The 71,591-nt window shown below is 46.4% G+C and overlaps 1 long non-coding RNA gene across 1 annotated transcript; it reads left to right on the top strand.

Annotated features, from left to right (window-relative positions):
* Positions 1 to 21,312: 21,312 nt before the first annotated feature.
* Positions 21,313 to 68,765, top strand: LOC123594091. Its single transcript, XR_006710667.1, has 4 exons — positions 21,313 to 21,522; positions 22,267 to 22,365; positions 23,613 to 23,721; positions 61,297 to 68,765. It is a non-coding gene; the product is annotated as an uncharacterized LOC123594091 (long non-coding RNA).
* The last annotated feature ends 2,826 nt before the right edge of the window (positions 68,766 to 71,591 follow it).

Below are 71,591 nucleotides of genomic sequence, written 5' to 3'. Positions count from 1 at the left end.
ATTTTCCCACTGATACTTAGCTGTATTTTAAACAGTGGTGGTTGGATTTTTAAAGAGAGGAAGCACTATATCATTATCGTGTGTTTGTCCTTTGAACAAATTTGGCCCATAGGGCAATGACCTTCTAAAATCAAAACCAACGGTGCCACATGAATGAATCGATAGTGTTGGGTCTGCTCTTTTCTTTTGCCCTAGATTCAGGTTCTTAGGGGTTATGTGAACTTAAGATAAAAAGGAATATGATGAAAATAACTTGGCTCGCTGGGGAAAAAAAAAAAAACGCACTTGGGCAAATGGGGAAGAGTCAAGTGTACCAGTTAAATGACACTTTTTTTTTTTTTTGGGTAAAGATCTCTCCAAATGATTATGATAAACTGAATGTGATGTGTGTCAGCAGTTAATGCCAGGTTAAAGAAAAAGAAGGGCGTAAATGATCCCAAAGAGGATATTTCAGGGCTTCTGTTTCACTTAATATGTATCTTCCTGCCGTGTTTTTCTTAAACAACTGCTTAAGTCGTTTTACGTTGCCCAAGGGGCACGTCTCAGTCTGGCGGTAAGGGATACAGGCTCCTTGAAGAGTGCTGTGATGGGAAAGACCCAGGTCAAATGAAATAGTTACCACAAGAATATTTACCCATAGAAAGTTGAAGTGATAAGAATTAATTGGTGTTTATATCACACTATACAATGTATACAAATTTTGCATATATGTTCCCCAACTCCGGGAGATAGGAAAAGTATACATAGTTATTACCCTTAGGTTACAGATGGATGGATGGATGGATGGATGGATGAATGGAAACAGAGAGGGAAAGAGGGGGAGAGAATGAATCAATAATAGGATTTTATTCTTTTATTTATTTACTTTTTTTGAAATGTTTACTTTTGAGAGAGAGCCAGAGCACAAGTGGGGGAGGGGCAGAGAGAGAGAAAGAGACACAGAATCCGAAGCAGGCTCCGCACCATCAGCACACAGTCCGACATGGGGCTCGAACCCACAGACCGTGAGATCGTGACCTGAGCCGAGGTCAAGAGTCAGACACTCAACTGACTGCGCCAAGCAGGTGCCCCTGGCTGCTAAGAATTTAACCCCACCCTCCGCCAAGATAAGGTGCTTTGGCTTTGGTGATGGTGGTTTGTTCACGATGTTTCATCCTTCTCAACTGGTATAGGGCAGAACAATTTTTGTAGATTTGAAAGACCCTAATTCCGTCATTTCAAACTCCAGGGCACTAAAAATTCACCAGGGGCACTTGTTTCAAAGGAGATGCCTGGTGGGGGGTTGCCTGACTGGTTCAGTCTGCAGAGCATGTGACTCTTGATCTCGGGGTTCTGGGTTTGAGCCCCACGTGGGGTGTAGAGACTACTCAAGAATAACACCTTTTTAAAAAATGAGATGCCTGGGCCCTACCCCCAGATATTCCAATTGAATTTCTCAAGTAGGGCCAGTGAATTTGAATTTTTGACACCCTCCCCACCCCCAACCCCGGGAATTCAAATAAATGAGATCGAGAGACTCAAGTAGCCCTCAAAACGTTTCCAACAAGATGCATCTTGCCCATCTAGGCATACCCTTTCTTTTGAAGCTGATTCATAGAACAAATTGAGAATTCATCCAAATGCTTGGAGCTCTCATAAGGGAGTGCGTGATCTTTGTAAATCCCTCTCTGTTTACGACAAATGCTCTGTTTTCTCGAAGCACCTTGACCATATGGATGAATGAATCGTGGGCTATGTTCTGCTGTGGGTCTGTCGATCTCTCTCACTTGACAGTGGGCTACCAAAGGCAAGGGCTTCTCTGTTAATAGTCTCTCCCCTGCCTTGAACTTGCCCGGAAGAGGTTTGCAATAAATGCTCACTTGATTGGCCTAAATGGACAGGATTTTAAAAATGAGAGACGTGTGTGCTTTCCTATTCCAAGAATTGCTCAAAATTGCCTTGAGATAATTCTCTCCTCCCCCTGGGCAGGGGAAGCTGCCTGTAGGTTCTTTCTACCCTCCGAAGAGGCACGTGGAAAATACGGTTTTAAAGGGCTGTTCCCCATGTTTCAGGCCTCCCTTCAGCCCACCCCAACCACAAACTGATGGAGAACAGAGAACTGACCTACCCATATTTTCCTAAAGTATTTTCTCATATAACACTTGGATCCAAGTAGAAAAATTTCACTGAAATGTTGAACCCATTGGTAAGCTTTTTAGTGAGGTCTGTGTTCAGGTCTTGTTTGATTAGTTATGAGCCTGAACCACATGCGTGCGTGCACACACACACACACACACACACACACGTGTCCTAGCAACAACATCTGCAAAAATGTCCCTGACCATCGTTCCGTCGTGCTACTCAAAAATATAAAAGAAAATGAGTTAAATAAAAACACACAACCGTGAATGTGTCTGCTGGGAGAACTTCCTTGTGTTTTACATTATCACAGCTCAACATGAAGTCAGACCCTTAACTTGATTTTAATGTATTTAAGCAATAACCATCAAGGCACAGGGTACTTTCTGGGAATTAACGAGAGGCACCGAGGGTTGATGGCCCAAAGTCAAACCAAGGACCGTTAACCCCAGCTGGCTATTAATTCCCCAGGAAATGCCTGGCGCTGAAGCTGGTATTACTATTTATAAGCCCTTTATATATATGAAGAAAAGAAATACATATATCCCCCCTGCCGTGCCTTCATTTTGCAGAGTGCTGTGGGAAAGTGGGGAGCTGAATGACAGTGTTGCTGCCGCATCAGGCCTTTTCTGCTAAATTAAAAGTAATTATCAAAATGAAGGCTTTGGTCGACAGCCAAAGACATACGTCAGAGCCCCCACACCACCCTCCTCTTCCCCGTCCCTGCCACCGGTAAATTAAAGGGAACCATTAACGGCAGCACCTTCCCGGGACATTTTTTAATGAGGTCTAACACACAAGCCGTAAAGTGCATGAATCTTAAGCGTACAGCTTGATAGAATTTTCAGATATGTACTCACTCGCATTATGACCCAGATCGAGGGTTAGAACACTTCCAGAACCCCTTAAAGCCTTCCCATTCTTTCACCCACGCCGCACCCCAGCAAAAGGGGGCCACAATCCTGCCCTCGATCCCAGAGAGTCATCTTGCCTCCTCCTAAATGTCATACAAATGGAATCATACAATGTGTACTCCCTTTGTGTCTTTCTTTTTTCCCCCTCACCCAACATTGTGTCTGTGAGTTCACACAGGTGGTCGTGTGTCGGCCTTTTGCATTGGTGCTCCAGTGTGACTTTCTTTTTCTTTTTAAATGTTTACTTACTTTGGAGAGGGAGAGCGCGCTCATGAGTAGGGGAGGGGCCCAGAGAGAGAAGGGGACAGAGGATCCGAAGCGGGCCGTGCATGGAGGGCACAGAGCCCGATGTGGGGCTCGAACTCACAAACCGCGAGATCATGACCTGAGCCGAAGTCAGACGCTTCACCTCTCCAGTGTCATTTTCAAAGGCGTTCAAGGTTTAGAAAGACAGAAACCGAAAACGTTTGTCTTTTGCTGACCTGTAAGAGGGTTTTCCGCCTCAAAGCGTGAATGTCTAGATTTTTTTTTTAATTTTTTTTTTAATGTTTATTTATTTTTGAGACAGAGAGAGAGACAGAGCACGAGCGGGGAAGGGGCAGAGAGAGAGGGAGACACAGAATCCGAAGCAGGCTCCAGGCCCCGAGCTGTCAGCACAGAGCCCGACACGGGGCTCGAACTCAGGAACCACGAGATCGTGACCTGAGCCGAAGTCGGACGCTTAACCGACCGAGTCACCCAGGCACCCCCGTAGTATTATTTGTTAAACTTACTCTGAATTCTGGATTATTTCTCTTCCACCGTGTCTGAGGCCTCAGCTGTGACGATTCAGACAGCTGTGAGTGGCCTGAGTGGCTAAGCACTGGAATCATGTAGATGTTTCGTTACAAATGGCTCCAGCGGGGGCACCTGGGTGGCTCAGTCGGTTCAGCGTCTGACTTTGGCTCAGGTCGTGATCTCACAGTTCGTGTGGGGCGATTTGAAGGCCGGAGGTAATAACTGGAAGACCCGTACACGGTCCCTCCGTGTGACTTGGGCTTGCTCACAGCCTGGGATCTCAAAACAGTCGGACCTCTCGCATGGTGGCTCGGGGCCCCAAGAAAGAATGTTCTAGCAAATGAGGTAGAAGCTTGCACCGCCTTTTGTGATCCGGCCTCGGAGGTCACCCAGAACCGCTTTCGCCGGACTCTTTTGGTGAAAGCAGTCAGCCGCCCGGCAGGATTCCAAGAGGCCCATGGGGGACAAAGATCCCCACCTGTCGATGGAAGTATTGGAGAATTTGCAGCCATGTTCCCAAATCATGACAGTTATGCATTCACTAATGACTTCTATTGAGTTGCATAAAATCTTCACCGTCCCCAGAAAGCCAAGACCGTGTTGGCTTCCACAGGAAAACAATGGAACTTGAAGCTGTTGATTTGGGACTGTTTAATACTCTGGTACCCAACTAACTTTATTCTGTATTCACGGGACATCTTGGATCTTCAGGGAAGTCTTTAAACCAAGCCCTCCCATTAACGCGTGAGTGTCTTTGCTTTTCCCCCCATTAGAGCGAGGGGACCTTTCAGCTGACAGCTTCTCCTCTCCTGTCTCCTCACCCCTTCCTAGGCAGTGCTGTAACTTGAGATGTTCTACCTACTTCTTCCCTGTCGGAGCTGAAGGGGAATTTCCTGCTTCCTGTGTGAGCAATGAGTACGCCTTACCTTAGAAAATTCTTGCTGGCTGGGAAGCTGCGATCCAGCTGAGGAGATAACCGTGAAGCAGAAGAATCGATATGTGAGGCCACAACCCAGGTCGATAACCTTGCGGTGAACGTGGCCCCAGTTATCTAGCAAACAGTTGCGCAGGGTATTTGCGTTTCTTATCGAGCAGATTCGTCATTTTGTAACCATCAATCTTTCTGTATGTTTGCGTGTTCTAATCTAGAATCAAATGGTCCACAACATCAGAGGGCACTAGGAGTTCGTATGTTGGTTCACTCTACGCATCTTACAGAGGAGGCCACTGAGGCCAGGGAAGTCGCCGGGGAGCCTTCTCCAAGGTCAAATGGCTAGAAACCAACGGAGCACAGAATGGAACCCAGGCCTTCTTACTGCCGGTCCAGGCTCTTTCCATGCAGAGAGAGAGGGAGACACAGAATCTGAAGCGGGCTCCGGGCTCTGAGCTGTCAGCACAGAGCCCGACGCGGGGCTCGAACTCACAGACCGCGAGATCGTGACCTGAGCTGAAGTCGGACGCTCAACCGACTGAGCTGCCCAGGTGCCCCAACTCTATGACTTTAGATATGCTCTCGACCCATTCTTAGATCCATGCAGCGCCCTTCAGACTTACTTTTAAAAATGCTACCCACAGAGGCACCTGGGAACAGAGGAACTAAGACACCTCTCTCTTTTTGCTTTTCCCCTTCTCCTTCCTGTCACTAGATTGAGGGTGGGACTTTGGTAGGAAGACCAATGGGTTGGAAGAGCCGGAAGAGCTGTTGGCCTTGGGTCGTATTTTTCTGGGGTTTTAACAGTATGTGGGACCTTTTCCCCCAGAGGCATATTTGGTATTTTGTTAAGTTTATTTATTTATTTTGAGAGAGACAGAGACAGCATGAGTAGGGGAGGGGTAGAGAGAGACAGAGGGAGAGAGAGAACCCCAAACAGGCTCCCCACGGCCGGCACAGAGTACAGAACCCACGAAGCCAGATCATGACACGAGCCAAAACCAAGAGTCGGACACTCTACCCACTGAACCACCCGGGTGCCCCCATGGAGGCACAGTTAGGACCGGGGGTTACCTTCTACTTAGCAGATGTCTTTAGCTTCAAAGGGCTGAGGGTACCAGGACAAGGTTCAGAGGACAGGAAGTGTTTGCATGAGATTCAAAGGTAAAAGGTAGAGACATCGCAACCTCACATACTCCACATTTTCCCAAGGCAGCCTTGATTTCCATTTTTGGCTAATTGTTTAGCCATGTATTAGATGGAGGGCTTTCCAAGCGAACTAAGAATAGAAAAAAAAAATCTTTTTCAACGTGGTTAAGAAAATCTAGGGCTGGGCGCCTGGGTGGCTTGGTTGGTTAAGCATCCGACTTCAGCTCAGGTCATGATCTCGCAGTTTGTGGGTTCGAGCCCCGCGTCGGGCTCTGTGCTGACAGCTCAGAGCCTGGAGCCCGCTTCGGATTCTATGTCTCTTTCCCTGTTCCTCCTCGGCTCACACTCTGTCTCTCTCTCTCAAAAATAAATAAAGGTTAAAAAATTTTTTTAAAAAAAGAAAAGAAAATCTAGGGGTGCCTGGCTGGCTCAGTCGACCGAACATGTGACTTTTGATCTGGGGGTTGTGAGTTCGAGCCCCACGCTGGGTGTAGAGATTACTTAAAAATAAAATCTTTAAAGAAAGGAAGTAAGGATCCTATAGTAAATTAGAAATAAGACACCGTTTTCCTAAAAGGTGATAGTAAGATAATAAGATAAATTGTTTTTATTTTTTTAATTTTTAAAAAATGTTTAATTTGAGAGAGCGCAAATGGAGGAGGGGCAGAGAGAGAGGGACAGAGGATCTGAAGCGGGCTCTGTGCTGGCAGCAGTGAGCCCCATGTGGGGCTCGAATTCACCAACCATGAGATCATGACCTGAGCCAAAGTCGGACGCTCAACCGACTGAGCCACCCAGGCGCCCCAGAGAAAATAAATTTTATAGAGATGTGCCTAAAGTGAAAATTGCATTACTAAATAAAAGTGACCATCTCCTATTTTTTTTTAAGTTTTATTTATTTATTTTTGAGAGAGGGAGAGAGAGCGTGCCGGTGTGAGTGAGAGCGGGGGAGAGGCAGAGAGAGAGAGGGAGACAGAATCCCAAGCAGGCTCTGTGCTCTTAGCACGAGAGCGTGATTCAGAACTCGAACTCACCAACGGTGAGATCATGACCTGAGCTGAAATCAAGAGTCAGACACTCAACCGAATGAGCCATCCTGGTGCCCCTTCTAATTTTTGTGTGGATAGAACAAAGATCCAAGTCCCTTTTAGGACCATTTGAGATCATACTTTCAGAAAAATCTAGAAAGACTTAGTGAACTTGATCGGACCTTCCTTTTAGTCTTGAATTCAGAAGTCCTCTCCTCTCCCTTTTCCCTGACCCAGGATTCACAGGAGCAAAAGGAACTTAGGACAAAGTATGCACATGTGAAACAGGAAAGGGAAGACTTTTCCACCCTCAGGAGCTACTGGTATAAAAAGCACACAGCACCTGTACGTTTGACCTCATTACAAAAATGTATTCTGGGGCACCTGGCTGGCTCAGTCGGTAGAGCGTGTGACTCTTGATGTCCGGGTTGTGAGTTCGAGCTCCATGTTGGGCGTAGAGATTACTTCAAAATAAAATCTTAAAAAAAAAAAAAATGTGTTCTAACCGAGATGTCCTTTTGAAAGACATTCTGAATTTTCAGTGGAAATGGATGTTAAAAATCTGTCTAAATCATTGACAGCTGTATTGTGGTTATGTAAGAGAATGTCCTTTTTGGAAACACATTCTGAAAAATTTAGGAGCAAAGGGACATGATCTCATCAATCTGTTCTAAAATGGTTTTGAAAAAATACACACGCGCGCGCGCGCACACACACACACACACACACACACAGATGAGGATGATAAGGCAAATGGGGCAAGATGTAAACCGTTCGTGAATCTGGGCCAAAGGTACACGAGAGACCCTCAAATTTGAAATTATATCAAAATAAAAAATTTCCAAAAAATGTCTAAATCGTATACCTTTTTTTTTTTTAAAGAATATTTATTTTTGAGAGAGAAAATACGAGCGGGGGAGGTGCAGAGAGAGGGGGACAGAGGACCCGAAGCGGGTTCTGGGCTGACAGCAGCCAGCCCAATGTGGGGCTCGAACTCATGAACCACAGGATCATGACCCAAGCCGAAGCTGGATGCTCAACCAACTGAGCCACCCTGGCACCTCAAAATTGTATACCTTTCACAGTCACTGATGTAAGCTATCACATCTTCGTGGTGCCTAACCTGAACCGGAACTCTACAGACAAGGTTTTCTTTTTTCTTCTTTTTTTTAAAATGTTTATTTTTGAGCGAGAAAAACAGAGAGCGAGCAGGGGAGGGGCAGAGAGAGACAGGGAGACACAGAATCTGAAGCAGGCTCCCGGCTCTGAGCTGTCAGCCCAGAGCCCGACACGGGGCTCGAACTCACGGACCGCAAGATCATGACCCCAGCCGAAGTCAGACACTCAACCGACTGAGCCACCCAGGCGCCCCTCCAGATGAGGTTTTCAAATGATTCTTCGAATGTAGAGCCCCCATCTATTATGTCTTCACAAAGAACCCATTAATACCGAAGCTCCAAGCAAAGTTCCTGTCTTTAATTAAGCAAAGTCGAACAAACATTTTGTCAGAAATAATTTTTCTGACAATAGGAGCTGCCTGTCGATATGGCCAGGTGGCCCCAGAAAAAATTATTGCTTCCCTGAGCTAGAAAGGAACAGGAAGAGTGGTTGGAGGAGAGCATTCTTGTTTAAATAGGGATGAATATTTGATAAATATTTGAAAGGTGATAAAGGAGAAGAGGGAGGTCTAAGAGGGGTCGCAGTAAAGACTGGCAAGTGAGAACCTAAGGAAATAATAGGAATTTCAAAAATCATCATTCCTGGTACCAACCCTGAGTTCCAGACTGGAAAGCAGAAACTGTTTTTTTGCCCCTTTGGTGCTGCAAATAAAGGAAGCGGCTCTCCGCATAATTCCTGTTACATAAAAATGGCAAAACACAGGGTGACAAAAGGAATATGTCCAAACCTGGTGGGAAAATGAGTCCCAAAGACTGGTACAATGTATTTTAAAGAAAAAAAAAAGCAGAGGAAAATTACCCATAATTTGTTGGAAATGGAATCTTACTCAGCGCCGCTTAATTTCTTACTTTGATGAAATGTGTTTATTCTTTCTGGTATTTTCTTGAAGCGACGGGGTCGTGTATCAAATTATAGTTCTACAAGAGTGAAAACGAACATAAGAATGGTGGTCATGTTTCTCGCTGGCGTCATGGTCTTCTGTGACCTGGCCTCAAATGTCATCATATGTCTGTATTCCCACATTGTATTGGGCAAAGCAGTCCCCAAACGGAGCCCACAGTTCAAGGGTAGGGGACATAGGCTCTACCTCTTGAAGGAATGTCTGTCAAAGATATTAGCGATCATTTTTTACAATCGTTACGCTGCATGACTGCGGCTGGTGCCTCAGTGCTTCCTTCCAGCCCGTCAGATTTCTACAAAGGCGAATTCACGGTCATTTCCCACGGACATTCCTTGATCAGCCATTGTATTAGTGTCTGATGTAGCGGCTTAAAACCACACTGACTTTTTCTATCACACTTCCGGAAGTCAGACGTGCAAAATGGGTCTTGCAGACGTGCAAAATGGGCCAAGGCATCCATCGCCAGAACCGCTTTCCTTCTGGAAAGGAAGGCAAGAATTCTCTGCGGGGAGAATATGTTTCCTTGCGTCTCCCAGTTAGTTCCTAGCGGTCGCCTATATTGCTTGATTTGTGACTCCTTCCTTCATCATCAAAATGAACAGCGTTTCCTCTTCAAACCTCTCTCCCCACCCCTTCTCCCTGACCATGGCTTCTGTCCTGTCCTCACAGCTCCGAACTCGGACCCGCCTCCCTCTCTCTTATAAGAACCTTCGTGGTTACTTTGAGCCCACCTGGATAATCCGGGATCACCTCCCCATCTCAGGATCCTTCATTTATTTGCATCTACAAAGTGCCTTTTGCCATGTAAAGTAATACATTCACCGGGTCTGGGGATTAGAATGTGGACACCTTTAGGGGGTAATTATTCACCAGCCATAGCCAGGTGGCAGGAAGCAAAGGGTGGATGCTTGCCTTTAGAACCCCAAGGTTACTCCGTACTGCTTTGTAAAGTGCGGATTTTAGGATGTGCTGGCCAAATTAAACTCTTAAAGACACCAGAGGCAGTATGTTCCTTTTACCTCCAGAAATTGTTATTGAAAGTTGGATGATAATCATCCATTGTATGACTACCAGCTTAATCTTGCCTTTAGAGTAGCTTGCAACTTCTAGTTGTCAGGCTTTTGTGAACGATTCCTGATCTGCTTTTCTAATTCTTCGTGGAAAATTCTATGACAATTCTTTCCAGACTTAAGCCCACTGCCAGTCGCAAAGTCCATTTTCGAATAATGTGTGCCAAATGAATTGAATCTCTGCACTGCTGATGAAAATAATGGGTATGAGTTCTCTCTTTACCAGGTGGTGCCTTCAAATTGCCAATAATAACCCACAAAATGTTTTCCTGAGAGAGTGTTTTCTTTCTGAGCACCATCATTTGCTTACGGAAGTGGTCAGATGATGTTTGTGATTCTGGCAAGTGGTAAAATAAACGAGATTTCTAGACAACTGGCAGCAAGCTGACATTGACCTTCTGAAGTAAGACGTTTTACACTTCTGTATCACAAATGCTAAAACTCGCCACCGACAAAGGGACTTTTCCCAATAATGTGTTTATCAAAGGAGAAGAGATGTAAATATCTCAGCTACTTAATTGCAGCAGAGTTCTCATGTGTACCTTCAATTTCTCCTCACGAAAACCCCGGGCCGGGCTGGCTAAAATAAATGCTCCTATTCTGATTTTGTCTGTATCCTCATTTTCTTTCCACTTAATTGGCCATGGTGGCCAATTCCCACCTCAACCCATGCTGAGCCATGTTGCTTACAGTTTTATATTAGGACTGAGATGTGAATTGCAGGGGACTTGTCTTTTCTTTTTTTTAATTTCATTTAATTTTTTAATTGTTTTATAATGTAGTTAACAGACCATGTTCTACTAATTTCAGGGGTACAATATAATTCAACAATTCTATACCTCACTCAGTGCTCATCATGAGAAGTGTACTCTTTTTTTTAATGATATAGTCAGATGTTAGTTTCATTTTATGATATTTAAAAAAATTTTTTTTAACGTTCATCCATTTTTTTTAATGTTTATTTATTTTTGAGACAGAGAGAGACAGAGCATGAACGGGGGAGGGGCAGAGAGAGAGGGAGACACAGAATCCGAAGCAGGCTCCAGGCTCTGAGCCATCAGCCCAGAGCCTGACGCAGGGCTCGAACTCACGGACCGCGAGATCATGACCTGAGCTGAAGTCGGCCGCCCAACCGACTGAGCCACCCAGGCGCACCATTAACGTTCATTCATTTTTGAGAGACAGAGCATGAGCGGGAGAGGGGCAGACACAGAATCCGGGGCAGGTTCCAGGCTCCGAGGTGTCAGCACAGAGCCTGACGCAGGGCTCGAACTCAGGAACCGCGAGACAGTGACCGGGGCCGAAGTCGGACGCTTAACCGACTGAGCCATGCAGGCAGCACACCCCCCCCCCCCGACCCCGCAGAATTGTACCCTTAATCCTCTTGACCTAGGTCACCATTCCCCCACCCACCTCCCTTCTAGTAGCCATCAGTTTGTTCTGTATAGTTAAGAATCTGCTTCCTGGTTTTGTTTTCTATCTGCCAGTGCTCAGGGTTAAGAATTCCCATCACGATGTCTACATCGCTGATGATTCTATAGCCATTTCCACTTGCTAATGGAGAGATACATACAAAAATGGAAACTTAAGGAGGAAACCTTTAGAAAGGGGGTTCACACATCAACCTCGCAGTGAGCAGAAACAAATAAGTTTTAGGCGGAGTTATTTCTAGTAAATGATCCTCTCAAAGCTAGAAATCTGTATAACGTGTGCACATACCCTGTGTCCAAGTCACCGTCCTCTGTTGGTCTGTGAGTGGCTATAAAAGCTACTCTTCCTTGAACACTGCATCTCCAAAGAGTCAGGCAACAGGTTTGCCCAGTGGGCTTCCACAGGGCTAGAGTTTCTCATTGGAAACGTCAGGAGATGCAAAACTGGGGGTCTTTAACAGAAAGCCAAGAACCTGCTAGAACGCTAAAGTCTGAGCAACTAGACAAATCCAAAGGGTGTCCTGAATGTCTGGGCTAGAAGCAGGTATAAGTACAGAGCCAGGAACCTAAGAAACAGAGAGATGGAAAGAAATGGATATGGGTGGAAGAGAGTAAATGGAGAGTATTCTGGGGCAAAAGCTTAGAACGGGAGCTACTGTCTATATTTTGCCTTTTTTTAAAGGTTTTTTTTGGGGGGGTTATTTATTTGTTTTGAGAGAGAGAGGGAGAGAGGGCACACGCAGGGGAGGGGTGGAGAGAAGGAGGGACAGAATCCCAAGCAGACTCCCTGCCATCGGCGCAGAGCCTGATGTGGGGCTTGAACTCACGAACCCTGAGATCATGACCTGGGCCGCGATCAAGAGTCGGCCGCTTAAGCGGCTGAGCCACCCAGGCGCCCCTGTCACATTTTCTTCAGAGTCCCTTTTGGGTATGCCTTCCGTTTCCTGTTGCCGAAACCCTAACGAACGAAGAGTCAGTGAGATGGATATTTACTATAGGTGGCTGAAAGTCTAAACAGGTCTCAACGGTGTTGGTATCTGTTGCGTGAGCGTGTATTCTGTGCTATAGCTCACCTTGTTGGGTGACTTGTGATTCAGGAAGAAAATGCTTTATTCCTGCCTTTTAGTGGCTCCTGCTGGGACGACAAGACTGCCAGACGCCGTTAGAACACCATGAAGGCCATGCTAAATATAAAGGGCAGGGGAAGATTTGCCCAAGTTCACTTGGTGTTTTCAGCTAAAGTCTCTGTTGGGAACACAAAGAAGGAATCACTGCTGGACCTCACGTTGCTTATCGGCGTTTGTTATATCTTTATCATAGAAGACCTTCCTGAATCAAGTCTGTCTTGGGTCAGGTTCCCCAGAACAGAGAACTGAGGGGAAGATTCAGGAAGAATCCCTTTATGGAGGACGTGCTCCCAAGAGAAACCCGGAAGGGAGCGAGGCGAGCAAGACCAGAATCCCTTTATGGAGGACGTGCTCCCAGGAGAAACCCGGAAGGGAGCGGGGCGAGCAAGACCCGGGAAGGGGGAAAAGCCACGAGTGTGAGTTCAGGTGATGTCCCACGGGGAGCTCAGAAGTGTAAACTCCACCTCAGATCGTGTTCCCTTTGTGTCAAGAGAAGCGGCGGCGTGGGGCGGGGGGGGGGGGGGGCTTTCCTACTCCTGCCTCAGTCAGTTGTGGCTTATGGGCTGCCCAGGGTAGGAGGGGGAGGGTGGAAGGAACATTAACCTGCCGGGATCACAGCAGATCCAGCAAAGTGAATCCAGTAGCCTTAGGGTAGGTCGCTGAAGGCAGTTACAGGTGTGAGCAGTTAGGAACAAAGTAAAGCAAGCGGAAACTAGGGGGTACATAGAACCCATAAAGGAGGGTCTAGGGGATCTGACCACAGGACCGTCAACGGGTGAACCCACGGTTAAGCAAACTCCGGGGGGGAAAAACAGAAACCCAGCTTTCCTCATATGCACATATTTAGGTACTGGAGACTCTGGAGTCGATTGTGAGTGACATCTTGTATCTAAGGTGACCAAACAGTATCCCAGGATGCTGGATTTTCGGTGCCGAAACCCAGATGGTCCGAGGGAACCTAGGACGGTCAGTCACCCTCCCTGTATCTGAATGGCCACCCAATGAAGGACTCTCAGGTTGCCTTATGGAAGTTCTAACCCAAGCAGAGGCAGCTGTTGAGTGTGGGAAGGTTGGAGACCCACCCTGATGTAGCTGCATTTGAAGCAAGAGTCTGGAGATCCGGAAAGAGATTGAGTTTCAATTAGGGACGTGGGGGGTGCTGCAGAAGAGGATGGGGAGGGCTTCCATTTTGGACTATCTTTAGGGCAAGGTGATGGCTTTTATGACCCAGGGCGGGAGAGAGTGTTCTTCTCAAGATACAAGTCTCTAGAGAGGATCCCAGTAATGGTGGTAGATCAGGATCAGAAACTCTCCACGGACCCTTTCCTGGGAAGTTTCTCCCAGATAAAACTCCCTCAGTATTGTTCTCATGCTCCTTAGTCTCCAGAAAGAAGGGTAAGGGGCGGGGGGGGCGGGGGGGGAAGATGTTTGACTGTGCGTTTGCATTTTTTGTGTGCCACCGAGTTCTATTGATGTGATAATAAATTTCCATTTAGCAAAATTCTTGTTTAGCTTCGTTTCAGATCTAATGGGAATGACGATGAGTAAGAACACTTCAAATTATATCAATTTTCTATATGAGAAAATATGCCATTTTTGTTTTTTAAAAAGGGGGAATCAAAAGGTGATTCATGACTGCAGCTTTTAACTTATGTATGAGTTGAAACATTTTCTAAAGAATGTTGGCATGATGATTTCATCCTGGATAAGCTGAGAATGTTTGAGTGAGGGTTTTAAGTTATCGAATTAGAGACAAGTTTGTATGCAGGCGTCAATTGTAACTGTAAGAATCTTTCGGATTTAATGATTCCCGGAGCTGGAATGGGGGTTCGGAGGCCTTAACTGCAGATGAAAAATATTTAGGGAGCTTTAAAATGCCCCAGGGCCCAGACCCCGCTCAAGACCAGTGAAATCTGAATTTCCGGGAGTGGAGTCCGGGCAGGTGGGCTTCATGGGCCCACGATGTATGTCGGTTCCACGGGGTCCTGCACTTACAAGGGCCCTGCCTTGGGTTTAATGCTCTGCCGTCTTGAAACCCGAAGTCATTTTTTGAACGAGGGGCCCTGCAAATTATGTAGCAGGCCCCGGGTCTGGGCATTAGCATCTTTTTTAAAAGCTTCCCAGGCGGTTTCGGTGTAGGAAGCACTGAATAAAGTGTACTAATAAAGAAGCTTTGGATCAGCTTGCCAGTAAACAGTGGCCTCTCTGCTGATGAAAGAACCCGGAGCCAAAGCCTCTCGAAAAGACTGGCGGTTGCCCCGCCCCTGCGCTGCTGAGCTGGGCCTTTCCCCCGCCCCCCCCCCCCCCCCCACCGCGAGGCTCCTGACCCCGCCCACTTGCCCTGTGTCAATGGAAACTTGCAAGGGGCCTAGCGGTGTGAGCCTTGTGGGAAGCGCCTACCGCATCTCCTACATCTAGCCCTGGAACCTAGGGTTAGACCCACAAGGGTGAGCACTGCCTTCCCCCGCCCCCCACCCCGGTCCCAAAAGGCGTGACCTCACCCTTAGCAGGACAGAGACTAGGGAGAAAAGAAGGCAGAAAGCCCGAAGTCCTAAGTGCCTTCCCTTACTGTCCTCACCCTCCGGAGGGGACCTTGGGTGAATCTTGTGTTCTTTGAGTCAGAGACTTCCCTCCCCCATCTCTGCGGTTGGAACACTTGGACTTCTGCGCAGAAAGCAAGGAAACTCCAGAGCACCTGGGTGGCTCCGTCGGTTAAGCCTCCGCCTCTCGGTTCGGACTCAGGGAGTACTGGAATGATCACTTCGGCCTTGGGCAGTGGGTAAGTTTTGTCCTCACTGCAGCCTGGGATTGGCTACCTTTCCCCTGCGCCCCTCCCCAAGGTTTAGTGCCCTGAGACCCACCTGCTGGGTGGCATTTCCAGGCACAAATCAGCCACCCTAGTCACACCATCAGGTAGGTTTACTGGTTGATGGAGTTCATGTGACTGTGAACGTCATAACAAAAATACCATGAGCGGACCACTAGCATTTTGGATTGTCGACTTTTCTTCATGGGCCCGATTAAAAAAAAAAAAAAAAATCTAGGAGCCCCTGGCACCTGGGTGGCTCAGTCGGTTAAGCATCCAGCGTCGGCTCAGGTCATGATCTGGTGGTCTGCGAGTTCAAGCCCCGCATCGGGCTCACTGCTGTCAGCACAGAGCCCGCTTTGGATCCTCTGTCCCCGTCCCCTGCTTGCACTCTCCCCCAAATAAATAATAAATATTTTTAAAAAATCGAATACAAAATTTGCTTTCATTCTACTGTAATACTTTGCTTCAATCTGTGGGCTAGAGTTGAGCCACTCCCGCACATTTTCGGGAAGGACTAACTCCAGGGAGGTCTCGAGCAACTCCTGACTGCTTCAAACATTTTCAAAAGTTTCTAGAGTCTCGGTATCGGAGATCCAACCACAGACACACAGAGAGAATTATTCCGGTTTTCCTTTCTTCGGAGAATTGACACTCTGCTTTTTCTTTCTCCTGGCACTTCTCACTAAAGAACCACGCTATTCATGTTCCAAGCGGTGCAGTCTTCTCTCACACGGATTTGGTTCTCTTTTCCCGATAATATAGGAGGTGGGAGGATTTCTGATATTGACTGTGGGTTTGTTTATATCGGGGTCTGTCCCAGGCGTACATTTCAAAAGGAGTTCGGCACTGACAGCACACCTCCAGCATCTCCCTTAAGGAAGGACACTGGGGCTGCATCTAATTGGAATTCGGAGGTGGGGGGCAGGCATAGGGAGTCCTGCTGGGGCTTGCTTGAGGTTGTATTTGCATTGCAAATGCAGTATTTTTCTTCAGTTCAGATATTTTAGGGGGAATGGCTGGAGAGGGGGTGAGAGCTCGTGGAAGTGGTTAGAGAGGCTGAACCCACTTCCCCCCCCCCCCCCCCCCGCCCTGCCTCCGTGCTAACCTTTAGGGCCACGAATGCTTCCTGGCCTTGGGAGCAGTCAAGGGAATAAAGCTCCCAGCGGCCCCCTGACTTCTGTGTTCCAGGCGTCCCATGTCATGACCAGATCCGAGTCAAGGCTATAGGACTTGTCGATCGAGCTCTGCTTCTCTCCACCCTGCCCAACCTTCATCTAGTTCTTGCTAAGCTCTGCTTCTCACTTCAGCTTGGCAAACGTTTATGGAGGATGCTCTATGAACTCAGCGTTCTGCTAGGCAGTGGCAGGGGGGATATAATGATGAGCTGATAAACATACAAGTGGGGAACCGACAAGAGTTCAGGCTGGGAAGTCTTCCAGACTTATTTACATTTTAATTTGGGATTACCAAAAAGCGTTAGTTAACACAAAGGGAGGTAGGACTGAATCAGTGGGGCACGTTGGGTGTTGGGGGTGCAACGTACACAGAGGATCCCGTCCTGCACATTTAAAAGTCATGCCACCGGCGTATCACGCACTCTCAAAAGAAGAGAAAAATCTCCAACATTCTTTGAGCACGTTAAGATTCTGTGACCCTATGATTCTCACTGGCAGCCAAGTTCCATCTCGGAGGAGCCACGAGATTAGGTAACGTCTTCCAATTCCTGGATGATCCTACCCTGCTGGCGTCCTTCATGTACAGAGATGATTCTGCCTATCAGTCTTAGACGTTCCCCAATTAGACATTTACTCTGTGCTCGATATGGCAGATTATGGGCTGGCATCACCAGGAGTTGATGATTTCCCGGTATATTGGTTTCCTAGGGCCGCGGTAGCATAGCATCCACACACTGGGTGGCTGATGAAACCACTGAAATTTAGTATTTCACAGTCCTGGGGGCTAGGTGTCCTAAATCAAAGCATTGCCAGGGTCTCTAAGGAAGGATCCTTTCTTGTCTCTTTACATCTTTGGTAGTCTCGGGTGTTCCTTGGCTTGCGCCAGCCTAACTCCGTCCAATCTGCCTTCACCTTCACACGGCCAACTTCCCTGTGTGCGCGTGTCTCTGCTCTTCCAGCAAAAACACCGGTCATACTGGATCAAGGGTCCACCCTACTTTAGTATGGCCTCATCTCAACTTACATCTTAATTACATCTGTAAAGACCCAGTTCTCAAGTAAGGTCACGTTCACACGTATCGTGGGTTAGGACTCCAACATATCTTTTTGGGGGCACACAATTCCACCCACAGCATCTAGTGACCAACAACGTTTGTTTATGTCGAGGGATAAGGTTTTGATGGGCAGCCATGAAACAGACCAAAGCAAAATGGTCCACGGGGGAGGAAACCATGATCTGACTAACTTGATGTGCTTATCAGTTGTGCTAAAGAGTCCTACAGGTATTCTCCTATCTATAACAGTGGCTTTAACCTTCCTTCCCCCTCCCTCCTTCCTTCCTTCTTTCCTTCCTTCCTTCCTTCCTTCCTTCCTTCCTTCCTTCCTTCCCTCCCTCCTTCCTTCCCTCCCTCCTTCCTTCTTTCCCTCCTTCCTTCCTTCCCTCCTTCCTCCCTTCCTTCTCCCCTCCCTCCCTTTTTTCCTTCCTTCTTTCCTTCCTCCTTCCTTCCTTCCTTCCTTCCTTCCTTCTCTCCTTCCTTCCTTCCTTTCTTCCTTCCCGCCTCCCTCTGTCCTTCCTTCCTCCCTCCCTCCCTTCCCTCCCTCCTCCTTCCTTCCTTCCTGCCTCCCTCCCTTCCTCCTTCCTTCCTTCCTTCCTTCCTTCCTTCCTTCCTTCCATCATGACATGATCTGGTTAAATATTTGGTGTTGGGAAATTGATGGGAAGATCTGGATCCGAAAAGAGTACTTTCGGAGCACCCGGCTGGCTGGCTGAGTCAGAAGAGACTGAGACTCTTGACCTTGGGTGGTGAGTTTGAGCCCTATGTAAGATATATGAGTTTACTTAAAATAAATAAAATTTTAAAAAAAGGTACTTTCCTGTGAGTAAGGTAAATATTGAAGCACTCCTTAGTTTGTCACATACCCACAAACCATCAGAAAGAGTTTACCATGAGTTTCATAACTGAAGGATCTGTTGTAAGTATTCAGGTTTATATTTGGCTTTGAATTATACATACACCCCCCCCCCCCACGCACATTTTAAGTAACTTAGCTTAGAGCACCAACGTTTCAATCTGAGCATTATGGGTGGTAACGTCTCTTATGTGAGATAACTGGGGACACAGTTCCCTGGCACCAAGAGACCAATTAAAGTAATTGGCATTCTGCACGTTTGAATCAATGATGTTGCTCACTGAGCCCAATCAACCAAAGTGAAGAAACCCAGTGCATGCTTTTCTTAGAGCCAGGAGAGGAAAATCTGGCAAAAGAGCTGTCCTCGCAGCCCCCCTTCCCCCATAAAGCATTTCCAGTCCTCAATTATCATAGAAAAGAAAGGACAGAAGACTATGCATTATGTTCAGGCTCAGTGTGAGTTATGACGCAGCCCGAAGAGGAAATGGACAAAAAAATTACTAAAATAATGATCAGGAGAAAATTGCCCAAGAGGAGAAAGCTGTTGTGTCCTAAAATCCTGTGCCGGGTGAGGATCAGAATGGATGCCGATAGGATTAAGCTGGTACAACAAACTCATGTTTTGTTTTAACCTCACTGCTTTGAATACGGACTGGTCATTGGAACTCCCCTCTCCATGGGTCTACATGGGATGTTCGGATCAGTCCTCGTCAGATTCACACACGTTTCAAAACAACTTTTGAAAACAAATGGAGACTGACACGGGATCCCTGGGGACAGCAGGAGTGTCTGGTTGCACTTTTCTTATTTAAAGATTAGTGAAAAATTCTCACTAGCACAGGAAGGAAAAGGGAAATGTGAAATGTAATGGTATTTGGTCAGTGGAGCTAGGGATTTGTAGTGGTGAAAGAAAATACAGATGAAGTTATTTGGATTGTGCTTTTTATATATCTCTTAGCATAATTCGGGCTTAGAACGGATCTCCACTGTGATTCTGTTGGCTTAGTTTTGACCTGAACAAAACGGATTTGCTAGTTCTGTTTCTTCTTTTTATTCAAATGGCACACACCCTCCGGGTTTTGAGAAATCTGATGGTTATCTCTTAGTCAGAACCAAGCATGAAGAAGTACTCTTTCCAATTTTGGATGGTTAATCATACTGGATTCTTACCAAAGACCTCAAGGGAGACTTAACTTGAAGGACAAAGATGGTTGTCAAGCGAGCTATGGATTAGGATCCGATTCTTCGGTGGAAGTTCAGGAAAACAGTTTAGGCAAAGGTGGATTCAATAAGGCAGACAGCAAGAAATCAAATATGCTTCTGGGGAAGAAGCAAGGCAAAGCAAACACACAGGAACTCATTAAAGAAGTATTTGTTATCCTTGCCTTGAAAAGAGGATCATCAGTTTATCACTCACGTTGTCCTCATTTACCCAGCAACAAATACCCCGCGAATATGCTTTTCATTAGTCAATTTAATTTTGGTTCAAAATGTTAATTAAAAAGTGTACATGTCATCCTTATAGGGCTGGAACTTAAAAAAAAAACAAAAACCTCTTGGTTCTCAAGTGTTAGGTTCAATTACTAAAAGCGGGGTTGACAAACAGGCTTAATCAGTGTGAAATTTAGTATCATGATCCTGGAGTTTGATTTTGGTAATCGATTATCATGAATTTTCCTATCCCTTTCAGGAAACAAAGGCTCAAAAAATCATGGTTACCTATTGCTTTACTTACATTTAGGGAGAGAATTTTGAAGGGAACAAATGTAAGAGGACAGAGAAAGGAAGTTTGCCTCAAAGAGAGAAACACTGAGGAAAAAGCTGCTAGAAAATGAGAATTTTATTATTTCTTCGTTAAAAAAAAAAACAAAAAAACAAAACAAAACCTGTCCTTTGCCAAATCTAAGAATGTTGCCAACCTGGGAGAAAAAGGATCCATTTTCCTACATAACCACATGTAATAATTTCCATGAAATTGACATTTTAGAATGATGGCAAAAAGCCAAATGAAAATTTATGGATTCCTGATCCCTAAATTCTGAGCCCATTTTCTTAAGAAATACCTAAAATACACTTTAAAAAGAACCCAATTAATATAATTACAGAGGGTTGAAACAACGCACACAAACTGGATCTGTTTCCGTAAAACACAGCTGTTCTGTTATTTATATTTTGCTATTATTTAAAATGAGAAATGTGGCCATTATGTCAAGCAACTTTTTTCAAAGGAGTGAATCTGTTGTCTTCTGCATCATTACATTTTTAAAAGGCCCCTACAACCAATTAGCTTGGAAATCTTATATTCAAGCCTCCTCTGAATATTGCCCCACTTGTAACAAGGAAAGCGTTACATCCAGGTATTTAACGTAACAGAAACAAGGCACAGGCAGCAACTTGTATCCTCTGGCAGTTGACATGCTAATTTCTTTGCCTCTTCTCTCTCGCTCACTCTACCCCGCTTCATCAACCCCCTTCCCCCCAAGAAACGAGGCACCCTTTGGGCCTCGGAAGGTGCCCGGCGGGGAGTGGAGCCGCCGGAAGAGCGAGGGCAGAGCGCGCGGTGCCCACACCCTTGACCGCGGGGTGAGCGCGGGTGGCCGCCGTTGGCGCGGGAGAGGGGCGCGGGGTAGGAGTGCGGGGTCTAGGCGGAGCCCCCCCTCACCCCCCTCCGCCCGGGTCTGGGCATCTGCGACACGAGGCTCGGGGCCCGCAGCCCCCGGCTGGGCCCGGGCGGGGATGGGCGGGCGGGGGGCGGAGCGCGGCGCTGCGCGGCGGGAAAGGGGCGGGGAGGACAGCTCGGGCTCTGGCGGGCAGAGAGGGACGGTGGCAGAACCTGCGGGCTAGGTGGGAGGCTCACCCTCTGGGAGGAAAGGAAGCGAGGATCGCGCGGCCGGAGAGCGAGGAGACGCTTGGAGTCCAGGGTTCGGGCCGCCCACACCTCCTCCTGCGGCGGACACGGCACAGCGGGCGGCGCACCGGCCGCATCCGCGACCCTGAGCGCAGGTGGGCACCCCCGAGCGCGGCGCTCTGCCTCCTCCAGGGCCGCCGCGGGCCGGATGCCCTGGCTTCCAGGCCAGCGAGCTCGCGGCCGAGGGCCGGGCAGGTCCGGGGGCAGCGGGAAGGTGCCCGGCCCCTTGGTGTGCACGCTTGTGTGCGCGCGCTGGGCGAGGTAGGGAAGAGGTGCGGCGCGGCTGCCTCCCTCGGGATTCTCCCCCTCGGGTCTCACAGTCCCCACCCCCACCCCCTTCTCACGAGCTGAGTCCCCGAGCGGCTTTGGAAGACTGCGCCCCCCCCCCCATCTCCGTGGTGCGTGCAGGTCGCCCCTCTCTTCGCACTCTACACCCGGCAACCATCCGGAGGCCCCCTGCCCTGGGCCCGCGGGACTGTAGAAACCCGGGGAAAGCAGAGAGTGGTGGCAGGACCAGCCGGGGCGTGTGCGGGGAAGGCTGGAGTTGTTCGAGTATTGTCTGCCCGACCGGTGCCTGAGCCCGCGCGCTCGCTCGCGCCCCAGGGCCGGAGTGGGGTTGGGGCGGGGGGACGGGTGGGATGGGGTTTGCCGAACTTCCTTCTGAAGGTTGACGGTGCACATGCACTTGGCGCCCCGTGCACGTTTGGACGAGGGTTTAATGGAGGCACGTGGGAGCAGGATTGGTCGCTGGCGGGCCCCCAGAGAGCCTCTCCGGATGGCCCAGCGCGTGTTCGGGGTGGGGAAGGGAGTGTTGAGTGTGTGTGAAATGTCCGTCCTAGGGAGCAGGAGGAGAGTGGCTCAAGGAGACTTGATTTTCTTGGGTTTGCTGCAATTCCTTAAACCGAACCAGGCTTTCGGGGCGTTAAAGGAAATTACTGGTAAGTGGGGACGGATCTCTGGTGGGGCTAAAAAAAAAAAAAAAAAAAAAAAAGGCTCGCGGGGTTGCGGGCTCGGCGGGCACGCTGGCTGGGTGGCTTGTGGCGCTATCTCGCCCGGCGGGTGGGGGTGGGGCCGGGGGTGAGGGTGGGGGTGGGGGTGGGGGTGGTGCTTGTGTCTTTGGCTTAAGGTGCCGGAGCTGGGATACTTGTTCTCGGTGGACTGTGGGACTCGCAGGAGGTAAAAAGCTGTGCGGCGCGGTGTGTTATTCGCAGTTAACTCTAGAATCTGTGTCTCCGTCTCTGTTCGCTCTCTCTCACACGCGCGCACACACACGCGCACACACACACCCTGGTTCCGTCTGTTATTCTCAGTCAACTCTAGAATCTTTGTCTCTCTGCTCTCTCACTCACACAGAACACACTCTGGTTTGATCTCTGATTCTCGGTTAACTCTAGAATCTGAATCTGTGTCTCTATCTCTGACTCTTCGCGAGCGCGCGCGCGCGCGCACACACACACACACACACACACACACACATCCCTCTCATGTCATGGCCGCATTGACTCATTGATAGTTGCTCGTGGATTTTTATTAATTGCTTGTTGTGCTCCTGGATTTTGATTCGTCTTTTTATCCCCCCCCCCCAAGGGGGGAAAAAAAAACCCCTACCTGTATTAAAATCTGTGGGGTTTCAGCGTTGTTCGTTCACCTTCAAGATGGGAATAGGGCAGTATGATGAAAATAACCCGATCTAGCTGCTGTTTAGATTGGATAAAGCACTAGTTCATTTTAGACTTGATATTATTATTTGAAATGTACGTTTTACAACCCCGTGGAGAAAGTATCCTTTGCCTGGGTCTCTCCCTCTTTTTTTTTTTTTTCTTCCTTTGTGGTAATTGACAGAATTCTTAATTACCCAGTTAACAAAGTGGTTGAGTTGTCTTCTGATTTTAAATGGCAGATCTTGAAATGGTTGTAGGTTGGCGTGTGGATGACTCCATGTCTTTCTTTAATGAACTGATCAGAATGGTGTTCGTCTGAGACTTAGTGAGTGTATGGTTCGATTCCTAAGTAATTTCTCAAACCATCCGGGGAGAGGGACTCCTCAGAAATTCTCCACACAGAGGAGAAAGAACACTTTTACCTCTTGGAGCAAATATTTGGGCCACTTTTCCCCCAGTTGTCCCTGTTAGTTGCCTGGAAAAGATGCGTGGTTGATGAGTACATGGCTTATTTCTCTTTTAAGTCTACAGGTGGCAGTGTGGAAGCCAAAACGGGAGCTTCCAGAAGTGGTTTCTGAAAAATAAGAGTGAATATGCACGAGGGAGCTCGGACAGGAATCACAAAAACCGCAGGTATGTGGAACAATTAATATACCTAGCCAGCTTTGTAATTATTGCATTCCAATATCTTGACATTTACATAGACTTTCATGAAGTGAAACATACTTTGAGGTATTCTCGGAGGAGAAAACAAAGCTCATTTTATTTTAGACGATGGATTTAAATAAAATGCTGCAGGTCGGTCTGCTGCGTTACTTTTTAACTGTTCTAAAAGAAGCGTTGCTTTTCTGTTGTGGCCATGTGGCGTTTGCCTTTAACCAGTTGTTGCTTGACGCTTGCTGTTAAAAACACTTCCTGAACAAATCACCCTGTTGAGCCTACGTAACAGCTCTGCTTTTCACAAAAACTACGTCTCACTGTTAACTTGGCATACGCTTATCAGAATACCAGTGCGTTTTAAACCAGCGCCAACCCCCTTTTTAACCATCTCGTCCTTTTTTTTTCTCCTGCCAAATCTAACACATACGAGGTACCTTCATAATTCACCGCTTCGCTGAATGAATGGCAGGTTTAATATGGGATCAACGACCACCAAGTTCAGCAAGTTTTTCATTGTGATGCATTTTCAGAGGATTTGCCTTGATGATCCTTCAAATAGAAAGTTTTGCATATTTTTTTAAAGTTTATTTATTTGGAGGAAGAGAGAGAGAGTGACCATGAACGTGGTGGGGGGGGGCGCATAGAGCGAGGGAGGGAGAAACCCAAGCGGGCTCTGCGTTGCCAGCCCAGAGCCCGAGGAGGGGCTCGAACCCTTGAACCGTGAGACCATGACCCGAGCCGAAATCAAGAGTGGGATGCTTAACCGACTGAGGCAACCTCTGTAAAGTTTTGCGTATTAAGGCCCCTTTTCAGCAACTGGGTAGCACAGTATTACGAATGATAGAAGAAGTCGGCGGGGGGGGGGGGGGTGGTCATCCTTGTGGATTTTTATCTTTCCTCACAATGTTGGGCCGTAGTTAATGCTCTTACAAGGAAACGAAAGTCATCACCATATTGGCTGTACGAGGGACAGGCATCAAAATGGCTGTTAGAATGAAGCTTTCTCGTTCCACGGGGTGTATGCATTCATCACAATGCCGGCATGTGGTGATGTCGTGTGATTTTTGACGTTCTGCCTTTACAGCTGAAGAGGGATTGAATTAGCCCCTGCCAGTTGAGGGTGTAAAACAAAGTCAGATGCTGTTCTCGAAGCTTAAAAAGATCAAATTGGACACTTACCAGTAGAAAGCAAATCGGGAGCTCTGACTCAGAAAGCATAGGCTAAGCTAGGGACCTAGAGGTTCCTACTGTAGAGGCCCCACGGACATATGGAGTGGCTTCAGGAAACCCCGTCGTGACATTTAGGAGCACGTAAGTTTGCACTGCGTGGGACTTTGATTCGTGATAGGACTCCGGCGCGGGGAGGTAACCAGTCATCCCCAAGGCATCTGGCACGAATAGGGTCTAATCTTCTAAGTCAGAAGGGAAAAGAGCAAACAGTTGAGATTTTATGCCTCTTTTGAATCGTACTGTTCTCATGGTAGAGACATTAGGTGCTTCAGAGATCTATCATTTTTGTGGTGCAACATGCCCACAACAAATTGTAAAATGCCTTATGCTAAAGTGTACTGCTTCGTGAATTTTGACGTGTGTGCACACCCATCCATGGGAGCACCACCCAGGTCGAGATCTAGAACACTTCTAGGCACCCCCCCCCCCCCCCAGTTTTTATCCTCTTTCCCCTTCTGGACAGTTTTGATCCCATTTCCCACCTGAAGGTAACCACATTCTGGTTTTTCTTTCACATCGTGATTTGTCAAAACCGGGGGCACCTGGGTGGCTGGGTTAAGCGTCCGACTTCGGCTCAGGTCATGATCTCACGGTTTGTGGGTTCGAGCCCCACATCGGGCTGTGTGCGGAAGCCCAGAGCCTGGAGCCTGCTTCGGATTCTGTGGCTCCCTCTCTCTCTGCCTCTCCCCCTCTCATGCTCTGTCTCTCTCTCTCTCTCTCTCAAAAATAAACATTAAAAAAAAAAATAAATTCTACCAGTAGTGTAAGGAGCTCTGTGTTTTTGCTAACACTTGGTTTTGTGGGGCCTTTTAACTTCATCTATTTTCTAAATTATTTATTTTTGAGAGAGAGAGAGAGAGTGAGCACATGTGCGAGCAAGTGGAAGAGAGGTGGAGAGAGAGAGGGACACAGGATCTGAAGCAGGCTCCACATTGACAGCAGAGAACCCGATGCAGGGCTCGAACCCATGGACCCTGAGATCATGAACTGAGCCGAAGTCGAACGCTTACCTGACGAATCCACCCAGGGCGCCCCTAACTTCAGCTGTTTTTGGCGGGGGCATTCTGGTATCTCCCTGTGGGTTTTAAAATTAAAAAAAAAAAAAAAAAGAACTGTGGTAAAAACACACATAACACTATCATCCGTCTCCAGAACTCTTTTCATCTTGCAGAACTGAAACTGTGCCTGTGAAACAATAAATCCGTACCCCCCCCCCCCCCAGCCCAAATCCCAGGTCTCTCTTCCCCCAGCCCCTGACAACCACCGTTGTGTTTTCCGTCTCTATGAACCGGACTACTTTAAAGGACCTCAGATGAGTAGAATCATAGAATATTTGTTCTTTTTTAACCGGCTTCTTTTACGTAGCATAATGCCCTTAGGATTCGTTCACGTTGGGGCGCCTGGGTGGCTCAGCTGGTAAAGCATCCGACTCTCTTGATTTCGACTCAGGTCATGATCTCACGGTTTGGGAGATCGAGCCCCGCCTCTGGTTCTGTGCCCACCGCGCAGAGCCTGCTTGGAAGGTTCTCTCTCCTCTCCCTCTGCCCCTTCCCCCACTTGTGCTCTCTTTCTCTCTCAAATAAATAAACTTAAAAAAAAGAGTCATGTTGGAGTATGTGTTAGAATTTTTTTTAAGGCTGAATAATATTCTGTACATCTATACCCCATTTTGTTTAGCCACTTGTCTGTCGGTGGACACTTGTTTGCTGCCCCCTTTTGGCCACTGTGAATAGTGCTGCTCTGAACATGGGTGTCGAAATATTTTGAGACCCTGCTTTCCATTTTCTGGAACTGTGTGTAGGGGGTTCTGGTTTCTCCTCATCCTTGCCAACTTCTCTTCTCTTCTCCTGTCTTCTCTTCTCTCCTCTTCTCTCCTCTCCTCTCCTCTCCTCTCTCCTCTTCTCTCCTCCCCTCCCCTCCCCTCCCTTCTTTTCTCTTCTTCCTTTCCTTTCCTTCTTTTTTTCTTCTTTTCTCTTTTCCCTTTTCTTCTCTCTTCTCTCCTTTTTTTCTTTTTCACTTCTCCCTTCTGTCTTTTTTCTTTTTTTCTTTCCTTTCCTTTTCTCTTTTTCCTTTCCTTCTCTCTTCTCTCCTTTTTTTCTTCCTTTTCTTTTTCACTTTTCTTCTCCCTTCTGTCTTTTCTTTTTTTTTCTTTCTTTTCCTTTCCTTTTCTCTTTTCCCTTTTCTTTTCTCTCCTTTTATTTCTTCCTTCTTTTCTTTTTCCCTTCTCCCTTTTCTTCTCTTTCTTTTCCTTTTGTTTCGTTTCCTTTTTTCTTTTTTTTCTTTTCCCTTTTCTTATCTCTTCTCTCTTTATTTTCTTCCTTTTCTTTTCTCCTTTTTCATTTTTTTCTCTTTCTTTCCTTTCCTTCTTTTTTCTTTTCCCTTTTCTTCTCTCTTCTCTCCTTTTTTTCTTTTTTCCTTTTATTTTCTTTTTTCCCTTCTCTTCTCCCTTCTGTCTCTTTTTTCTTTTCTTTTGTTTCCTTTCCTTTTTTTTCTTTTCTTTTTCCCTTTTCTTCTCCCTTTTCTTTTTTTTTCTTTCTTTTCCTTTCCTTTCCTTTTCTTTTTTTCTTTTCTCTTTTCCCTTTTCTTATCTCTTCTCTCCTGTTCTTCCTTTTCTTTTCTCTTTTTCCCTTTTCTTCTCCCTTTTCTTCTCTCCTTTCCTTCTCTTCTCTTGTCTTCTCTTGTTTATCTTTTCTTCCTGATAGTAGTCCTCCTAATGGGTGTGAGTTGGTCCTTATTTATGGTTTTAATTTATGTTTCCTGGTAAGTAATTTTAAGTGCCATTTCATATACTTGCTGGCATTGCAATATCTTTGTGGGAAATTTCTATTAAGATGTTTTGGCCGATTTTGATTTTGGTTTTGATTTCTTTGTTTGAGTCCTTTCATATTCTGCATAGGAGTCTTTCGTCAGGTATACATATCACAGATATTTCCTCCCAGTCTGTGGCTTGCCTTGTCACTCACTGTCTTCGTGCTATCTTTGGATGGTTTTTAATGAAGCCCAGTGATGGTTTTTTTTTTTTTTTCTTTTATGTCTGTTGCTTTTTGTGTTCTGTTTATAAAATCTTTGCCTGCTTTGGGGTTATTTTTTAAAGCCTCTCTTTTAGTTATTGAAAATACATGAAGGCAATCTGTTTGGAAAATGCAGTATATTACTTATAAGCTTATTTCAAATAAGTGCCCTAAGAATGAAAGTTGGTAATGGTCTTTGCTGCAGCAGGTGCCAGAGAAGGGGTTTGAAAAGGTGTGTTTTTGAATAAGATACGTGGACACAGATGCTGTTACTCAAGTGGCCCCTGCTCCGGTCTCCCCGTGACACTGATTATGTCCTCAGGACCCCTCTGGAGTAGGAAGTACCCTAGGGAAGAGCCTGGTGATGACTTAGCTAGAGGAAAGAATGTGGCAAAATGGATGACGATCCATTTTTCCTTAATTCGTAATCCATACTGGCTGAATGATCCTTCCCCTCTCCTTTCCTTTCCTTCCCTTCTTCCCTCCGCAAGGAGGGTTGCTCTGTTTGATCTCCCTCCTTTCCTTTGCCCCTGAAATAGGAATGGCCCTCAGGATTCTGCCATTCGTTAGCTTTTTCTCTTCTCCACCTGTATCTTGTTGCCTCAGAGCCCTGTGTTCACGTTCACTCTCAGGCCTTGAGTTGCCCTTCTCCCTCTGCCCCTCTGCCCTCTGTTCTAAAGACTCCCCAGGTCTTGGGGCGCCTGGGTGGCTCAGTCTGTTAAGCGACCGACTCTTGATCTCAGCTCAGGTCATGATCTCCCGGTTCGTGAGTTCGAGCCCCACATCGGACTCTGTGCTGACAGCACGGAGCCTGTGTGGCATTCTGTCTCCCCCCCCCCCCCCATCCCGCCCACCTCTCAAAATAAATAAACCTAAGAAAAAGCAGACTCAGGTCTTTATCTCCCACTCCCACCTCCTGGCCTTCCACAGAAGGTCTGGATCTATATCCTTATCTGCCTCCTGGACGGCTCCCACGGGATATCTTACAGGTGCCTTTGTAAAGCACACGTGTTGTTTTTCTTCAGTCTGCTCTTCCTGCTTTCCTGCCTTAATGAATGTATTTACCATCAATCCAGGATCCCAAAGTAGAAATCCCGGCCCTGTCTCCAGCCTCCCGTGCAACTCCTATCCCTCTTACAGCCTATATTTAGTTTGGTTCAGGTCCCCTTTGGGATCGCAGTCATAGCCTTCCGACTGATCTCTCTGATTCTTCCCCTTGCCTCTAACCCCCCACCTGTCATCAGCTTTCCTTTCCCCAAACGCAGGTTTAATCGTGTCCTTTCCTACTTAAGAATGATTTGTAGCTCTCTACGGCCTACAAGGGGCATTCACATTCCTTCGCCTTCAACCTTCTTTTCCTGTTCCATCGTCTGCCGTTTCCTCCCCGCACTCCATCTGTCCTAAACTATTTTCCATTCCTAGAACATTCCTTGAGTTCTTTCCTGCACGTGCCGTTTCTCTTCTACTTCTGACGCCCGTTCCTATCTGCTGGTGACTTCCCATTTTTTGCTTTAAAGTGTCGTGTTAGAGAGCGTGAGCAGGGGAGCGGCCGAGAGAGAGAGAGAGAGAGGGAGGGGGAGGGAGAGAATGCCAAGCAGGCTCCACCTTGGTAGCCGCGCTAGATCCCGGGAACCATGAGGCCACGGCGTGAGCCGAGATGAAGAGTTGGACGCTTGACCGACTGAGCCACCCAGGCGCCTCTACTTTTTCTTGAAAAACTGGCTCCCGTGTGACCTTTTCTGTGAGGGAGCCCTCCTGTCCTCTAAGTAGATCGTGTTATTCACACTTCTTTTAGGGTTGTTAGAGGGGATGCCAAACTTTGGCATTTGTTAATCTTGGTGGTGCCCTCCGTGATTACCAAGAGTAGTACTTCCAATGTGAAGGCATTTAACACTTGGTCACTGAATGAATCCTTTCTTTACTATAGCAGTTAGCTTTTGCTGCTTAACAGAACACCACAATATGGGTTGAGTCAGTGGTTTCAAGCCACCCGCATTGTCATTAGTTAGCTCTTAGGTCAGTTGGCTATTTGGACGGGACTCCGCTAGGCAGTTCTTTGGATCTGGGCAGGTTTTCTGCCGGGTGGGTTGGGGGCTGGCTCTTCTAGGATAGCCTCAGCTCCAGCCCCATGTTTTTGTGGTTTTTTTCCTTTTAATTTTCTTTCTTTCTTTCTTTTTCTTTCTTTCTTTCTTTCTTTCTTTCTTTCTTTCTCTTTCTTTCTTTCGTTAATCTCTATGCCCATTGTGGGGCTCGAACTCATGACCCCGAGATCCAAGAGTCCAGGAGTCACATGCTCTTCCGACTGAGCCAGCCAGGTGACCCCCCTGTGCTTTTTTTAAAAATATCTTTTAACCAGGCTAGCTCGGGCTCGTTCGCACTGGGGGTGTTAGGGTTCTAAGAGGGCCCAGGTATGCAAGGTCTCTTGAGGCCTAGGCTTGTAACTGCCTCCAGGTTGCTTCCTCTGAATTCTGTTAGCCAAAACGAGTCCCAGAGCCAGGGAGGTGGCAAAATAGCTTCTGTCTCTTGAAGGCAGGAGCTCCGTCATGCTGTAAAGAGCACGGATAGAGGAGAAATATTGCAGCCCTTTTTGCGAGTAACATACTGCATTTGCCTAGAAGCAGGAATATGAGATACGACCAGGTGTGGTCCAGGGGGTGGGAGGGAGGATGGTTTTAGCCCCAAGTGCATCCAATCGCATCTAAGAGGAGCCCAACTAAGATGGCCCCGTGTTTCCTAGCGTGCTCTTGATTCTCCCCTCAAGTCCTCTGTTCTCATCCTTTCATCCAAAGCATGTTTGAGACAGCCCCAGTTTCTTTTTGGCCTTGATGAGGTACCTTTGATGCTGTAGGGTGGGCAGATCGCTCTCGGTGCGGGAGAACGGACAAGCATCTCTCTGTTTCCTCTGTATTCTGGAAGCCGCTGTAGATACCCGTGGGCATTGGGGACCTTCCTGTTACGACGCGTCCTTTAGTGTTTGCCATCGATTTGTCTCTCACATCCCATTTATTTATTTATTTATTTTAGATTGTTCAGTTTCTTTTTATTTTTTTTTTTTAATTTTTTTCAATATATGAAGTTTATTGTCAAATTGGTTTCCATTCAACACCCAGTGCTCATCCCAACAGGTGCCCTCCTCAATACCCATCACCCACCCTCCCCTCCCTCCCACCCCCCGTCAACCCTCAGTTTGTTCTCAGTTTTTAACAGTCTCTTATGCTTTGGCTCTCTCCCACTCTAACCTCTTTTTTTTCGTTTTTCCTCCCCCTCCCCCATGGGTTCCTGTTACGTTTCTCAGGATCCACATAAGAGTGAAACCATATGGTATCTGTCTTTCTCTGTATGGCTTATTTCACTTAGCATCACACTCTCCAGTTCCATCCACGTTGCTACAAAGGGCCAGATTTCATTCTTTCTCATTGCCACGTAGTACTCCATTGTGTATATAAACCACCATTTCTTTATCCATTCGTCAGTTGATGGACATTTAGGCTCTTTCCATAATTTGGCTATTGTTGAGAGTGCTGCTATAAACACTGGGGTACAAGTGCCCCTATGCATCAGCACTCCTGTGTCCCTTGGGTAAATTCCTAGCAGTGCTACTGCTGGGTCATAAGGTAGATCTATTTTTAATTTTTTGAGGAACCTCCACACTGTTTTCCAGAGTGGCTGCACCAGTTTGCATTCCCACCAACAGTGCAAGAGGGTTCCCGTGTCTCCACATCCTCTCCAGCATCTATAGTCTCCTGATTTGTTCATTTTGGCCACTCTGACTGGCGTGAGGTGATATCTGAGTGTGGTTTTGATTTGTATTTCCCTGATAAGGAGCGACGTTGAGCATCTTGTCATGTGCCTGTTGGCCATCCGGATGTCTTCTTTAGAGAAGTGTCTATTTATGTTTTCTGCCCATTTCTTCACTGGGTTATTTGTTTTTCGGGTGTGGAGTTTGGTGAGCTCTTTATAGATTTTGGATACCAACCCTTTGTCCAATATGTCATTTGCAAATATCTTTTCCCATTCCGTTGGTTGCCTTTTAGTTTTGTTGGTTGTTTCCTTTGCTGTCTCACATCCCATTTAAAAGGCATTTTGGGGGGAAGAGAACGTCAGGAAATGAAAAGAGGTCTGACTGATGGTGGCCGTTCACGTGTGAAAATTGAAGATCTTATACAGAGAAATGGTCGTAGTTTACCTGGTCATAACGTGTGTGTGCTTTTCCAGCTGCTATGAACGGAATATTCAGAGTGGAAACATGAGTTTAAAGGTTTCTGGTTTGCTACCTGTTAAAGGATTCTTTTTAAGGACTCTCATACATTATAAGAAAGTGTAGTTACAATATATGGGCAGGAGCTTAGTTGAAATCTACATGAAATGCTTATTAGTAAATACTCTGAGAGAAACATATATGAAGTGACCCTGACTTTCCAGAAGTAGTAGAGTCACCTTGGGTCAGTTTTGAGTTTTTCCAGAACTTTGTTATAGTACAAATCGGTATGTTTCAGTAGAGCCGGTGGAAGGAAAGGAAACGGATCTAAATTTTTCCTCATTCAAGCCCATCTCTGCTGATCCCGGAAGTACAGATGGACTGGGGAGTGACCAAAATGCGTAAAATAAGGGACACTTGAAGGGCCTCAAGACCCCCTTTGGACCTCTTTCTGACCTTTTACAGGTGTTTTGCCTGCCTATGCCACTCCAGATCGGCTACTGACACAGTTAGAGGTATGAAACATCCACAACACGAGTAATCCTCTGTCAGAATGACAGATGTGTTACTATTTATGGGGAAAATAGAACTTTCACTTATGTTAAACAAAATCTTCTTAAAATTTTTTCTCAGGGCATGCTTCTCCTTTTATTTTGTAGAGAACAAAAGACACCGCTCACTATATTCTGTTTATAAGTCAGTTTCTTCCTGGATCTCTGTATCGCATTCGCTGTTTATTTAAAATAATGTAAATTCGAGGGGCTGTAGTTCCATTATTTTTAGAAGACCGTGACTAGTTTGAGTTAGAAAATCGTTATTTTTCACTGGTAACAATTGAGAGAGGGAAGGAGTTTTAACAGATTGAAATAGGATCCTCATTGAGATAGCATTCGCAGGTGTTTGTTTTTTGTTTTCTTTTTGAAACAAGTAACTAATTTTTATAGTGTAGTTTTTATTAAAATTTTTAATGTTCACTCATTTTAGAGAGAGAGAGAGAGAAACAGAGAAACAGAGCGGGAGCAGAGAAGGGGCAGGGAGAGAGGGAGGCACAGAATCCGAAGCAGGCTCCAGGCTCTGAGCTGTCAGCACAGAGCCTGACACGGGGCTTGAACCCACAAGCCGTGAGATCGTGACCTGAGCCGAAGTTGGACGCTTAACTCACTGAGCCGACCAAGCGCCCCTATACTGTAGTTTTAATTTTTTAAAAATGTTTTTATTTATTTTTGAAGGACAGAGAGACAGAGCATGAGCGGGGGAGGAGCAGAGAGAGAGAGGGAGACACAGAATTTGAAGCAGGCTCCAGGCTCCAAGCTGTCAGCCCAGAGCCCGATGCGGGGCTCGAACTCACAAACCGTGAGATCATGACCTGAGCCGAAGTTGGACCCTTAACCGACTGAGCCACCCAGGCCCACTTCTATTCTGTAGTTTTAATTTTTTTTTTCAACGTTTTTATTATTTATTTTTGGGACAGAGAGAGACAGAGCATGAACGGGGGAGGGGCAGAGAGAGAGGGAGACACAGAATCGGAAACAGGCTCCAGGCTCTGAGCCATCAGCCCAGAGCCCGACGCGGGGCTCGAACTCCCGGACCGCGAGATCGTGACCTGGCTGAAGTCGGACGCTTAGCCGACTGCGCCACCCAGGCGCCCCTATTCTGTAGTTTTAAAGAAATGTTTATTTATGAGAGAGATAGAGAACAAGTGGTGGTGGAGGGATCAGGGAGAGACGAGGACAGAGGATCCAAAGCGGGCTTTGTGCTGACAGCTTAGACCCTGACATGGGGCTTGAACTCATGAACCGTGAGATCATGACCTGAGCCAAAGTCGGATGCGTAACTGACTGAGCCACCCAGGCGTCCCTCATGTTTTGTTTTTCTAAGAGCTAGTTGGATAATCTAGACAATAGTGTAAAATATTTTATACACTATATTCCTGACATGTTGCGTAATGTGAATTCTCCTTCATATTATGTTTACTGATGTATAGATACATCAGTATAGTCTATATATGCTATACTGTGCGTGTGTGGGGGGGGAGAGACAGGCAGAGAGGGGGGTGGAGAGAGAGGGAGACAGAGAACACACATCCTCCTGCATAAGGTTAAAACAAAAGCTGTATAAAAATCATGAGTAAGCATAGAGCTGATTTATTCAAACAGCCACATAGAACAGTGACTTGAGCTTTATCACGGATTGTTAATATTTACATTGGAGAAGGTTATGATAGGGTAATGACTAAGGAATTCAAGGTGATAGTTTTAGGAGGAGCCTCAGACGCCACACTGAATGGTGTTACGGAGCACACTGTTGGCTTTTCAGTGGGGATTTAAAAACATACACATTTAATATGAACTAGATGGTTGGGACGCCTGGGTGGCTCAGTGGGTTAAGCGACCAGCTCTTGATTTTGGCTTAGGTCATGATCTCACGGTTCGTGAGGTCGAGCCCCGGGTTCTGTGCTGATAGTACGAAGCCTGCTTGGGATTCTCTCTCCCCCTCTCTCTGCCCCTCTGCTTGTGCTCTGTCTCTGTCTCAAAATAAATTAAAAAAAAAAAAAAAAGATAAACTAGATGGTTAATCAGTCATCCTCCTGTCCTTTGAATACTAATCCCCGCGTTGGAAAATATTTAAAATGACCTCCCTGTTTTGTAAAAACCATGTTTTTGTTCCTGATTAACGATAGCAAAATTTTCTTCTTGTTATGCCAGCTGTCGGTATTTGGAGCACAGAGGTTGGGATCTCGGGCCCAGCGGTGGGTGAGGGAGGGTGTTGGACTGTGTTTTGACAAATGAACACAAACGAAAACGTGGCGTGTATTTGATCAGGAAAAGGTAACGGAGGAAAACGCAGTAGGGTCTTCGTCAATATCCTAAAGAGGAAGAGGTACGGCTGCTTTAGCCAATCACAGCGCCTCAGATTTAACGGATGCGAAGTAAAAAGCCATGTGTGCCGAGGCGACATTTTGTGCTCTGGTGGTAAGGAACCCATGCAGAGGGTCGGCTGTTGTCTTTTCTTTACCTCCCGGGACGGCAGTGTGGGACATCTTCCCTCATTCACCGTCATGCATGGGAACCTGACTGCCGGGGTTTAAGTGATTGTCCCTGGCCGCACCTCTCTCGGTCTCTTTGACACGTTTTTCTGCTCTATCTGTGAGCATCAGGTTCAGAGTGTGACCTGTCAGTGTGCGTGTGTGTGTATGTGTGTGTGTAGGAGCTCTTCCCAGTGATAATGCTGGGTCTCCATATCTCCACGGTCCGTGAATGAACACCTAGGGTCTTGTATTTTGCGTCACCAGCAGTGACTTTCCATCACTGTTCGTGAAACTGTATATTCGTTAAAATCCGTGCATTGCAGCAAGGGTTTTCACCTTGGATTCGATTTGACCTCAGACTGGCCTGGTGCTAGAATCAGAAGTCAGGAGGCTGCCGTTCAGGTTTCCGGTCAGCTTCTAAAGAGCTGTGGGGGTTGGGTACATCATTCTTACTGCTCTGGGCTTTGGTTTTGTCAGTTTTTAACATGAGGGTTGGGCTGCTTGTCTCTAGAGTCCCGTTTTCCTCTGCTACTCCATCAGCCTTCATGCCATGGTTGTGGTTTTGTTTTTTTTTTTTTTTCCTGATGTCCTTAAACTTTACCATGAGACTATCACTGGGATTAAAACATGTTGATCGCCTGAAATGAGGAGTTCCGTTACGATACGGTTAATGAACTGAGATCAGTGGCCAGGTAGAGACCAAGAGGCAACCATCCATCGTAGTAAGTTCGAATTTATGTCACGGCGGAGTTTTCCTGTACTTGGTCAAGAGCAGAGTGATTACCACCCTATTAAAGAATGTCAACTTTATTGTTGAGTTAGGGTACCCCTCGCACTGCCCTCTTTATTATAACCTCTCCAACAAGAAGAAGGTTACGTTTTAGTGGACTGCATGTGGGGGTTGCTACATGATTTTCCGTAGTGCTTGCCATGTTTTTGTACGAAGCATTTGACCTTCCCAAGTCCACGTGTGGTTTTTTTCCCTTATGTTTAACCTGGCTTTGGTTTGTGGAGTTTCCGGAACTTGAAGGTTGAGGTCTTTCATCAGTATTGCAAAGTTCGCAGCCATTTTCTCTTCAAATGCTCCTTCTGCCCTGTTCTGTCTCTTACTCTCTTCTGTCTCTCCAATTACGTGGTCAGGAGAGCTTCTCGTGTTCCTTATGATCTGTTTAGTTTTTCCTTTCCCCTTTTCTACTTTAAAAAAAATTTTAATTTCTTTTTTAAGTGATCTCTACACCCACCGTGGGGCTTGAACTCACAGCCCCGATATCAAGAGTCCCACACCACCAACTGAGCCAGCCAGGCGCCCCCCCCCCCCCGACCTTTTCTGTTTGGGTTTTAATAGGGTTGCCTTCCATTAACTTTTATTTATTATTTACTTATTTTTTTTATTTATTTTTATTAAAAATTGTTTAATGTTTATTTTTAAATTTTATTTATTTTGATTTATTAAATTTTTTTTTAATGTTTATTATTGAGAGAGACAGAGTGTGAACAGGGGAGTGGCGGAGAGAAAGAGAGACACACACAGAATCCGAAGCAGGCTCCGGTCTCTGAACTGTCAGCACAGAGCCCAATGCGAGTCTTGAACCCACAAACGGCGAGATCATGACGTGAACTGAAGTCAGACGCTTCGGGGATTGAGCCACCCAGGCGCCCCAATGTTTGTTTTACTTTTTTTTTTTTTTTAATTTTTTTTTCAACGTTTATTTATTTTTGGGACAGAGAGAGACAGAGCATGAATGGGGGAGGGGCAGAGAGAGAGGGAGACACAGAATCGGAAACAGGCTCCAGGCTCTGAGCCATCAGCCCAGAGCCCGACGCGGGGCTCGAACTCCCGGACCGCGAGATCGTGACCTGGCTGAAGTCGGACGCTTAACCGACTGCGCCACCCAGGCGCCCCTGTTTGTTTTACTTTTGAAGAAGAGAGAGACAGAGTGTAAGCAGGGGAGGGCAGAGAGAGAGAGAGATGGTATTAGAGTGTGAGCAGGGGAGGGGCAGAGAGAGAGAGAGAGAGAGACAGAGAGACAGAATCTGAAGCAGGCTCCAGGCTCTGAGCTGTCAGCACAGAGCCCAATTCAAGGCTCAAACCCACGAGCCATGAGATCATGACCTGAGCTGACGTCAGATGCTTAACCAACTGAGTCACCCAGGTGCCCCTCCATTAACTTTTATATTCCAAGTTGGCTACATCTTGTCTGCTATTAAACCCAACCCTGCTGATCAACCCATCTGAGTTTTTTCAGATATTATATTTTTCTTAATTTCAGGTATTTTATTTTTCTAGGATGTCCATTGGATTTTTTTTTTAATTTTTTTTAACCTTTATTTATTTTTGAGAGAGAGCGAGACAGACCATGCATGGGGGAGGTTCAGAGAGAGAGGGAGACACAGAATCTGAAGCAGGCTCCAGGCTCTGAGCTGTCAGCACAGAGCCCGACGCGGGGCTCGAACTCAGGGACCGCGAGATCATGACCTGAGCCAAAGTCGGACCTTACCGACTGAGCCACCCAGGCGCCCCTAGATTATTTTTTTTTACATAGATTCTATGTAAAATTCTAGATTCTATGTAAAATTCTAAGATTCTAGTTCTTTTTTGAAATTCTCCATTTTTTTGATCCATTTTTTTTTCTCATTTTCTTTGACCAATTAATCCATTACTTTAAAGATTTTGTCTGCTGAATCCCATAATCTGGATCATCTTCGAGTCTGCATCTCTTGCCTTTGTTTTCTCTTGAACGTTGGTTACGTTTTCTTGCAATTTTTCTCCTGTCTGCTTCTTCTTTTTCTACCAGACCTGGTTCTTCCGGGCTTTTAATTGAAACCCTAGAAGATCTTTTGTCTTCTTGGCCCTGACAAACTGTGGGAGATTAAACTTTGCCCTTTGGGGGTCTTGTGCTTAGCTCCCTGTCCCCTTGACTTTTAGTCTCTCTCTTTTTTTTTTATTTTGGGGAAGAGAGCACGCACGTGTGTGCATGCGTGTGCGGGGCAGGGAAGGGCCAGAGAGAGAGGGAGAGGGAATCTGAGGTCATGACCGGACCTGAACTCAAGACTCGGACACTCAACCGACAGAGCCACCCAGGCGCCTCCTGTCCCCTTGGTTTTAAAGTCTTGCCACTGTTTTGAGGAGACACCTGGTGATGTACTCGAGGGAGCCCTCTTCCCTCAGTAAAAATGTCGTCTCTGAAACACTGAAACTGGAGACTTCACTCTCCCTTTGAATGGCCTTTGGCCTCCCATCTCTGCGTCCCTCTTAGAGCTGCGGAACTCACAAACGTGGGTATTTCCCATTTGTCCCAGGAGCCTACATTAGCGTGTTCGCCAAAAAGCTTTGCTGGTTTCTTTGGCTCCCTAGAAATCTTCTCTCTAGGCAAATCTCCTCAGCTCCCAGGGGCCCCGAGGGAGGGAAATCCTCAGAAGGAAGGGCTCCCTTCCTTTGACATTCTTGACCTTGAATCCTTTAGTGGCTCGCGGAAGCCTCCTACTGTTTTTTTCTACCTAAAACCTATAAGGTGGGAGGGGCAGTTTCATACTCTCCATCATCTTCATGTCCTCTGTTCTCCTCGTGGAGTCCTCAGTTTACGCTTTCAACATTTTTCAGCTTCATGATAAAAGTAATGTTGCCCCTGAAGCACCTGCTAACTCATTGCCATATTTCCAAAGGAGGAAAATGGCACCCCTGAGACAATACGGTCTTCTTCAAAATATTTTCATTTCACTTCCTTAGGTTCCCAAGTTTCATTTATCCAGAAAACACTTTTCCGTTGATTTAACGTCCTCTCAGACGGGTTCCTTATCGGACACATTTACTTCTCTTTTGTCCTAAAACGAGGCATGACTCATTACAAAGCCTGCCACTTGTGGGGGAGAATTTGTTCCAGAGAATTCGAGGACCATTAACAGGCAGCATCCATATGGTTTGCACATGTAGAAAGGAGAGAACGGAGCCCCTCAAATTATTTAAATTGGAACCATTTCAGTGTTAAGGAGGAGTTTCTGTTGTTAACTTTTCTTAGAAGCTGGGTAAGACCTGGCCAGCGCCGAGAGCCCCCAGGCCTGGCAGGAGCCCGGAGTTCTAGTACTGGCTTTGCCTGCCACAGGCCACTTGTCCCAGGGGGAGGCCTCTGTTTTCACCTCCTGAGAATGTTAGGACATTGGAACAGTTGAACCCCAGTCCTTTCCATCTCTGCCCTTTGGATTCCAGTCATCCATCGCTTGGAAATTAAGGTCGTCCTTGAATTTCAATCGATTGAAAGGATCAAACTCTGCAAATTTCTTTTGACTCACACATTTTCTGTGTTTGTGACACCAAGTGGGAAATCCCAGATGCTGTGTGTCAGGGTCAAGAAACTATTTTTTTTTTAAGTTTTATTGATTTATTTTCGAGACAGAGAGCAAGAGAGAGCTCACGCGCGTGCGTGCACGAGTGGGGGAAGGGGAGAGAGAGAGAGAGGGAGAGAATTCCAAGTGGGCTCTGCACTGACCCAGCGCAGAGCCTGATGCGGGGCTCGAACTCACAAACTTTGAGATCACGACTTGAGCTGAAATGGAGAGTTGGATGCTTAACCAACTGAGCCACCCAGGCACCCCAAAACTATATATTTAAAAATTTTTTAGTGTTTATTTAGTTTTGAGAGAGAGAGAGAGAGAGAGAGAGAGCATGCGGGGGAGGGGCAGAAAGAGAGAAGGAGACACAGAATCCGAAGCAGGCTTCAGGCTCTGAGCTCCGAGCTGTCAGCACAGGGCCCGACCTGGGGCTCGAACTCATGAACCTCGAGATCATGCCCTGAGCCGAAGTCAGACCCTTAACTGGCTGAGCCACCCAGGAGCCCCAGGATTTTCTATTTACATAATCGTGTCACCTGCAAAGAGATAGTTTCCTATGTGAAGGTGCTTTATAAACAGTAAAGAGCTGTAAAAACATCAATTATCATTAGGGCTGTAATGACACATCCCGTGTCGGCAGTAACCATCTGTTTGTTGTGGCTGTCACTATTAAAAGCGAGATGTGAAATCAGCCCAAGGGTATTTAAATTATAGGCACCTTGACTTTTGTTCCCACTTCAGTTTTTTTTCGGGGGGGGGGCGCCAGGGAGCGAGGAGGGGGTGGTAGGTGAACCACGAGCAAAAGCATAAGCTCTCTGCTTGAAACCATTGAAATGTAGAGCTTGGAGGGGACAGTGGGATGATTTTAGCAAGTCCCCCTCTTTGAAAGATGCCCTTGGAGAAGTGTAACTGACTTACCGAGGGTGACTGAGCCGCTTCAAGGTAAAACCACAACTGAGACTGACTGTTACCTGTTTAAACCCAGATCTGTGCCGTGACTTCGGCACTTTTGGCCAAGGACCCCAAGAGGTTTCTCTTGGCTTTCAAACCTTGAGATTCTGCTTTCTTGTCTTCCCCCTAACTTGCATTTATTTATGTTTTTTTTTTAATTTTTTTTTAACGTTTATTTATTTTTGAGACAGACAGAGCATGAATGGGGGAGGGTCAGAGAGAGGGAGACACGGAATCTGAAACAGGCTCCAGGCTCTGAGCTGTCAGCACAGAGCCTGACGTGGGGCTCGAACTCACGGCCCGCGAGATCATGACCTGAGCCGAAGTTCGGCCGCTCAGCCGACTGAGCCACCCAGGCGCCCCTTATTTATGTATTTAAAAATGCTTTTTCTTTCTTTTTGTGAGAGAGAGCATGAGAGGGGGAGGGGGAGAGAGAGAGCGGGACAGAGGACCCGAAGCGGGCTCTGCGTTGACAGCAGTGAGCCCGGTGTGGGGCTCGAACTCACGCAATGTGGGATCACGACCTGACCTGAAGTCGGACGCTCAACTGACCGAGCTGCCCAGGCTGCCAGTAGAGTTTATTTTTGAGAGAGAGAGAGGGAGAAGAGAGTTCGCAAGCGAGTGGGGGAGGGGAAGAGAGAGAGAGAGAAAGAGAATCCCAAGCAGGCCCCGTGCCGTCAGAGCTGAGCCCGACTCGGGGCTCCGTCTCATGAAACGATCATGAGATGTGACCTGAGCTGAAAGCAGGAGTCAGAGGCTTAACCAAGTGAACCCCATTAAAAATGAAGTCTCGCCTTGAAATGTGAAAGTTGGAGATTTCATTGGCAGTTTATTGAAGCCGTCTGACACGGGAACAGACCTGTGGAAAACAGAGGACAGACCGTTAACCGGAAGTCGAACAAAATCTTGATTATATTTTGGTCAGTTTCCTTTCTGTCTTTCTTCCCCCTGTGCGTGTGTCTGTTGCGGTCGACCCACAGCCGCAGGCGTGGTTTTGTGGGTTTTGTTTTGTTTTGTTTTGTTTTGTTTCGTTTTACATCATGCATCCTTCCATATCGTGCGTCTCTGATAATGATTATGTTTAATAGACCGTAGGTCGTTTCCAATTTTTTTTTTTTTTTTTGTATTCTTACAAATAATGCTGAAAGAACAGCTTCTGCCAGGAGCACAACCCAAAAGCACGATGCCGTGTCTGCTCGCATTAGTCAACGTGTGTCATAGGGCCGAACCCAAAGTCAAGTTAAGTGGGGACTTGTACTTTTCCCCCACGACAATTGAAAGGGTGACTAATGCTGTGATACAGAGGGAAAAACCGTTGGGAGTAACGAGCCCCTCGACCTCCTGGAAGGGAATGCGATGGATTTCAAATTCAGGTTCTGACCTTGAGCAGAGGCCGTGTCTTCAGATGTCTCCCGTGAAATGGAATAATTAAGAGAAATGAGGTATTCAAAGCATGTTGCGCCTGCCTGACATGTAAAAAGGCTGCCAGCAAATGTTCCCTTTGACGAAATTTTGCCATGGTACCGAATGTGCTGTTTGGATGGAACTTGACTTTCCTGGGTTTTGACTGGTTTTGACTCAAACGCACACAGTGCAGAGGATTTTGTAGGCATAAAAGAAAAGATGGGCATAATTTCTGGATTATTCTCCGTAAGTCCCTTTACAAAGTGCATCATCCCCGGGGAGCTAATTTCAAATTCCTGCCTCCGTTCCATTTCCAAGGTGATTATGTGTTCTTTGTTACTTAAAGGGTGGTCCAAGGGCCAGCGACATCCCTCACCTGAGATTCGTTATGTACATTAAAACGTGAACAACACTGATACGGATTGTCCTTAGAAACACGGTGTCAGGGGCGCTTGGGTGGCTCAGTCGGTTAAGCATCCGACTTCGGCTCAGATCGTGATCTCAGGCTCGTGGGTTTGAGCCCCACGTTGGGCTCTGTGCTGACAGCTTGGAGCCTGGAACCTGCTTCAGATTCTGTGTCTCCCTCTCTCTCTGCCCCTGCCCTGCTCATGCTCTCTCTCTCTCTCTCTCTCTCTCAAAAGTAAATAAACATTAAAAAAAAAATGAACAGGGGCGCCTGGGTGGCGCAGTCGGTTAAGCGTCTGACTTCAGCCAGGTCACGATCTCGCGGTCCGTGAGTTCGAGCCCCGCGTCAGGCTCTGGGCTGATGGCTCAGAGCCTGGAGCCTGTTTCCAATTCTGTGTCTCCCTCTCTCTCTGCCCCTCCCCCGTTCATGCTCTGTCTCTCTCTGTCCCAAAAAATAAATAAATAAAAACGTTGGAAAAAAAATGAACAGAAACACAGTTGCAAAAGTTTTCTTTGCGAATTATGATTTGCCTTTCAATTGGACTATAATGAAAAGCGATCAACAATATTTAGGTAAAATTTTTTAAAAACCTATTTTAGGGTATATAACTTAAAATGGGCATAGTTAGAACAGTAATCATTTTGGATTGTTTTTCTCTTTTCCAGCTTCTAGGAAAAACAGTTATTTTACCTAGATGGTTTAATTTCGATGATGACCTTTTGGCCCATGACCTTTGGTTTGGCTTATTTGAATTTTAGAAATCTTACTTAGATTTTATAGGATTGAACTTGAACAGTATTAGAAGTAATCTAACGTGTAATGTTCGGAATCTTTGGAACAAAATGATAATTCTTGAACTAAGGAATCTGTTGTTATCTGACCCTGCTATATGATAGTAATCTTGTTTTTGAGTTTTTTAATGTGTAGATTGTATGTCAAGAGAACCTGATTCACTGCAGGGAGGGTGTGGACACTGAATGAAGTGGGGTTTGTTTAAAACTCCTTTACACACTTGGGGTCCCTGGGCGGCTCAGTCGGTTGAGCATCCGACTTCAGCTTGGGTCATGATCTCACAGTCCGTGAGTTCGAGCCCTGCGTCGGGCTCTGTGCTGATGGCTCAGAGCCGGGAGTCTGCTTCGAATTCTGGGTCTCCCTCTCTCTCTGCCCCTCCCTTGCTCTCTCTCTCTCTCTCAAAAATAAATAAACTTAAAAAAATTTATGAAAAATCCTTGACACTCTCAGATGCCGCACCAGTGTAAGGTTTTTGCCTGGTTTTACGGCAAACGACAGCCCGTGGGCCATATCTGTACCTGTGGTTTAAGTAAAGTTTTATTGGAACACAGTCCTACCCATTAAGTTACTCAATCGCCTATGGCTGATTTCATAGTACAGTGACAGAGTAACAGAGACCATGTATGGCCTGCAAAGCTTATAAGCTATTTATTCTCTGGCCCTTTACAGAAAGTTTGTATCAACTAATGAAGGGTAACTTTTTGTATGTGTGTGAAATTCTTGTGTCTGAAGAATATTGTTTTTTTTTAAGTAAGTCTCTTTTCTTTAAATGTTTATTTATTGAAGGGGGAGGGGCAGAGAGAGAGAGGGAGGGGGAGAGAGAGGATCCCAAGCTGTCTCCGTGCTGTCAGTGTGGAGCCCAACTCGGGATTCGTGCTCACGAACCGTGAGATCATGACCTGAGCCGAAATCAAGAGTCAGGCGCTCAACCGACTGAGCCACCCAGCTGCCCCGTTTTTCTTTTTTCCTTTTCTTAATTTTTTTTTTTAATTTATTTTTGAGACAGAGACAGAGCATGAGCAGGGAAGGGGCAGAGAGAGAGGGAGACACAGAATCGGAAGCAGGCTCCAGGCTCTGAGCCGTCAGCCCAGAGCCCGAGGCGGGGCTCGAACTCACGGACCGTGAGATCATGACCCGAGCGGAAGTCGGACGCTCCACCGACGGAGCCACCCAGGCGCCCCTCTTTTTTCCTTTTAAATAGAACCGAGGAGTCAGGCTAACGTTGAATAGGTTTTTAGTTTTCTTCTTCCAAATTATATGTTCGTGTTTGGGCCCTGACCACGGGTGAAATTAACCTCGCCACTTTTTGGACCTGTTTCCTTTTAAGTCTCTCAACCAGTCCTTTTCAAAGAATTGAAGATAATGCTGTCCTCAGATGCTGACTTCATTACACAAATGCAAGAATTCATCAGCGAGCTGTGTATTCTGTATTTCCCCGCTGCCTGCTACTTGCTTCTTGCAACCCAAAGGCTGTTTTTCTCTTGGAACCCAGAAACCTTAGGCTCTTCCTTCCCTAGGGTGCCGCCTTGTGGTGGGCTGTGGGTCCTTCACCGACAAACTCCCGCACAGGTTAGTCATGGAGGAAAGTGAGTCAGCCCCGGTGTGACTCATCCCAAACCCATCATACACCTAAGAGATCGTGAGTCACTAGACAGAGACAGCCTGCTGGTGGATCCGATTTGGAAAAACTCCCCTATTGTGATTTTCAACCCTTTTCCTCCTACTTCTAAATGGGCTTAGAGTAAACATTAGGAAAAAGAATAAAGACCTGACTCATGGGGGATGTTTTGGGGATTCAGTCTTGATTTTAGCTAATTCAGTATTATTCACGCTTTGTTTTGTATGGTTGTGGGTATATATTTTAAAATGATGTATATAAATAATTATAGTATTATGTATATGAATAATTATACATAAATTATATATAAATTATTTATTTTTTAGTGTTTATTTTTGAGGCAGAGAGAGACAGAGCATGAACGGGGGAGGGGCAGAGACAGAGGGAGACAGAGAATCTGAAGCAAGCTCCAGGCTCTGACTTATCAGCACAGAGCCCGACATGGGGCTCGAACTCACAGGCTGTGAGATCATGACATGAGCTGAAGTCGGACGCTTAACCGACTAAGCCACCCAGGCGCCCCTATTTTTATTTTTTTTTAAGTAGGTTCCATTCCCAACGTGGGGCTTGAACACATGACCCTGGGATCAAGAGTTGGATGCTTTACCAACTGAGCTAACCAGGAGCCCCTAGATATATGTAATATATGTATAATTATATAAATTATATTAAAAGTAATATATTAATGTATTAGAATTATATATATATACACATGTACACATACTTGTATGCATATCCACGTATTATGAGTGTGTGCACATGTATTGTGTAACTAATTCGCATTTCTGGTGAGCCTTGTTACCAAAAGTTTCAGAGAAGAGGCTGTGATTCTTCCCTATACAGGCCCTTTCTGTGTCTGGACCCCATCCCAACTGTGATGAATTTTCCTCAGGGAGGTGTTAATCTACCACTCACTTTTGAGTCCGCACACCAGAGGACCTTTATGCGAAGAATCCCATCCCTTGTCTTACCTTCCACTGAAGTTACTTCTAGGGAAAACATGTTGGCAGAGAATAGCGGTCCACTGATAACTCCACTGATTCAAATAGCTACCACGGTAACTGCTCCGTTCTTACCTAAAGACTAGGACCCTTCTCAAAATCTGCATAAAGATACCATTTATTTGCAACTATTGTCAGGGGGGAGAAATACATGTGTACTAAATAATTGATTGTTTAGCTATATATACATGTATATATATGCATATATGTGTATGTGCACATACATATGTATACATATATGCATATATGTATGCTTATGATATATGTATATATGTGTATATATGCATATGCATATATGCACACATATACACACACATATGTATACATACACGTATATATATACACACGCATATATATATATACATATATACATATACATGCTGGGAATTAATGTCTTTAACTGCAAAATACAGTAGTAACGAGTAAACTTAGGAGCCGGCTTATCCTGCTCTAGCTTTCCCCTCGTCCACCTGCATGAAGATAGAGATGTGCCAACTTACAAGAATTGACAGATCTGGGATGGATTCAGCACAAACAGCCCTTTCGAGACAGTTCAAACTATGGTGTTCAGCTAAATGTTCCCCTAGTTTAAAGATCTGTTCATTTCTGAATGTTGCCAGGGATCTGAGTTCTGTGAGCAACCTGCAGCAAGGGTTTGGGTGGTTGCTATGTGCAAAAGCCCTAGAGTAAGCAAGCGGGAAATGATACCAGGGTGGGTAAATATTACTACAGTAACGCCTGATTTCTATAGGAGAAATTTGGAAAATAAACCCGGAATCCCTGGAACATGGGTGGAAATACACGTTGCCCCAAAAGGACAGTCCGGAAAAACCAAAGGCACGCTTCTGCCCCGCCCCCTCCCCCCCCCCCCACTTTAGTAAGGATGCTTTTCTTTTTGGTACGGACTAATTGAAAGCGTTACATGGTGAGCGACTTTCTAATGCACTACTTAGCATGGATAAAACCACAAGAGAGAGCACAAAGCCCCGAGAGAAAGCAGTGGCGTTCCTTTTTTCTGTTCTTAGCATGCCATTGGCAAAATCTGCTCCTCATACGAAATGCAGGGTTCTGGAGAAGCTACGTGTGTGTCTCCTTTAATTCCGTTGTATCAAATACCTCTTGATCATGAAATTCTTTACATACAGCCTGGATCTCTTATAGCCATTGTTTTGACTGTGAAGGACTGACAATTATGTTTCTTTGCTGGCATTTCTTTTACCGTGGTGGTCTCCACCCTCGCGGCTCGTTAGAATCGCCAGGAGAAGGTTTTACAAACTATAGATACCTGTGTCATACCTCACAGTTCTGATTCACTTCTTTTTTAAAATGTTTATTTAATTTATTTTTGAAAGAGAGAGAGTGAGTGTGTGGGTGTGAACAAGTGGGGAGGGACAGACAGAGAGAGAGAGAGATAGGGAGACAGAGAATCCAAAGCAAGGTCTAGGCTCTGAGCTGTCAGCACACAGCCCGACGCGGGGCTCAAACCCACAAACCGTGAGATGGTGACCTGAGCCGAAGTTGGACGCTTAACCCACGGAGCCACCCAGGCGCCCCCGAGTTCATCACAGTGTTTCCTCACAGGGTGAGTGGATCTCCCGTGGCCTTGCTCAAGCAAGCGCGTAGGAATAAGGTGGAACGAGGGGAGGAGAGCGCGCATGGGCCACTCGGGCTCCCATGGCAAATACTTGTGTACTTGAACACGTTTGGGCTAATGCGAATAAAGGCTCATTGTCGATGGAGGGCCATGTATGTCCTTCATGCTTTCAGGTTATACTGTGGCCATCTAAGTATATGTCAGAGGGGTTCTTAGAACTCTTTTCAGAAAAAGAACGGTTGTCGATTTCAAGTGAGGTACCTCCTGATGATCGAGTTTTATTAACTGAAGGGCTGGTAAGCCCTTTGCTCGGAACTGTGTGTCAGTTCAAGACCGTACGCTTGTTAAGAATAGTGGGGTCGCGGGGCGCCTGGGTGGCTCAGTCGGTTAAGCGGCCGACTTCTGCTCAGGTCGTGATCTCGCGGTCCGTGAGTTTGAGCCCCGCGTCGGGCTCTCTGCTGACACCTCAGAGCCTGGAGCCTGTTTCGGATTCTGTGTCTCCCTCTCTCTCTGACCCTCCCCCTGTTCATGCTCTGTCTCTCTCTGTCTCAAAAATAAATAAACGTTAAAAACAAATTAAAAAAAAAATAATAGTGGGGACGCAGCTGAGATAATTACAAAAGCAATTTTCATTTCCTGACCTTCTATTACGTGACAAGACCCTGCAGATATTTTCTCTCTAATCCTCATGAGGTAAGTGGAATTCTTATTTTGCAGGACAGGAAACTAGACTTCGCTAAAAAAAAAAAAAAAAAAAGCAAAAGACAAACAAACAAACAAAAACCCCCCAACTTTCAAGAATGCCGTGCCACTATGTGGTAAAAGTAAGATTGAAACTTAAGGTTTTTGGACTCTAAAACCTGTGCTTTTACCTGTCCTGGTAAGGAGACTGTCTTTCTTCCTGTTAGTCCTCTTTTTTTTCTTTTTAATGTTTATTTAATTTATTTTGAGCGCTTGCGAGACAGGGGAGTGGGGAGAGGGACAGAGAGAGTCTGGAGCAGGCTCTGCTCTGACAATGCAGAGCCCGGCTCGGGGCTCAAACTCATGAACCGTGAGCTCATGACCTGAGCCGAAACCAAGAGTTGGATGCTCAACCGACTGAGCCACCTAGGCGCCCGTCCCCCCCCCTCCCCCGTCATCTGTTTTTTAAAAATTAACGACGTTCCACTCAATGTGTTTCTTCAACGTTCCAAATTAGTTCAGAGTTCCAAATTAGTTTATCCTTATGTCTCAAAGAGCTGTTTGCCATACGGATCTGCCCTTTCCCCCTGTTTTGTAGCTGGTTCTTTGGGGATTTATCAAAGCCTCTTAAGTACGCGTGCATGTGTGTGAAACACAATATAACATGCAGGAGTGCAGTGGAAACAGTGTGCCGCTGAAAGAGGCTGTAAACAAACCCCCATCTAACCACCACCAAGGCCAAGAAATGGAACCTGGAAACCCTTTTCCACCTCCACTCATTATGCCTTTCTTCCGGAGAGATCCCGACTTTATTCAAATCCCTGCCTTGTTTTGCGTTTTAATTTTACCACCTACGTATTTATCTCTGAATTATGTAGTTCTGCCTGTTTCTGACCTTTATGTAAATAGATTAATACATGTGGCTTTATTTGCTCAACACATAGGGTAATATCATTCTCTGTACAGGGATCCTGCACATATATTGTTAGACTTATTTCCACGTACTTGTTATATTTTGATGTGCTCGAAATGGCGTATTTGTCAAAAGTTTATTTCTAAGAATGGCTAGTGTATAAAAATACATTTTATTTTGGAGCTTGGATACGGTCAGCAGTCTCGCTAATAAAAACCCTGGAAGGGGCGCCGGGGAGGCTCAGTTGGTTGTGTCCGACATCGGCTGAGGTCATGATCTTGCTGTTCATGAGTTCGAGCCCCGCCTCAGGCTCACTGCTGTCAGCGCAGAGCCTGCTTGGGATCCTCTGCCTCCTTCTGTCTCTGCCCCTCCCTCACTCGCGCACTCTTCCTCTCTCTCAAAAATAAACATTAAACGAAAGTCCTTTAAAATTGTAATAATTGTGAGGTCTTTGAGGTTTTTTTTAAATGCTTTATTTATTTTTGAGAGATAGACAGAGTGTGAGTGGGAGAGGGGACAGAGAGAGGGAGACACAGAATTGGAAGCAGGCTCCTGGCTCCGAGCTGTCAGCACAGAGCCCGACGCAGGGCTCGAACTCACAGACCGCGGGATCATGACCTGAGCCGAAGTCGGCGCTTTACTGACTGAGCCACCCAGGTGCCCTGAGTTGTTTTTTTTTTTCCTGTGAACATAGTCTTCTCATGTGTAAATGCATTTTTTTTCTTCCACGTTAATCCTTATATATTTTTCTTGCCTTATTGTTATGGCCAAGACCTCTAGTGCTACGCTGAGTAGGAGAAATGATGGCAGACCTCCCGTCTCATTCCCTTTTCTAAAAGGAAGTGCTTTTTATCTTTTACCAGTTAAGTGTTAGGCTTCTTATACATTTTTGGCGTGTATCTTCTTCTAGAGTAGGAATTTCCCTTCTGTTCCTCAAGTTGATTATTTTTTTTATCAATAGATGTTACTTTTTCTGTACGTGTCGAGATGACAATTCGATTTTCTTTCTTTTAATCTGCTAATATGGTCAGTGATACTGACCAACGTAAAAAAAAAAAATTAAGAGTGGAATCGAGATGTAAATTCAGTTTCAGCAGGCTGTGTGATACTTTTGAAATAAGAATATGGATTTGATGTGCCTGGTATATTTTTTGAAGATTTTCTTTTTGTAAGTAACCTTACCGCCGGTGTGGGGCTCGTACCTACAACCCCGAGATTGAAAGTCGCCCCTAATTATTGCCGCTTTGAATGTGATTTGCCTCTTCTCTCAGGCTACTTTTAAGATTTTATTTTATTTTATTTTATTTTATTTTATTTTATTTTATTTTTTCAATGTTTATTTTTATTTTTGGGACAGAGAGAGACAGAGCATGACCGGGGGAGGAGCAGAGAGAGAGGGAGACACAGAATCGGAAACAGGCTCCAGGCTCTGAGCCATCAGCCCAGAGCCTGACGCGGGGCTCGAACTCACAGACCGCGAGATCGTGACCTGGCTGAAGTCGGACGCTTAACCAACTGCGCCACCCAGGCGCCCCTACTTTTAAGATTTTAATTGCCTCTTTGGTTTTCTGCATTTTTACCGTGTTGTGCTTAACGCACAGATTTCATTTGCCCTTCTCAGGTTTATTGGGGCTTCTTGAATCTGAGAGTGGAATCTTGAGTGAATTTTGAAACTTCTCCTCTGTTCTCTTTCTATATTGTTTCTAGCCCATTTTCTCACGTGTTAATTAAATATGTGTTAATTATTTTAGGGTATTTTCTCTATGTCCTTCCGTGTTGGTTATCTGTTATTGCACACAAGCCACTCTAATAATCAGTGGCTTACAACAGCACGCGTTTCATTATTTAAGATTCTGTAGGGGCGCCTGGGTGGCTCAGTTGGTTGAGCGTCCGACTCTTGATTTCAGCTCAGGTCACGGTCCCAGAGTCGTGGGATCGAGCCCCTCATTGGGATCATGCTGGGTGTGAATCCTGCTTAAGATTCTCTCTCTTTCCCCTCTGCCCCTGTCCCCTGTTCGCTCTCTCTCTCTCTCAAAAAAAAAAAAAAAAAAAAAAAGGTTTTTGTGAGTAGACTAGGGCTCAGTTGGATGATTCTTCTGCGGTTCTTGCTTGGGATCTGTCATGAGACTGCAAACAGAAGGCATCTGGGGCTTTAGCATTGAAACTGCCTTCACTTACTTGTGTGGTGCCCTTGATGGGGACAGCTGGGAAGGCTGATGTCAGCAGTGCTGACAGGACATCTTCGTGTCAGGACTATGTCTTCTATTGGCCTCTCATCATGGCCTCTTCATGTGGTCTGTCCGGTGGGACAGTTAGGCTTTTTTACATGGTGACTCAGGGCTCCTAAAAGGGCTTCCAGAAAAATGAAAGCGGTCAGGCTTTCTTAAGACCTAAGCCCAGAACTGCTACAGTCTCACTTTGACGCCATTCCTTTAGCCATTCCCTTATGCCTCCGTCATTTATTCTGAATACTTTCTTTCCCCCCACCTTTGCTTTCAGCTCAGTCATTCTTTCTTCATCTGTTGAGTTTCTAATTTAGAAAACATTGAATTTCACACGTAGAACTGGTATTTTCTTTTTTTTCAAACTCGTGTCATTAAAAAAAAAAAAGTTTCCAGTTCCCTACTGAATTGTTTTTTTTTTTTTTTTTTAAAGATTTTGCTCATGAGTAACGTCTGTCTACACCCAGTGTGGGGCTCGAACTCACAACCCCGAGATCAAGCGTCCCATGCCTCACCGGCTGAGCCAGCCAGGCGCTCCAACCTTACTGAAGTTTTTAAGTTTGGCTTTTAGCCCCGTGAGTGTGTTAAGCATAGTTATTTTACCATCCGATTCTCACAGTTTCTGGTATTTGGAGTCCCGTTGTTTTGTTCTGTTGTGTCTTGTTTCTGTGTTTTCTTGCTCACGATTGCTTTCCTTCCTGCATAAATGGTTGTCTTTGGTTATGTTCGGAGGCTGCGTTTGAAGGGCTAAGATGCCTTATGCCTCTAGAGAATGATTTCCTTTTCTTCTGTCGGATGCCCGAAGTACTAGCTTTCTGGAATCCTCTTATTAAGCTAAGTCATCTGAGCCACTGTCTGGAAGTCCATATGAGGGCTGCTGACTTTCTGTTCACTTTGCTTTTTCTATCCCCAAATAAGGTGGTCTCTGTGGGCCCCAACTTCTGGTTTCTTTTCTCCCCCAGAGGCCATCAGAAATAACCTTCATCCTCTCGTGTTCCTGGGGAATCCACAAATACAGCCATGTTTTCACATTTGTTTCATATTTTTTTTTTTACTTCCCAGCAACATGACAAGGTTAGTTTCGTGGCAAGAAAATAGCATCTCTCTCAAATCCAAATGGACAACTTATTAAGAATTTGAAAGCCGGGGCGCCTGGGCGGCTCACTCGGTGAAGCGTCCGACTTCGGATCCGGTCATGATCTCACGGTTCGTGGGTTCGAGCCCCATATCGGGCTTGTGTTCTCAGCCTGCCATCATTTCTTCTACTCAACGTAGCTCTAGAGGTCTTGGCCGTGACAATAAGGCAAGAAAAAGATATACGGATTAAAATGGAAGAAAAAAAATGGTATTTACACAGGAGAAGACTATGTTCACAGAAAAAAAACAAAACAAACTCGGGGCGCCTGGGTGGCTCAGTCAGGAAAGCGCCGACTTCGGCTCAGGTCATGATCCCGCGGTCCGTGAGTTCGAGCCCCGCGTCGGGCTCTGTGCTGACAGCTCGGAGCCAGGAGCCTGCTTCTGATTCTGTGTCTTCCTCTCTCTCTGCCCCTCCCCCACTCATTCTCTCTCTCTCTCTCTCTCTCTCTCTCTCTCAAAAATAAATAAACAAATAAATAAAACAAAAAAAAAAACATGAAAAAAAAAAGAATTTCAAAGCTGATGGCATAAAAATACTTTACAAAAAGTAAAAGCCCGGTTACCATGCCTCAGCGAAGGTCACCCCGAGTGCTATTACAGGTAATTCCGATCATTTTCTTAAGGCACACGTCCCCATTTCCACTCAAGTGACAATACTGTAGCATAGACTGACATCTACACAGGCACTTAGACATTTAATCCTGCCAAACGGAACTGTATCTGGGCGAAACAGCCCCATGTATGTCCTCCCACCCACCTTTTGACTTGATACTCAGTTGTTTTCTTACGATTTTCTTTAACGTTTTCTTTATTTTTGAGAGAGCGCAAGTGGGGGAGGGACGGAGAGAGGGGGACAGAGGATCCACAGCAGGCTCTGTGCTGAGAACACAAGCCCGATACGGGGCTCGCACTCACGGACCGTGAGATCATGACCTGAGCCGAAGTCGGACGCTCCACTGGCTGAGCCACCCAGGCGCCCCAGTTTCTCATGATTTTAATAGCTCTTTGGTACCTTTTAGGATGTTTTCTTCTACTTTGCCCGGCTGCTATCTTCAGGGGGTGTATTGGCCTTGACTCTCTGGGCCATTGTTACCGAAAGTAAAAGTTGCTGTAGTTTTTCATATTGATTTGCTTTTCAGTCTTTATTCCTGAGGTTTTAGGTGCATTCTTTACACGTAGAGGTAATACATATTAACGGTGATCGTGGAGGACCAAATAGCTTGTCACACCCCTAGTTTAATATTTGGTCGGGTCAGGCTGGGCTTCCTGTGTTTTGCCTCATCTTTAAACTATTTTGTAATCCTAGACCATTCGAAGCACATCCTAGGCACTGTCTGGGCCTCATGCTCCTCCCGCATAAGAATTTTCTGGGGGGAAGTTATTACAAATGACCTAGTCCGATTACTGCATTTTTCATAGACAGAAACACACGACAAGAACGGTCAAGTGCGTTGAATTTAAAGTTACGGACTTCATTTGTTCAGATACAGTTACATTTGGCACGATTAAATGTATAAAGGCCTGTGTAGATGCCTGTCTAGGCTTTACTTTTTGTCGCCACTGGTTTTCAAATTCTTAAAAACAATTTTTTTTAAATTTTTTTTAACGTTTATTATTTTTGAAACAGAGAGAGACAGAGCATGAATGGGGGAGGGTCAGAGAGAGAGGGAGGCACAGAATCTGAAACAGGCTCCAGGCTCTGAGCCATCAGCACAGAGCCTGACGTGGGGCTTGAACTCACGAACCGCGAGATCGTGACCTGAGCCGAAGTCGGACGCTTAACCGACTGAGCCACCCAGGCGCCAAAAAAAAAAAAAATTTTCTTTTAATGTTGTTTTTTGAGAGCGAGAGAGACAAAGTGTGAGCGGAGGATGGGCAGAGAGAGGGAGGGAGGCACGGAATCCGAGGCAGGCTCCAGGCTCCGAGCTGTCAGCACAGAGCCCGACGCGGGGCTCGAACTCACAGACCGTGAGACCGTGACCTGAGCTGAAGTCGGACACTTAACCCACTGAGCCAGTCAGGCGCCCCTTTACATATTTTATCTTTAAGTGATCTCCACAGCCAACATGGGGCTCCGACTCACGACCCCGAGATCGAGAGCCGCAGTTTTTCCAACCGAGCCAGCCAGGCACCCCCCGTACGTTAAAATCCTAACTCCCAAAGTGATGGTATGAGGAGGTAGGACCTTTGGTGGGAGGCGATGAGGTCATGTAGGCTTTGCCCTCATGAAGGGGATCGGTGCCCTTACAAAAGGGCCTCCCTGCCCTTTGCAACTACGTGGATGGAACCGGAGGGTATTAGGCTAAGTGAAATTAGTCAGTCAGAGAAAGACAAAAGTCCTGTGACTTCCCTCATATGAGGACTTTAAGAGACAAAACAGATGAACCTAAGGGAAAGGAAACACAAATAATATAAAAACAGGGAGGGGGACAAAACAGAAGAGACCCATAAATATGGAGAACAAAATGAGGGTTGTTGGAGGGGCTGCGGGAGGGGGAGGGGCTAAATGGGGAAGGGGCCCTGAGGCATCTACTCCTGAAATCATGGTCGCACTAGGTGCTAACTAATCTGGATGTCAATGTAAAAGAATAAAAAATAAAATTAAAAAAAATAATAAAATCGTGAAAAAAAAAAAAAAAGAGAGCCTCCCTTCCCCCATGTGAGGTTACAGAGAAAAGATCGCTATCAGGAAGCAGGCCCACACCAGACGCTGCCTGGCCTTGGACTTCTCGGCCTCCCGATCTGTGAGAAACAAATGTTTGTGTTTGGGATTTGTGTTACGGCAGCTGGAACGGACCGAGGCACCGTCCGAGTGGTGGTATTGCCTACTGGCTTGCGCAGCTGAGTATCTCTTGGTTTAAGACCATCCGGGCAGAAGCGAGACATTTGGGAGCCATCAGTGTACAGATGGCATTCAAAATCGTGAGCTCGCATGAGGCCACCAAGGGAGGCGGCCGTGGGAGAGAGGGGGAGCCAGCTGAGCGCCGAGCCCTGGGACACCCTGCTTGTAATACAGTCGTGGCATCCAGAAGGAACCAATAAAAGACCGAGCAGCTGCGGCCGGGAAAAGTAGGAGGGAGAACCAAGAAAGCTGAGTGTCTTGGGAGTCACACGGGAAAAGCGTTTCAGAAAGCGTGTTCAGTGGTGTTTCGGTAAGATGGGGACTAACGGTTGACCGTTGACTGTGGGCATGTGAGGTCATGGTAGAGCTTGAGAGGCACCCTTTTGGCGAAGGGATGGCACGGAGGGGGGGCCATCCTTTATTGGAGTGAGATCCGGAATTAGCAAGTACGGGAACGGAGAAGTGGGGCTGTCCTTGGAAGGGGGCACGAGGTCAAGGTTTCCACTCTGGTTTTTAAGGTGGGAGAAACCCAAGTGCTGGTCACGTATACATGCGGATAAGGAGGATACAGTAGCAGTAGAGGAAGGAACATTCATGAAACCAGAGAAACTGGGGGCAGTTAACAACTGATGTCTCTGCAGAGGCGAGAAGGGTCTAGTACACGAGGGGGTAGGCATCACCCAGGAGGTTAGCATGTTCATAGGAGAAGAAGGTAGGGGAGGTAGGCATGTTGGAAGTCATTAGCACTAAGGTCAGACAGGGTCCGCTCTCTCTCTGCCTTCTGGACACATGGGAGGATTGTGCTTGCTGGCCCCTGATGGCATGGCGGGGTCACGTGACTGCTTGTGGCCAGCGAATCATTCTAAGCGACACACGTCATTTCCGTGCTAGCCCTTCATTGTCCGTGCGAACATCGTTGAGTTATTTCCCCCTCTTCCATGGCCACTAGCAACGCTCCAAACACTGGTTTCTCAGCAACCCACATCCCTGAGTAGGGACCACATAGAGCAGAACCCTTAGCGGACCATTATGGACGTTGAGCGTCCTTTGCTGTTCCTACCACATGAGCTTAGCCCATCCTGAGTGTTGTAGGCATGGATGTAGATAGGAGGACTTCCGTGACGGTGGGGGATTATGGGAAGTCTGTTATGGTTGTACCTGGCGTGGCAGTGGAATAGGAAGGCGAGAGTGAAGATAGGGGAGAGGCATCGGAGATTGGAGGAGAGAGCGGAGGGGGTAGAATAGTCATTAGGGAGAATCTTAGACTAATTGGGCCAGCAAGACGGTACAATTATCAATCGGGAGGTACTGCGGGCCCATTTGAGGTTGGTGGCCATGATTCAAATGAATAGTTGGTGGGGGTGTGTTTTTCTGCAACTGCTGTTGACCGAGTGGGCACAGGCATGGTGTAGACAAAGGAAGCATTGGATTTCACCGGGCAAATATGACCGTGCAAAGGGAATTGGAGATAACTCATACGAGAGTGATTATTTAGCGTATCCTTTTAGGACTTTTAATCAGCCTCAGACACATTCATTCTTAGGGTAGTTGACACTGAGGGCTGAGAGACATAGTAAAAGTCAAACTCGTGTCATGTAAACCTTGGTTTAAAATATACAAAGACCTGGGGCGTCTGGGTGGCTCAGTTGGTTGAGCGTCTGACTTCAGCTCAGCACATGATCTCACGGTTCGTGAGTTCAAGCCCTGTGCTGGGCTCTCTGCGGTCAGCACAGAGCCCGCTTCAGATCCTCTCTTCGCCCTCCCTCTTTCCCTACCCCCGTTTGCACTCTCTCTCTCTCTCTCTCTCAAAAATAAGTAAACATTGAAAAAAACCTTTAAAAAAAGTAAAATTTTACAAAAGACCTACTTAAAAAAAAAGAAAGGAAGAAAAAGCAAGAAAAGTGGCACCTGGGTGGCCGGGTCAGTGGAGCGTCTGACTCTTGATCCCGGGTCGTGATCTCACGGTCATGAGTTCAAGCCCTGCGTGGTGCGTGGAGCCTACGCGTGGAGCCTACTTAAAAAAATTAATTGATTAAATACAATTTACAGAGGACTTCTGCACATGGCAGGATATGAAAAAGGGGAGACGGTATTGTTGGGTTGGTCGTAAAACCGGTACAGCTCCTTTGGGTTGAGGAGAAGGTCCCTTGTGTCCCCATGTTTATCCTCTGTGCTTTGCGAAGTCACTGCCACAGTGGGTCCTCTTTTTTTTTTTTTTATTCCCTCCTTTCTCTCTCTCTTCCCCTAGGTATTTCTCTTTAAAATATCTGCACTCTCCATGTGTGGTTTACTATTTTTTTAATCTTTATTTTTATTTTTTTTTTTTGATGTGTATTTTTATTTTTGACAGAGAGAGACAGAGCATGAGCAGGGGAGGGGCAGAGAGAGAGGGAGGCACAGAATCTGAAGCAGCTCCAGGCTCTGAACTGTCAGCACAGAGCCTGACGTGGGGCTCGAACCCACAAACTGTGAGATCATGACCTGAGCCGAGATCGAGTCGGACGCTTAACCGACTGCACCACCCAGATGTCCCTTCTATGTGTGGTTTAAAGTTGACCGTCATACCCCTTGTCCTTCTCTTGTCTTTGCTGCTGTTCCCTTTGTTTCGTTGCGGGATTTGGCTCACTGTTGGTTGAGCAGATGGGGAGGGAAGAGAATATGGGTGTGGCGGGTTAACTCAGTTCCCAGTGAGACCCAGTGGCCCTGTGAGCCCCAGCCCCCCACAGTGGAAGTGTGACTGACATCCCCCTGATGACCTGTGAGCTCTCCGCAAGTCAGAAGTGCGGAAACTGATGCTTGAGGTTACTCGCGTGATTTCTGCAGCAATGAATTGTTATTACCTTCACGCACCACACCCCCTTTGTTGACTCCCGACTCCCCACCCCCCTGCCCCCACGTAGGGAATGTTGACCGTTAATGGGAGGAATTGTCCCTGATTCTACCAGTCGGTTTCATGTGCACAGCGTGCCCCTTTCGGACCATGTAGGATCTCAATACTGTCCCAGAGGACACTCATTCAAAGCTTCTGTTCTTTCTTTGCAGCTTCTAGGTACAGATGTTGGTTCTAATTCTGGAACTGTTTAGAGGGACGCCCTGTGTTGCTGTTGGGTCACTAGAAAGCTGGAGGGGCCAGCTGCTTCTAAGCGTTGTTAAAGGTGTCTCTTCCATCTCTGTCTTTAGATAGGGACAAGAGAGGCTGGTTTGAGGAGGCCCCGCCGTCTGCTTTTGTGCTGAGCTTGAACCCTGGACTGAGGATCCCACATGCCCATCCTCGTGAGCATGTGTGCAGCCTGCCCTGCCTGGTTTGAGGGGGGGGGGCTGATGCCCACATGAGGCCGCTGTGCTAGATCAGAGAGAAGCAGTTCATACCTGGGGTGTCGGGGTTGAGGTTGAGAGCCTGGGGCTGCCCTTGAGGATGGAAGGGACAGGCTTTGGCCATTGGGAGAAGTCTTCTCTGGCGTCCAGGAGTCCCCCAGTGCTCTTGTTAGAACTTTCTTTTTTTGGGGGGCGCCTGGGTGGCTTGGTCGGTTAAGCGTCCGACTTCGGCTCAGGTCATGATCTCATGGTCTGTGAGTTCGAGCCCCGCGTCGGGCTCTGTGCTCACAGCTCAGAGCCTGGAGCCTGTTTCAGATTCTGTGTCTCCCTCTCTCTCTGCTCCTCCCCTGTTCACGCTCTGTCTCTCTCTGTCTCAAAAATAAATAAACGTTAAAAAAAAATTAAAAAAAAAAAAAGAACTTTCTTTTTTGGTGTGTCAGAGATCTTTAATGCTTTCTATTAAAACACGAACACCTTTGAGAAGAAGGGGACTTCAGACCCTCTTGAACAACAAATACCGTGTAAAGAGTCCTTTTTTTTTTTTAATGTTTATTTTTGAGAGAGGGAGAGAGAGAGCATAAATGGGGGAGGGGCAGAGAGCGAGGGAGACACCGAATCCGAAGCAGGCTCCAGGCCCCGAGCTGTCAGCACAGAGCCCGACGCGGGGCTCGAACCCACGAACCGTGAGATCATGACCTGAGCCGAAGTCGGACGCTCAACCGACTGAGCCACCCAGGCGCCCCTTAATGTAAATCACACCGAAACTATGCAAATATATTTCTTCACCTCGTTGGTGATCTCACGTGCCTGAATGATGCCTGTGGTGAAACTCAACGGAGACTTGTTCAGAATCCTAGATCCCCCCCCAAGACCACGGAGTCATGAGCTACTGGGAAATGCAGTTCCATAGTACCTGTCTTTCAGTGTCTAAGGCCAAGATACAGAAACGTTCATTACATTTCTCTACAGGAGAACGAGCCTTGGACATTTCGAGTCCGCTCCCTTACGTAATCGTTCTTAGCCGTGGAAAGTTGAAGTCACGAGCTTTAGAAAGTGTGTAGGTGTCCTTTGGGGTCAACCTTTTCCGAAAAGAAAGCCGGGCTGACGCGAGTTCGCCCTGCCTTTTTGCTCTGTCAACTTAAGAGTTACTGTGCTCCTTACGAATAATGTTGTCTCCGTAGAGTAACTTCTGCGTTTCAGAAGAATGCGTCATGGATCGGTGTTGAGAGTAATGGGAAAGTAAAGAGAGGCCCGGGAGCGAGGGAACCAGTGCAGGAGCCATTCACGAAGTCACAGTTGTTCGTAAGCCTTGTACACTCCCTCTGCGCGTGAATTATTCATTTTGCTGCCCTTGTGATAATAGCCACAGTGTTCCGTCTCTAAGGCTGTCTTGTGATATATCCCTTCTTGCGCTAAAAGGCTCCATATGATTTAGAAGCCAATTCGGCATACCACGCATACCATTCGAGAAGCATGTCGGGATCCTTCCTGCTACGAAAATGTCATGCATGCTTCAAATGACAAAGGTTGTCGCCAGCAGTGGTTTCGAGTACTTTGTAATTCTTCTAGAATCTTCAAAGCACTTTAATTCGAGGGTTCTCATTTTCAGTAAGAGAACTCGCTGAGATACTTGGCTCTGCCCTTTAATATCCAAATGTTGAATTGGAAATTGAGAATGGCCAAAACGTACGGTGAAGGCAGTGTGTGTGTGTGTGTGTGTGTTTAATCGTGGTAAAAAAAAAAAAACTCACATACCATAAAATGTGCCATTTTAGCCATTTTTAAAGGTATACGATACAGTAGTGCAACGGACCTGTAGAACTTTTTCATCTTGTAAAACCGAAAGTCTGTACCCATTAAACAGCCCCACCCCCCGCTTCCCCCGCCCCTCCCCCAGCCCCTGGCAACCAGCATTCTGCTTTCTGTTTCCAGGCGTTTGACTCCTTTAGATACCTTGTATAAATGGCATCCCACCATATTTGCCTTCTTGAGACTGGCTTATGTCACTTAGCGTAATGCCCTCGAGGTTCACCCAGGTCGTAGCATGTGACAGGACGTCCTCCTTTTTTTTTTTTTTTTTTTTTTTAAGGCTGAATAATATTCCATTGCCTGCCTGTACTCCATCTTATGTATTCATTCGTCCGTGAAGGTAGCGTATCCTGTTTCATAAAGTGTTCTTCTGAAAGCTTTTCTTGCGAGTGAAAGCAACCGCACCACGGACACCGTAGAAAAATCCAGTCTGAGCCCCTCGTGCTGAGAGAGATCAGACTTCCGGTGATGTTTTGTATCAGCTTTTTATACTGGCAAAACTTGGCATTTCCTCAACTGAAAAACTCCAGTGTAAGAGGTTCAGGCTCACACTCCGCCCCCGCCCCCCCCCCCCACCTCCCTCCTGTCCCCCCCACACCCCTCTTAGCATTAAAGTCCCTCGGATTGGCCGTTTTAGGGGATGATGCGCCTGGGAAGCAGGACAGTGGAGAGCGTGTGATGAACATGGACATTTTCTCTTCAAGTTGTGCTTCCCTCCAAGGAATCTTCTAGAGGGAAGAGATAAGGGGAAAGGGGCGGGGTGGGAAGGCAGCCGTTGCAGCAGTTGCGAAGATGGATGACGTATGAGCTCATTAGGGTGAATAATGGGTTTTCTCACCGGGCTCTGGATTTTGCTCACGCACGGGCCTCTCTGTGGGTTCCAGCCCCCGACTCGGAGTTGAAGCAGCTCTGGCTCCAGCGAAAGCACACACACACAGTAGGCTCCGTGGTCTGGGTTTGGTCTAAATGTTGCCCGAGCGCCAGAAAGGCAAAAGGTTTGACTTGAAGACGGAACACACGGTTTGGGAGACTGAATCCTGTAGCGTTACTCTCGCCTTTCCTTGACCTAGGGTCTTCCTCTGAGCCAACGGAGGAGGCGGATTGGGGAGGCCTGATGTGGACGGTGGCGGGCCTCCTTGTCCTTCCAGAAGCCGTAGTGGCAGCCGTGGCCTGTCTTCCAGAGGTATGAGCTGTGAGGATGAGCCTTTCCTTGACTATTCTTGGGTAAGGGTGAGGGAGGAGCAACAGAGGGTGGGAGCCCCTCTTTTCCTTCTCCCTGCAGGAGTGAGTGATCTCCATTCTGTCCCGGAAAATGGCCGCCCCCACCCCCGGCCCACCCTAAGGTGGGCCTTGCCCGGCTCTGCGGCTGTTTTTCCTCCCAGGAAAGCCCAGCAGGGTGCCGTGGGGTGGGTGAGGGCAGGAGGATTGCCCGTGGCCGTGCCCAACAGCTTGAAGGAGAGACCTGAGGTGTCTGGGGGGAAATGCCTGTGTGCTTGGAATGTGACTCCCTGGGGATCCCCAACCCTCAGGCATTTCAGCAATGGAGGCCGAGTATGGGGTGAACGGGGCAAGGGGGGAGGGGGATTGAGGGGCCAGGGGTACCGTTCTTCAGCTGGCTCTGGCCTGCCTCCTGGGATGCACAGGTAACTGCCACGTGTGCCTCATAGCAAGGGATCGTTCGTTTTAGGAGGCAGATGAGAAGGGAGGCAAGGACTTTCTGCCTCGCGGATGACCGTTCGGAGACCCAAAGAAAACACTTTTCAAAGATTTTTGGCAAGTGGCTTCTAAAGATAAGTTTACAGTGTGGGTTTCGTCCCCAAACATTTTTTTTTTAATTTTTTAAAATGTTTGGGGCGCCTGGGTGGCACAGTCGGTTGAGCGTCCGACTTCAGCCAGGTCACGATCTCGCGGTCCGTGAGTTCGAGCCCCGCGTCGGGCTCTGGGCTGATGGCTCAGAGCCTGGAGCCTGTTTCCGATTCTGTGTCTCCCTCTCTCTCTGCCCCTGCCCCGTTCATGCTCTGTCTCTCTCTGTCCCAAAAATAAATAAACGTTGAAAAAAAAAAAATTAAAATGTTTACTTATTTTTGGTAAAGAGAGAGACAGAGCATGAGCAGAGGAGGGTAGGGAGAGAGAGGGAGGCACAGAATCCGAAGCAGGCTCCAGGCTCCGAGCTGTCGGCCCAGAGCCCGACGCGGGGCTCGAACCCACAAACTGCGAGATCATGACCCGAGCTGAAGTCGGAGGCCTAACCCACTGAGCCACCCAGGCGCCCCTCCCAACATTTTTCTTTCTTTTTTTTTTTTTTTTTTATGAAAAACTCCCAAGTCTGCAGCAAAGCGGAAAAAGTTTTGGAGTGGGCACACATAAATGCCTACCACCTGGATTAGTAGCATCTTAAGATACTTGCTTTTTCAAATACCTAACCATCTAGTTGCTCATCCAGCCATCCATGAGTCCATTTTATGTTCCGATGTGGTAAAAAAACCAAAACCAAAAACCACTTTTCCCCAAATGCTTCTGCATTAGTAGTTCGGTATTTGTTTTTCAAAGGCTTTGTAGGTAAAATCTGCACGCGAGGAAACGCACAGATCGGAAGCGTCGGGTGCGGTCTTTTCCATCATTTTGTCAGATGTTACCACACCTGCCCTCTGGATCTTGTCGCAGAATTTCTATCGATTATTCAGGAAGTGCAGTTTTAAACGCCGTTGGGAATGAGACCGTATGAGGAGCATGTTGTAAAGATGCTGTTCGCTGTAACATGAAGTTTGTGCCTTTACCACCCTGGCCTTTCTCTTAGTTCTTTTCCCCTCTCCACTCCCTTTCTCCTCCCCACCCCCTCCCCGCCAGGAGGGCGGGCGGTGGTAAGAAAGCAGAGTGGTTGATTGAAGATTTTTTTTTAAATTTTACTTCGATACCTTTATGAGGCATTTTTTTTTTTTTATTTGAGGGAGGAAGGGGACAAGGGCAAAGGGAGAGAGAGAGAGAGAGAGAGAAAGACAGAGCACAAGCAGGGGAGGGGCAGAGAGAGAGGGAGGCACAGAATCCGAAGCAGGCCCCAGGCTCCGAGCTGTCAGCACCGGAGCCTGATGTCGGGCTCGAATTCCCGAACCGCGAGATCGTGACCTGGGCTGAAGTCAGACACACCTTCTAGAAGGAGTGTACCGTTTACTTGGGAAGAGAGGATGGAGGTATGTGGTAGGTCGTGAAGAAGCAGGATATGGTTAAGTGTAGGAAGTGCTCCAAGAGCCAGCAGTGGCTGGCAGCCAGCGATGAGGGAAGGTTCTGGAGGGGTATCTGCTTTGAGGTGGTTCTGTGTGGAGGGAGAGGAAAAGGGGAGAGGGCTTTCAAGGTCCCTGTGGCCTGCTCACAGCAGGGACGCTTTGGCCTTCAATCCAGCAGAACTGATGGCCGATTCGAGGAGGTCTTGACCGATAATGTTGAAAAGGTAACTTGTCACGATTGTGACGGGCCGTAAGTGACCGGTCCTTTGGAAAGGCCAGTACGGTCTCTAGTGTTCCCTGGATTATTTTCCATTTCTCCCCTGTGGTTAGCAGAAATCCTACTCTTTGATTTTTTTTCTTTTGGTCAGGAGAACGAATGGTATCCGTTTCTCGATCCATGGTTTGAATAAGAAACTTTTCATCTGAAGGTTTAAAGGCGAGGGTCCCCTTTTCACGAGAAGAATGAAGAGTTGTACTCCTTTTATTAATGGGGACTTGGTCACTGTTGAAACCACAAACAAACAAAAAAGGCCCAGCAGCATTTCTTGCATATAGTTACTGGGCTCCTTAAACGTTGCCAAATACCGGAGGGAAAGGAAAATCAGAAAAGTTTGAGGGGGGGGGGTTGGTGGTTTAAAAAATATAGTGACTAACTCCTTGTGCTGACTAATGCCAGTGAACTCATAATGAGTAACAATAGTGAATTTAGAAGGGAGATTAAATAGAACAGCTATTTAAAGGTTGCTTTAATTCAAAAGACAGCCGAGTTGGTCACACAAGTCAGGATTCCCTTTGGGAAATTCAGAAGTAGTTCATTTCACCCCTACAAGGAAGGTTCTGTCTCTCTCCTTTATCGAAAGGAGTCCTCTTAGGGTGGTTAGAGATCAGTTCTGTCAAGGGTGGCTCCTTTTCCACTCGTCTCTTGGGGTGGGGGGATTCTTGGCAGATGATCTTGCTTGTGCTTTTGTGTTGGAGAAGTAACATAGGTGGCCGCTGATAAGCAAGAACAACCAATCGATGTAAAAGGACAAACAAACAAACAAACAAAACTTGGTTGGTGATGCCCGTGAACTGGAAACGCAAGGTTTGCTTGAGTTTATTTTCTCAGTTTTTGTTGCTAACCGTGGCATACAAAGAGAGGAACTGCCCGACCGTCCTTTTCGTATCTGTAAATTTTTTCAATTGAATATTTTTTAAAATGAAGATTATATAATCGAGCAACAGTGCAGCTGACCAAAAGGTACAAACATGGGAAAGTCTGTTGTGGAATTTTCAATGATCTGAGTGTTGACCGGAAAATGGTTTTGTTTTTTTTTTTTTTTTTCCATCCTTGTTGAAAATATTTAAAAAATAGATTTTTTCAGTTTATTTTTTGGGAGAGAGAGGGAGGGAGAGCAGGGGAGGGGCAGAGAGAGAGGTAGAGCGAGAATCCCACGCAGGCTCCGCACTGTCAGTGCAGAGCCTGAAATGGGGCTCGAACCCATGAACTAGGAGATCATGACCTGAGCCGAAATCCAGAGTCAGACGCCTAACTGACTGAGGCACCCCGAAAATATTTTTAAATGTTCATTTTCCTTGGAACTCCTTTTTCCCAACTTCACTTGACCCTGAGACAGATAAGGGGACTTGTCATTTCCTGTCACACCATCTGTCGTATTTTTATTGATGCAGATGAGGGAACCGGTCTCTAAGTCCCCAGTAGACTCCAGCCCAGTGCCCAGCATGTAGTAGGTACTTACTAGTTGATCAAAAAAAAAAAAAAGGTAATCACATTAAAGATGGATTTGTCTAGATGTGTTTTGGGGATGATGATGTCGTAGATGATTTTATCTTGAAAAACATATCACACTCATCTAAACCTGTGACATGACTGCATATTCACCTTTTAGCTAAAATCTTTACATGAGTTTATTTTCCCATTGCTTTTTCTTTTTGTAAGTTTACTCCTTTTTTTAGTAATCTCTACACCCACCGTGGGGCTTGAACTCACAACCCCGAGATCAGGAGTCCCAAGCTCTACCGACTGAGCCCGGCAGGCGCCCCTCGTATTGTTTTTTTCTGTTACATTTTGTTTTCTCTCAGTATTTGGGATTTCCAGGCACTTAGGTCACTCTTCAGTTTTATATTGTGTATGTATTGAGAACATAATAATATTATAATTATATTTCTATATAGATAATTTTCCCCGTTTAATATGATAAATAAGTAAGAAAATTATCTCAAAATGCATGAATTTGAATGGCATGAATAGAGAAGACAAAGCCTCGTTTCCTTGGTGAAGATATTATCTGAAGGTCTTTGAACAATTTATTGAATGGGGTATTTATTTAACGAAATTCAAGTCCATAGGCAAGTTCACGAGCAATTTTGCTTTTTTTAAAGAAATCTAATGGCTTGGAAATAATGAATTGAAATTCTTATTAAAGCATATGAGTTTTCTCTCAGTTTAATTTCTTCAACATGAAGAAGCCAATATTTGCATGTAAAGCTGGAGGTAATTTAAGTAATTTTGCCTTCAATTCAGCAGACTTCTTTTTCAGAGTTCGAGGTGCTGAGGGCAGACTCCCAAAATACCCTTCCCCCCCCCAACTGGTGGTTAATTTAGATGAAGTTTTAGAGCACAAGAAAAAGCACCCATACTGTAGAACTTGGTGTGGTAGTTAAGGAAAATTTCTCGTAAAAATTTGGCTTTCACAATCAGAGGAAACAGTTTTTAAAAGGAAATCGTTTGTAAGATCCAATTTGGTCATTGTCTTCTACCCTTTATAGACTTTGTTGCTTATAGGAGAGTGAGAAACGAATAGAGAGAGGGATTTCTATGGACATTTAATTAAAGAATTGCCTCAAGCTTTTTGCGTGCCACCTTAACCTAAACTGGGATCGTCTCCTGTTTTCCTGTCTTCTGGTTGGGGCTGGGGCCAGGTGCTAGAAGGATGCTCTCTCCTGTAGAATCACTATTTCCAGTTCGTTCGGATGTACTATAAATGTTTATTCCGTACCATTCAGAGATCGAATGCTCTCCAATCTTATCCGATCCAGAACTTGGGAAATAGGTTCGTGAACAGCATGACTCGATTTTCATTTTGACATGTAAGCGCCCCCAAAGGCGTTTAATCCCTTCTTTTCTTTTTCTTTTTAAAATTTTTTTTTCGTTTACATTTTATTTATTTTTGAGAGAGAAAGAGAGGACACGCGAGCGCCAGTGGGAGAGGGGCAGAGAGAGAGAGGGAGACACAGAATCTGAAGCAGGCTCCAGGCTCCGAGCTGCCAGCACAGAGCCCGACGTGTGGGGCTCGAACTCACAAACCGGGAGATCGTGACCTGAGCTGAAGTCGGACGCTTAACCCATTGAGCCACCCAGGCGCCCCTGATCCCTTTAAAAAAAAAAAAAATCACATTAGCGATGCTGGAAATCCCTTGCCTAAACTCAAACTTCAGAATGGAATGGAACTCAGTCTCTTGGGCCTGTTAGAGCTTCTCAGCAGAGAGCAGTGGCAAGGAGCACGGGTGACCGAAATGTTTTACAAGGAAGTTATTGAATGGACCAGGAAATGCTGCAGGTCCATCAGATTAAAGTGCAGAAACCAAACCATCCTGGATCTCGTAGACTTAGCTGTTTGCGGGAGGACGGGAAGCTTTTAATGTCGGTCACCGCTAAGGAACACGGGTTGCTTCAGGACGGGGCACGAATGACGGAATTCCTTAAACTTGATCTCAAAATTCTGGAATGCGAATGAAGCTTGAATCCTCAAGAAGACATTTGAAGAAAATAAAGCAAACATTGTTTCATGTAGCAAGAGCCAAGTCATAGAACCCATTGTCCGTTGACGCCAGTAAATGAGCTCAAGAAAAATTTCTATCAGGTGACGCCGGAAGAGGGGTCTCTGGTCACTGCAGAAAATAGGGTGCCGTCTACCCGGACCCTTTCCCTAGTGGAGTCAAATCCTGTTGTGCATTAAATACTTTCAGAAGATGCAGGTTCCTCCTAAAAACCCATAACAATGGATTTTCTTTCTCCGAGGGTGTGTGTGTGTTTTTTTAACCTTTTTCTTTTGAGCTGATTTTGCGTGTGCAGAAGAGTTGCAAAAAATACCATGAACAGTTCCTGTATACCCATCAGCCAGTTTCTTCAATCTCACGTTAACAGTGGTACGCCTACCAAGACCAGGAAATGAACGTTGGTGCAAAACGGCCAACGAAACTCCACGTTTTATTGAGATCTCTCACCATTTTCCCGCTTGTGTTCTGTTTCCGTTCCAGGATCTCATCCAGGACCCTACAGTCCTTTTAGTTATCTCGTATCCATTCTCCTCCAATCTGAGTCGGTCCCTCCGTATAAAGGGTGTTTATTACCAAGAATCCCTAGAGATCATGGCTGTTAGGTACATTTGATAATAAAGGGGATTTAGAGTGTTGAAAGGTAGTTACGAAATAAGAATTTTAATCTAGACACTTGCGAGCATCACTGAACGTATAGAGTTATCAGCTCTATTTATTTATTTAAATGTTTATTTTTGAGAGAGAGAGAGAGAGAGCAAGAGAGAGAGAGAGAGAGAGAGAGAGCGTGTGTGCATGCGTGCACAGGAGGGGCAGAGAGAGGGGAACAGAGGATCCCAAGTAGGTTCTGTGCTGACAGCGGAGAGCCCGATGTGGGGCTCGAACTCATGAACCGTGAGATCACGACCTGAGCTGAAGTCGCATGCCTACCTGACTGAGCCACCCAGGCGCCCCTACGAGATTTTATTTTTAAGCAATCTCCACCCAACCTGGGGCTCAAACTCACAGCCCCAACTGAGATCGAGAGTCGTGTGCTGTACTGACTGAGCCAGCTGGGCACCCCTTTATTTTAAGACCACCCCAACATCTTCTAAAATCATTTTTTTTAATATTTGCAAAATGCTTTAGAAAGTTCTACTTGCTCTGAAAAGTAGTGAGAGGCAGGAACCAAGCTTTGACAATTTGCTCATTTTACTTAAAAGCAAATTGAGCCATAGGGGAGTTGTATATTTTGCATGCACTTGAACAGAAGTTTCAGGCACACTGGCAGGTGGAAAAAAAGACGGCAAATTACCACAGCGATTGAAAAGTAAACCTCATTTCATCAACCTTTTTTTATTATGACAGTAACTGAAATTGAGAAGGAAAGACAAAATCTTCCAAAATTGTATACCCTCGAATAAATCAAATGTTTTACTCGTCAAAAGGTGAGATCGTAAGTGCTTTCAAATGCCTTCAAAATATTTGTCCCGTATATCTAGTTTGTGTTAAGATTATTTATTTATGTTATGAGAGAGAGCGTCAGCGTGAGCGGGGGAGGGGCAGAGAGAGAGGGAGCGACAGAATCCGAAGGAGGCTCCGCGCTGTCAGGGCAGAGCCCGATGTGGGGCTTGAACTCCGTCTCTCTCTCTGCTCCTCCCCCGCTTGTACTCTGTCTCTCTCTCGAAAATAAATAAGCATTTAAAAAATAGAAACAGGGGCGCCTGGGTGGCGCAGTCGGTTAAGCGTCCGACTTCAGCCAGGTCACGATCTCGCGGTCCGTGAGTTCGAGCCCCGCGTCGGGCTCTGGGTTGATGGCTCAGAGCCTGGAGCCTGTTTCCGATTCTGTGTCTCCCTCTCTCTCTGACCCTCCCCTGTTCATGCTCTGTCTCTCTCTGTCCCAAAAATAAATAAACATTGAAAAAAAAATAAATAAAAAAAAGTAGAAACAAAAAGAAGATGCTGTATATGAAAGACGAGAATGACAAATTGGGGGACACAGTCCCAAGCTTATTTTATTGATTGATGGCTTCACGATCCAGTTCTGGTGGAACTGAAAGCGGTGGAAAGGCCCGGAATTTCCACAGAGGATGTAACATTTTCCTTTCGTGCTGCCCCACACTCAACCTTTCTCGAATCAACCCCAACGTGGTGATGCCATTTGAAATGAAACCACCTTCTAAGCAAAGAGGCACGATACGGGAAGGCCTCCCTTGGCCAACACAAGACCCCTGATTTCGGAAGACTCATCATCAGGTTGATGTTGTCGTGAAGGAAGGATGGATGTTCTGTGGTTCCCGGATGCCAACGGTCTTCTGAGTCGAGGTCTGCCCATAAAGTAGCCAGGCTTGCAGAGGTCGCGGGACTTAGGGGAGTCAGAGTGTCTGCTTTCCCAGAATGCTTCACTTGACTGGGCAATACAGACGCGTTGCTTTTCCATGACCTGTGTACCTGGACCCTCTACATTTTCTGCCCAGTACATTTTAATTTCTGTGTTGACCTATGTGCATGGGTCAGGTTATTTGAGAGTTTCGAGCAAATGCCAAACAGTATTGGCTGCTTTTAAGGCAACCTAGAGAGGTAGAGAAATCAGGGTTTGAGGTTTCTCACCTATTAGGAACCTCCTCTCATTTCCTTGACTTCAGGAAACCCAGTGGGGGTGGGGGAGGGAGGTAGTTTCAGTTGCTTCTCACCTGGGGTCCTCTTTGCTGACGAAAACAGATTAACACGCGGTATTTATTCCTATATGAAGCGGTTAGCTATTACTCCTTTCGGGTAAAATGGTTGAAACTTAACCAAAGCCTTGCGGAGGTAATAACTGAAGGCCAAGGACTTAACCATTTCAGGTTTGGGAACACTCGAGCAAGCGAGCATGTTTCTGCTGCTCGCTCTGTTGCTACACACACTGGGGCCAGCCCTGCCAGTGTCGAATCACATGAGAAGCACGCAAAAGTGAATCTTATAAGAAACTACTAATTATAAATACAGTTTCCTCTGGAACACAGGAAGCAAGCATTTGTCAGGTCTGTGAATGGAAGAATGCTTTCCAAATGAAGCCGTTTATGCAGCGTCCTAGGTAGATTGTATTACGTCTCGCGAACTGAACCTACAGGCTACGTGGGCACGTCCCGAAGGATATGGGAGAAATAAAGAACTTGTCTCTTTGGCCGTATCCTTCGAGAAACTTGTATATCTATCTGTTCGGTCTAGACTGGACCCTTCAATAAGTTTTACATTAAAAATAATTTTTATGGGGGCGCCTGGGTGGCTTAGCCGGTTAAGCATCCAACCCTTGGTCTTGGCTCAGGTCAAGATCTCACAGTTCATGAGATTGAACCCTGCGTCGGGCTCTCTGTCAGCACAGAGCCTGCTTTGGATCCTCTGTCCGCCCCCCCCCCCCCCCCCCGCCGCTCCTCCCTTGCTCGAGCTCACTCTCTCAAGAAATAAATAAAACTAAAAAAAAAAAAAAAATATGTCGACTCTCAACATAGGTGCTTTGTTAGCTTTTGAGTGATAGTTCATTCAGTTCTTCAAAATGGACATTATCACTGCAAATCAAGAGCCCTTCAGGTGGTCAGAGAACAAGGCTGTTGGAACGAACAGACCGTTAAACTGTTCCCTCAGTTGGCCATTGTTAACCTGCTCGAGTCTTTATGTTCTGTGAGTGAGCAGTGTGTTTGTGCACTCTGTATGGTTGTTAGTGCGTAAGAAGTGTTCGATATCCTATAGCCGCATTGGGTTGCCAGGGCACATAGTATTATCAGATTTAAGGCCTGTGAAAGAGGCTGCTAAGGTTTTCTCCGTATTGGGGCTTAGGAAAAACACATTTTTCTTCATGTACTTTGAATACGGCATGCTTTTGAAACAGGCCATTTTGGGCTCTCCTTTCTTTTCGTGACTTTGCCTTCATGATGATTTGATGGCGTTACCAGATAAATCAGAGCGCTCTTTTAAGCCTTAGATTTTCTTTTGGGAACACCTTGCCCTCCGAGCTCTGGGCTAAGGCAAGGGTGCTGATACTGTGTTCTATCTTGTGCTTCTTGTGTTCCTGACAATCACGTACTTCGCCGGAGGGTTGCCAGCCCGTGAGAAGATTTATTCAATCTTAAGACCTGCCTTGGCCAGTAGGAGAGAGGTTTGTGGCACTAGGGGAACAGAGTTACGGCAGTTTTTTTAAAAAATTTTTTTAATGTTTATTTTTGAGAGAGAGAGAGTGAGCGAGCGCAAAGAGAGAGGGAGACACCGAATCTGAAGCAGGCTCCAGGCTCCGAGCTGTCAGCACAGAGCCCGACGCGGGGGCCGAGCTCACGAACTGTGAGATCGTGACCTGAGCCAGAGTCGGATGCTTAACCGATTGAGCCACAAAGGTGCCCTGAGTTACGGCAGTG

This window comes from Leopardus geoffroyi, chromosome X (assembly GCF_018350155.1).
Source record: "Leopardus geoffroyi isolate Oge1 chromosome X, O.geoffroyi_Oge1_pat1.0, whole genome shotgun sequence".
Taxonomy (NCBI): domain Eukaryota; kingdom Metazoa; phylum Chordata; class Mammalia; order Carnivora; family Felidae; genus Leopardus; species Leopardus geoffroyi.
This window is presented reverse-complemented; position numbering and strand designations above follow the sequence as displayed.